The sequence below is a fragment of the Numida meleagris genome, chromosome 2, assembly GCF_002078875.1.
Source record: "Numida meleagris isolate 19003 breed g44 Domestic line chromosome 2, NumMel1.0, whole genome shotgun sequence".
In the NCBI taxonomy this organism is placed as follows: Eukaryota; Metazoa; Chordata; class Aves; order Galliformes; family Numididae; genus Numida; species Numida meleagris.
In genome coordinates this window covers 93,696,441-93,768,529 of record NC_034410.1, presented here as the reverse complement: position 1 = coordinate 93,768,529, position 72,089 = coordinate 93,696,441, and the positions used below count along the sequence as shown (strand labels likewise).

Below are 72,089 nucleotides of genomic sequence, written 5' to 3'. Positions count from 1 at the left end.
TATCCATAGGAATACTCATAAATTCAAAAACTCCAAACAGCAATATTTTAAATTTGGTTTGTATATGAGAACTGCTGAGTCACAGCCTGAACCACTGACCGAGCACCTGGAGAGAAGACCCAGTCAGCCCTGGGAGCACAGGTGAAAGCAGTTCACCCCTGTTAGGCCTTCATGTGAGGGTTGACTGCCACTGAGGAAGGATCTCCTTCTGGGGGGTTCCCTACAAACCCAGCACCTTCATGATAGGGGTGAGCAATCTTCTCCCTCCCTTCCCACCTTTATAGCACCTTTCTATTGTGCTGGTCCTTCCACCTCTTGTGCAACACCTATTCCATTGTGTTTATCTTTCCAATTGCTACAATTTGGAAATAACATTCATGAACCTCAAAGTGTTACTGACTCAGGCAGGAATTTTGATTGGACTTCTTAAACCTCCAGTAGAACCACGTGGCTTTGACTGCTGAATGTCAGCACATGAATGAATGAATATACTTAAGAGGCTCTTGTCTCACATGTAAGACAACCAATTTCCATGCTCAGTAATCACAGTTTCTTAGACAGTAGAGCTAGAAACATGTTTAAATGCTGCCTGTCTGCCTCAGTTTGTCCTTAAGACCTGAAACTGAAAGCATGTTGCATGTTGTTGTGTATAAACACATACACTCAAAAGGTGTAGGCATAGGCAGGTAATTTAATTATATGTGTGACTTGACTTTTCCTCGAATTGTAAACCATGACTGAGGAATAGAGTTCCTCATTGATCTTCAGTTTCTGAAATGTCTGCTGGATGGACCTGGGACAGAGGGACTACACTGATGGTAATAAATGCTTACTTGCACCTTATTGGTTCCCTTCTCATGATTTTTTTTTTTAATTTATAAAGTTGCAGCAAGGTTTGCTTTGTTAGAATTATTTTTTTTAATTCTTCTTTTCAGGGGTAAGAGATTCATTTCAGCTTCAGAATGGGTTTAAAGTCTGTTGATTTGGAGGAGTTTGAGTGGTAAAAAGGAAATGCTAAAGGTTTTCACAGCAGAGCTGCTCTGTGTTTCTGTGAGTATAGGTTTCAGTGATTTCATTTGAGTGACTGTAGCAAAACAGAAGCACTGGTAGAAAGAAAAGAGGTTATCTGTAAGCAAAGGACTGAAATGCACCACTGACATTTGCCTTGTGTGTTAATCAGCAATTTAATAAAACTCCTGTTACCCAGATTCTGGTTGTTTAACATGGCAGGTGCAGCAGCTGTCTGTGTGGTAACCAATACAGAGAAGATGGTTTGCTTTTTTTTTTTTTTTTTTTTTTTTTGCTTAAACCAACCAGCCAACCACAAGCTATTTTTATCTTTTTTATCTTCTGCAGTGTCTGAAAGGGAATCCCTGGTTATCACATGAAAAAATTCTGATCATTGATGCTAAAGTCTGTGGGGAGGCTGGGTGTCAATATGAATACTTCCTGCTTCCTTTATGATCTTTAAAGCTGAACAGTTACTTTGGCTGCTTGTGGCCTTAAATTTGCACTGCCAGATGAAGGGGTTAATTTTTTTTCTTTTTTGTTCAAACCCAAAATTGTTCTGTGAAATGTTTAGGAGCAGAAGACTGAGCACAGCATTAACAAAACTAAGATATGATTTCCCTCACTTATTTCTTTAATAGAGACATCAATCTCCTTGTCGTGTTTTTGTTACTATACATATATTGCTAAACTTTTTTTTCAGGCTTATTTATTCTCATTTTACATTGAGGGAAGCTAATAAGCAAGCAAACCAAACCAAAAGAAGCATTAAACAGCAGAAGAGGAATTACAACTTGCTTCTTCCAAAGTGAAACACTAAATGCAAGTTGTTGCAGCAGGGAGTATGCTGTATTTAAAGGCACAGTGAACACTCACTTCCTTTTGCTATTTATAAGCATCTTTGTTTTTTGTTTTTGTTTTTTAAACTTATTTACTACATTGTATATAAGGTTCTGGAAAAGTTTTCAGTTTTACATAGTCATGTAAAACTGACTTGCTCCTACAGTCAGTTTAAACGCAGTAAAAAAAAAAAAAAAAAACAGCAGCAAACAGCTGCTGTCATCATAGCAAATGCAACTTTAGACATAGAAATGATAAGTGGTTGTCCTGGTTTAAGCTGAGACAGTCTTATTAGCAACACTAATGTTTTGGCCTGGCACTGAGCATGTTCTTATTCCTCAGCAACAGCCAAGTCTCTCCATGAGGAAGAGCCACTGCCTTTACGATGCTGTGGCAAGGGGTGGGTTGGAGACAGGGCAGCTGACTGGAATTAGGACAGGGGTTATTCCATACCACATGACATCATGCAGCAGGCCATGAAGCTGTGGGGGGAGCTGGGTATGGGTGGGCTGCTGTTCAAATATTAGTGAAATACTGCATTGTTAACTGGGTGTCAGTTGATGATTAGTTCATAGAATGGCTTGGGTTGGAAAGGACCTTGAAGATTATCTACTTTCAAACCCTTGCCAGGAACAAGGCTGCCAACCACCATATCAGGCTGCCCAGGGCCCCATCCAACCTGGCGTTGAACACCTCCATGGATTGGGCATCCACAGCTTCTCTGGGCAGCCTGTGCCAGCGCCTCACCATCCTCTGAGTGAAAAATTTTCTCCTTACATCCAATCTAAATTTCCCCTCTTTTAGTTTAAAAACATTCCCCCTTGTCTTATTACTATCTGCCTGTCTAAAAAGTTAATTTTCTTCCTGTTTATAAGCTCCCTTCAAGTACTGGAAGACCATGATGAGGTCTCCCAGAGCTGTCTTATTTCCAGGATGAGCAAGCCCAGCTCCCTCAGCCTTTTTTTTTGTAGGAGAAGTGCTCCAGTCCTATGTCATCTTTATGGTCCTCTGCTGCACCTACTCCAACAGCTCCACATCCTTCTTATGCTGGGGGCCCCAGGCCTGGATGCAGTACTCCAGATGGAGCCTTACAAGGGCAGAGTAGAGAGGGACAATCACCTCCCTTGCCCTGCAGCCACCCCTCTTTTGATGCACCCTTCTTTTTGGTTGCTCTTGAGGAGTTCTCCCAAACTGCACATATGCCACAGTTGTATTGTTAGCTGGGTGTCAGGACAGCAGGTGGCAAGTAGTTGCGTGATGAAAAATAATATATAGAGAGAAACATACAGAATCATTGCATTTTTTTCTTGTCTGTTTTCTTTTTTGTCTCGTTAAACACTTTTCAGCTCAACCCACAAGTTCTATTTTGTTTCCGGTTCTCTCTCTCATTCTACTTGATGGAGTGTGAGCAAACAGTTGTGTGGTGTTTAGCTGCCTACTGGGTTAAACCACAACAGCACTTTATACCTAAACTTTCTGTCTTTTCCTTGGATTTAATGGTTCATGGATCTTCATTTTCTTTTCTTTGATTTATCATTCAGACATCCCAGAATACTCAGGTTCCGCTTCCACGCTATGCTAATGCAAAATGATGGGTTCCTGGGAATTTCCACCTTATGTTTCATAGAATTATACAGTGGTTCGGGTTGAAAGGAGCCAATGCCCCTGTCATGGGCCGGGACACTTCCCACTACACTAGGTTGCCCAAAGTGCCATCCAGTCTGGTCTGTGAAACCTCCAGGGATGGAGCATCCACAGCTTCTCTGAGAAACTGTTCCAGTGCCTCAGAGTGAAGAATTTATTCTTAATATTTAATTGACATCTAGCTGCTTTTATTTTAAAAGCAGTAACTTGTTCTGTCACTGTAAGCCCCCAGAAAAATATCCCTTCCTTTTTTATTAGCCCCCTCCAAGTATTGAAAGGCTGCAATTATATCTTCTCAGAGATTTCTCAAGAAAGAAGTACTCCTTAAAACATTTTGTTTTGTTTTTTTAATAACTCTTAAATAAGTTTAGAAATGACCTCTATTTAATAATAAGTAGCAAATAAATTAAAACAATTAAGCCTCCATAGCATCTGCCCATTTGAAACTTATATATTAGAAGACTGTTTTAAAGGTGTTTTTTGATATTTTGACTGATTAATAGGATATGCTATTCAACCATTGTGGATATATTTACACTTATGCTTAGAATTTAAAGGTTTGGGCCTTAAGGCTCAAATCCTTAAGGGTCTTGGCTATCTTGCAGAAGTGCTATTCTATTTGCATTAATTTTATTTTCTTGAAAGTTACAACTGCTATAACTTCCCCCACCCCTAGTACCACGTTAGAAGCCATTAAGTGTAATTGTATTGTAGTAAGTTTATTGTGTTATACTATTAATATTTTGCTGAATTTCCAGAAAGTTTCTGACACTCTTATTTAAGTCTACTTTAGGAGCATGCAAGGTTCTCTGTAATCTTCCACTTGTTAGGATGTGTAACAGATTCTAAATTCTCCCTTTCCCTGAGCTTCTTAGACTTTGGGTCTTTGTTAAATGATAAGTGCCTCATTTTTGTAGCACTACTCACGTATCTGTTCAGCACCTAAGAGTCAACAATAAAGTAGGGAAGAAAGCAAACGTACTTTCAATTCTGGATGACCTTATTTTCTAATTGTTTTGTTGCATGACAGCAAATGAGGCTGACGCCACTTTTCTGTACAAGTATTGTTGTGTACGTAAACAGACCAGATCTTGGATCTGGAAATCAAAGGCTTGAAAGAAAGATTTGTCTATTGCATTTTGTGAATCATTTGTCTAACTAAACCTTTTCATCTGCACTAATGTCTTTTTAAGAAATAGGCCTTGCTAATTCTCAAAGAACAGGATGATTGCTACTTCAGTTGCGGTTAATTTATCTTTGGGACAACAAATAGTAGAATGCAGAAGCATTTTCTGTGCTACAAAGATTTTCTGAGCTCACGTGGTTTTCCCTGCTAAGTAAAATAGATCATGTTTAGTTTTTGTTTATATTATTATTATTCCTGAGTCTATCCTTATTTTGTAGTGTTCATATTTTTCCTCTACAATTCTGAAGCAATGGCAGATAGTTATTCTGGGTTAGATAAAATACTCAAATAGATCTGTGTCTTATCATATCAAAAATAACTTCTGTTTGAAAACATTATGCTTAATCTTGTTGTAATTTCTATTCTTGACGTAATAAGGAAATTAACAATTCCTTGAGGTCTCTTCTGAACTTTCCCTTTTGCTTACAGCATGTTGTAAGTAACCCTGACTCTGCAAAGATTAAGATTTGTGTGAGGAGATTAAAACAACAGTTTATTCGTGTGACTCCTAGAAGTAGATTATACCGTCTGGATAAATGCTGTGAATAACTTTAAACATCTGTCCCAATGGAAGAGAATTTCATAGTCTCATGGATTGCAAAAGCTTTTGCCTCATAATCAATTTGAGGGGTTTTGGTGTGGTTTTCTTCTTTGTTTGCTTGATTTCTCATGAATTCTCATTAATGTTTTTAGAAACGTTTCATCTCACACATAGAAAGCTTCATAACGTGATTTGTTTTTTTCTTTTGCATTTCAGAGTGGTGAAGTCACTAGACTTTGGAATGCTTTGAAAAGTGTATTGAATTCACTGTCCAGCAAATACACTGGAAAATCACCATTCTTTTTTATTGGTGAGGTAGGATGTCTCCTTTACATATATTCGAAGAAAAAAGATACAACTGATAGATGTGCATGAGGTAACACTGAAAGATAGAATGACTGGTAGCTGAAGGTGGACAGTGAATCTATTGCCTAAATATATTTAGACGCAATTATCACCATTTTCTATTTGATAGTGTTAGGAAAGTCTTCATACTAGATTTGTCATGCTTTCATTTATATTCCTCTTCACCCCTATTTTTTATGTAGTCTTCAAGGTAGAAAGCAATCTCTTCTCTGTGCTCAGTTTATTGGTAAGCTGGGCTGCTAGCAACAATCTCAGAAACAATAATTAGTCAGCTAAGATATGCTGTACAAAGAGAACTTAGCTTGATGGGGCATAAGTACTTTATGGCTTTGGAGTATCTATCTGTAAAAAAAAAAAAAAAAGTTTTAAAATTATTTCTTCGGATTTCCCTAAAAAAGAAACAGTAAAGGTGGAAATGTTCTCTTTCCTGTGCTCTGTTTTATCAAATGTGATAGGATTTCAAGTACATCAGACTCCACCTAGTTCTGCAATTCCACTTTTTTTTATGAAATTTAAAAAATATGTGCAATGATTTATAAATTAATTTGGAAATCCTGAGTTAGTGATGGACTTTATTTTGCATTAGTCAAGGAGGATAACGTTCCTTAGTAACAAATACAAGTCTTTAGTTCATACAAGTATGTATCAAAGCTAATTCCTTCAGCTGCTAGTTACATACCTCCTTGCCTCCTCAGTGTTAGGAGGCATGTGTCTGTAATATGAGTTATATGGAAGCAGTATTTCGAGCATCCTAGAATTTTCAGTTATACTCCTGCTAGTTCAAGCTCAGGTCAACAAGCCTGTTTACAGTTATCTCCTCCTGTTATGAGGAAACTCATATTTCTGGGAAACTCTTTGATAGTAAATAGTGTTGTCTTGCTTAGTCACACACAGGTCATCCTGGATTTTTTCAGAATACGCATTCTCTAGTTGATGGTAATGTGTGAAAGTAATGAAATACCTTTTAATAGTCTTTCAGTTTCCAAGCGCTGAGGAGTTAGCAGGAAATGAACAGTTCTTGTTTTATCTAACATCCATTTAATTATGTTTATTAAGAATTTCAGTTCACTGCTGTAGTTACATTAGAATGCATTCTCTGGGGGCCTTCTATTGTTTTAAATTTAGTTGAAAACACCCACTGAATTTTCACTCAGCCCTGGTGGAACTTAAAAGGTGCAACAGGGGTCTCAACATCTCAGCAGTGATACCATTTGTGTACGCCCTGTAACAGAAATAGGAACCCTGCAGATGTGTTTTGCCTAACTGTGATGCTCAAAGCTGGTCAAAGTTCTTTGTAGATTTTTAGAGGGAAAAAATACCAACAAATGCAGAGCAAGGTGAACCTCATATGAACCCTATACTCCCTGCTGTCAAGTATTTCAATAGTTTTCTGAAGTTTGAGGTTTCCAGCTAGGTAAAAGGGAAATCACCTCTAATTTTCTCCTCACATAAAACTGAAAGGCTAGAAAGTGTCATGCAAAACTTCCTGCAGATGAACTTCAGAAGATGTGAACTTACGATTGCAAATACAGCTTGAGCGCTTTCTTATAAATTTGGTTTTTACTCTTGACGCATTCAGCATAGAGGTAATGGAAGGGAGTGGAATCGTCAAAACATTGTTGGTGATCAGAATGTTTTGTTTATAGATTGTCCTGAAATATTCATTCACTTACTCCTGCTAGAAAACAATCTTGCATCTAACAAACGTTTGTTTGAGCAGCTCAGCTGTCTAAACACACAGAATGATCACAGCCAGCAGTATCCCATAGTCAGATCATTTTCCCTGTATTTTCAATGCACCCTTAAGGCAACTTGCAGTGCTTCTTTGTTGAACAGAAGCCAGAATGTAAGTACAAATCAAGATTTCAATCCTGCCTAATATATGAAATTTTAGAGGATAAAAATATTTGTAAGCTGCTTTATTTTGTAAGAATGCTGCAGTAGACAAAAAGAACTATGAGCACCAAACAAGCAAGGAAATAGAGAGGTGTGCCCTGAATGCCATAATTCTTCAGAGTGCAAATACAATGGAAGATCAGATTTCTCTTTTTTCAGTTCTCCACCCTTCTTTGTCTTGTTGTTGTTGTTGCCATGGTTTTCAAATTGCAGGAGCAGAGCATATATAAATGATCTTAATTTTTAAAATAATTGTAAAGGTGGTAATCAGCATCAGTTCTGTTTATTATTGAGCCTAAAGTAAACCAAACTTGTGATTTGTTGATGACATAACTTAGGTGCAATTTGTTCAGCTTTGAAGGAAAATATATCAGATATTAAACCATTTGATAGCACTGGAGGTTGGGGGAGATCAAACAGATTTGTAGGCTCTTCTTCAGATAGTACGAAGAAAAGAACACAGTGTCAATGCAGCTGCCCAGCATTTGCAGCAAAGCTGAGAAAGGAAATACGTAGGTCACCTTACGGAACCAGAAAAGCAGAACCCAGCATTGTCAGGGTTCTGCATTATTAAAAGATACAATCTCTCAGTGCAGTAGACAGACCAACTTCTCTGCATTGTTTTACTAGGAAATCATTGTTATGCCTTCAACATGTGAGGTTATTTGTCCCTTGGTCTTATGGTTTATTCTAGAACAAAATTACAGTCTCATAAAACAGTGTAGTGGTATTCTAACTATGTAATTAGACTTCAGTATGAAATATCGTAGACTGTTATTAAGAAGTGATTGTTTTGTTTAATTGTTGATTATAAAATAATATTAAACATACATTGATAAAACTATTATAAGCAAAACATTGTAAAGGTATGTGCAAATAATATACATTTCATAATTATTAAGCATAAATATGGGTTTCTATAATTTCATAAATCTTGCTAAATGTTTGGTCTTTTTTCTCTGACTATATTATAGGCTGTTGCAGCTCCATTAAGAAAACTTGCTTTTGTAAATGCTTGAGGTAATCTCACTCTTTGGGCCCTCCTTGGAAAATAATGTGCTTCAAGTTTTTTATACTAGACTGTCATCTTGCATATTGTGAAGACTTCAAGGCCGGATAACTCTCAGACTGTGAAGAAAGAAGCTCAACTGTTTGAGAAATTTCTCTAAATGCAAATATTTACTTGTATTTAACTGATAATACTCCAACAGTTAACTTAAGATTTTAACCTTCCTAATATCTCATGGACTTAATTAGAAACTAAATATATTTTTTTATTTTGTAATCCAGAAAATACACAGATTGAGAGAAGACTGAAGCAACAGTTATCCTGGATGTTTAGTTTATATTTTTTCACAAAGAATAAGTTTCCTTCCTTTTCTTTCTTTCTTACTCTGCTCTTTGTTAAATGCCTTACTTTAAAATTTACTGCAATGTATTCCCTTCCCACACCCAAATTTGAAGTTTTACAATACCTAAAGTAACTGTTAATCAGGAAGATTACATGGTAATAATTCTCTGCATTTTCAGTAAATTGTGAGATTCTTCTTTTAGATTAACTTTGGTTGTACAGTGTATCAGTAATCTCACAGAATTTTAGAATAAAAGTAATGTATACATTAAGTACATAGATATAGCAGAAGTTTTATCGGCAGATATAATAGGAATTGAACCAATGAGCTCCAGAACTAAATGCGTAAACTTATATTTCTATCAAAATATTCAACAGACTATTACTGGGGGCTATGGGAATCTATTTCCTATGTCTGATGGCTCTGAAGGATACTTATAATTTACTCTTACCAGTGGATTACATATTTCCATTACCGAAAAAAAGCTCAAAAAATTGGAAAATATATGTGTAGCATCTATAATTCTTAGGGCATATGTGGGAAATTATGTGTATACACTTAAGTTTATGAGTTTAAACTTGAAGTTGAATTTGACCTTGATTTTGTAACTGTAAGTTCTTCAGAGCATAAGAGTCCTGTGGGTTTCATAGAGCATTCAGTGGTCTCTGCATAGTTCTCTAAAGCCATGAGATTTCAGGGTCCTTCACGAGAGAAAACCTCTCTTTTACTCAAACTGATGTTTCTAGTTATAGCTCTGTAAGAGCTGTAAGAGTCAGCTCAATGAAATTCTGTTGTCAGGAAGAAGTAGATTAGGAAGTAATCTACTGCAACTGAGACTAGGTAGATTTAGCTGTTGTAGAAGGAAGGTGGGAAAGTAATTTCAGAGAGGAAAAAAATTATTTGACCTAGGAACCAAAACAAGGACTTAAGAAGACAGAAAAAAACATAGAGACTCTTTATGGAGCTTAACAATTTTTTTTTTACCCAGCATTTGATACAGGGTGCTGGCCTGATGGATTTTTAAAGAAAATGTTATTGTCATCATAGTGTTTTTGTTTATTTTTTTTTGTTTATTCATTTGATTGTTTTTGTTTATTATCCCCAACATGAACCTGAAACTTATTTAGTGAAAGATGGAAGAAACTTAGTCTTAAATGCTTATAGAAACAAGCTTATGATGTCGTCCTCGATCTAGGAGCTGTGGCTGCATGTTTCCTTTTTTTGCTGAAATGCACTGTCAGTTGTTGTCCCTTGCACATCAACTCCAGCATCTTAATTTTCTTTCTCTGTGATTCAGGAACAGCACAGAATCTTCCTTGAGTTTTTCCTTACTTCCCCTTATTTTACTTCCCTACTGTTTGTCAAATTAGTGTTCTGTAGTGTCCTGCTTTAGAATTAGAATGAAATCTGTCTAATAAAGACGTAGATACAAGTACACTGTGTGAACAATAAGGACCTTTAGTACCATTTTCAAATCAATAAACATGACCATGATAATTACATTTAGCAAATAGTTTCTGAAGCAAAACTGTTACCATTTTATTACTTGTGAGTACTAATAAATAAAAACTGCAGCTCAGCTCTCACAGCTCAGGTAGAGCTGGCAGGAGACAAACAGTTTAAACAGATTTTTGTCTGTACTTTGAGAATGTTTGATATGAAAATTGCTGGGAAAAGCAGTAAAAAAATAAGATCCCTTTAAGCCATTTCTGAGTCTTAAAAAACATCAGTGGGATATATGTCCCATAGGCAATACCATTTGTAAATGACTTCTGTGAGAACTATTCATAAATAAAATGAGTAGAGTTCGGAATAAAAATGATAAAGCTGACATTTTTTCTAACTGAACTTGCCAGTTGGAGGGAAGGATCCCCTAGTGGGCTATCTCTAAGAATGAGAATAATGGAGGTAACCGCTAATGAGGACAAATGTATTGGGAGCTTTTTGAAGGTTTTAAGTGCCAATAGATAATCTGCAGTCTTCCTTAACTGCAGGGAAAAAGGGATTCAGATCGATGGGGAAAAAAAAAGGCTTGAAAATGTGGCACTCTGTCCTTGCTTTAAGTTCTTAGATGACCATGCTAGAAAAAAGAAAATTGGCACAATGGATAATAAAAAAAAAATAGAACCTCAAGAAGGCAGGTATTTATCCTCTATAATAATCAGTAAGTATGGGCAAGGAATTTTCAACAATCAAATTAAAGATAGAGCTATTGAAAAATCAAATAAAGTGTTAGAGTTTATGGTAGTGACCCCATTTCTTTTACAATAATGTTTGGAAGCTACTCTGTTCTTAAATCTGATAAATTGTTCTTTGTACATTAAAAAATTTCAGTGTCCACAAGCAGAAGCCCAAAGGGATGATAGGAGTGGGAGCAGTACTATTTTTGTAAAGCAGGCTAATCACAGGCACAAGGATTTAAATCGTTGTAAAATAAAGCTTTCAAGAGATCCGACTTCCTTTTTTTTTTTTTGTCATGCATTAAGGAAAGTCTGAACTTTGTAAAATTAAACAAGCATACAGTAAAAAAGTTAAGTAGTGCCATATCCATTTGGATTTCAGCTTTGAGAGTTTTTTCTCATTAAAAAAAAAAAAGCCATCAACAGAAGAAAACGCAGAAAGTTTAGATTAAAGCAATATGTAGGTTAGGAGACCCTAGTGGTCACAAATAGAGAATATCGTTGTCAAAAAAATGGGACAAAATAACTTTAAAAATTTGGTTGTTTATTTCCAGAAGCATTTCTCTGTCTCATTGACTTCTATACTGAATGTTTATTTCACCATGAAATAGGTTAAAATTGTAAAAAAGTATGAATGTATATATTTATATGCATTTATACATATATACGCATACGCATTTAAAATGTTGCACAATTTCATAATCGTTTAGAATTTAACAGTAACACACTGAAGTATTAGGTCTTATTCCTAAGTTTCCATTAAACTTGTAATTTTATTATACGTTTCTGAGACCTTGAGACTTGGTCTTCCTTACAAAAGGCAGTTGGCAAATTTTTCATTGCAATCAGAGAAAGGTTAGCTTACCTGTTACCAGAATAACACTATATTCCCGATGTCATACTCAATGGGAACTAAGGTATACCATAATTCCAGATTGATTTCAATAACACCACTCCTGACCACCACCCTCACCCAAAATAGAAAGAAAAAAAAGGAAAAATTTGGGAAAAAAATTAAACAGAGACAGAAGATGAAAGAAAATGGAAAATAAAAGAAATGCTAAAATGAAGGAAAGGAGCCCATAAACAAAAATAGCTTGAGTCACAAACAGAAAAATTGATTTCAACAAGTTTAAACTTGCTTCTGCAAAAGAATATATATATTTGAGGGAGATGAAGGGATTATGGGAGAGGGATAATTAATTTTTTAATTCTTTCTTTCTTTTGCTCCATTTTTTATTCTAATACAGTATATATTACTGAAAATCTTACCTTCCTTTAAAAAAATCATTATCTCTATAAAAGGCTTATTTAAGTATTTCCAAGTTGCTAAAAATGTTACTAATACATTTGTGACTATGGAAAAGCTTAATAAAATTTTTTAATTCATTAACAAAGGATATGTGAAAGTATTGCTAGCTGCCTTCTGACTGTGTCATTGTTCATATGGTGGGAAACTCAGAAATGAGTTTTCAGTTATCTACAAATATTAATCAATTATAATGGCTTTGCTGCATTCCTGAATTTGTCCAAGTGTGAGTACTTACAATTCTATACTCAGCTTTGAATATTAAATGCTATGTAACCCAATTCAGTTTTCAGATGAGATTGTATCTCATACAGGCATAACCCAAGTATTCTTTTCTCCTTGGAGTACAAGAAGGTTTGAGAATGTCTACTTTTATTTTTCTGTCTACCCATTAATCACTTGAATCACTCAAACTAAAAATAACCATGAAGGTCATTCAGGAATCGAAAGGATTTAAAATTAAAGCAAGACATACTTAGGAAGTCTTTAATGAATAGTGATAGTATGGACTTTGTTAAAACATGTGGGATATTAAAAAAAAAAAAAAAAAAAAAAAAAAACCTGATGTATTTATGTTGAGTAGGAAAGAAACAAAACATATCCAGGTGATGCTTCTTTGAGGTTCAAGCATCTAGTAGTAAGCCATGATGGTAGAGCTCCCTGTTCATCTGTCAGCCCAACTTCATCTATTCAGTGACACTATAAGGAAAGGCTCTTATGAATTTAGGTTTCCACTTTTTCAGCAGAAGTCCAGAAATGGTGTTATATTAGACCACTTCTCCTAACAGGTGGTTTCAGCTAACATTACCTGCCCCATGGGTCCTATGGCTTCCAACCAGTGTCAGAGGTCTCACCACAATACAAACCTGAGGATACAGATTCAGGACTTTCTGAAATCTATTAACAGAACACTGTTCTCCAGCTACCAATGTCTTCTCATGCTCATGGCATTGGAAACTGCTATCAGAGGTCACAGATCTTAGAAAGCGGAAATCCTGTGTTAACATTCTTTTTTTTTTTTTTTGACCAAAAAATAAAATGCTATTTATATTTTTATCAAGTCAAAAACTGCTAGCAGCTTTCCTTCAGCTGTCATGTGTTTCCATATTTACAGACTTATATGGTCTGCTGAACAAGGAAATGCACTGCAACAAATCTCATCTGCAAACATGTCTTTTTTCAGAGCTCCTTAGGAGACATTTTGTTTTCTGGCACAATCTTATCTGTCTTTCCCTGCTCTCCTCCTCCTTCTTCATGTAAATGTTATGAAAAATGAATATAAATTAAAGAAAATGAAAGCTCCTCTTATCCCTTTTTATGTTGTTAGCAGTGACAAACAGCTATTTTTTTAGTGTTCAACACTTACTTTTAGCACCATACATAGAAGATTTTCTGAAATGGCACATCTTCCATAATTCTCATGGAAACTTTGCAGTTTTATACTGTATTATACTGGTAACTAAACTTACTCTCTGAAGATTTGGTTATTAAATTATGATTCATTTAGATTTGTAGAAGCACTACATCAATAACACTAACACAAGTAGCAGCAAGGTATTCTTTACGTGTAGCTTATTAAAATGTCTGATGTGAAAACAAGTATTAGTGCTATGTCTGCTCAGCAGGAGCAGCACAAAGCCAAGCTCTGTCAGTTTCCTCGATTTTCAGTAATTCGTCTTATCTGCCATGCAGCAAATATTCTCCTATTGAGTGCTTGCTGCATTGGCAAAAGCAACCAAGTGTCTATCCTTAGTGACTTAACAGTGACAGTCCTTACACAGCTAGAGATTTTCTGGGAGTGAAAATTTCTGGCCAAAAAAAGTTAATAGGGTCTATTACTGAATAGTGTAACCAAGCATGTGAGACTGAAAGACAGAAGAAAGGCTTAGCTGTCACACATCTTCATTCTTGATAACTTGTGTGTCTCCAAGTCAATACATGGAGAATTACTTGCACTGACAAGTGAGTACTGACAGTCTAAAGAAATCCTGGTGGCAGACAAAAAAGCTAAGTATAGGCAGGAAACAGAAATATTTTAATGTTCTTTAAGATGCTCTGAGCTTTTTCTTTTACACTACCAGAGCTTCAGATCAAACCAGAGCATTAGGTCTTAAATGTAACTCGTAGGCAGAATTTATCTGGAAATTATTTAATTGGAGAAAAAAATAAAAAAGTAAACACAACAGAAACGTAAAAAGTAAACTCTGACTCTCTTTTCCTTGACTTTCTTCTGAATATCAAAGGGAAGACTACATCTCTAAGTGAAATGCAGATGGTAGGAAATGCTGAATTCAGCATACTCTTTCATCTCCCTCACACGTTAAGACCAGAGTCACCTATTTTATCTCTGCATCTTTATAAGAAACTAATTCAAAGATTTTTCACAATTTAATGTACACCATATGTAGAGCATGTTAATCACAGTGATTTAAAATCACCTACAAAAGAACAAACTTTAATATATAAAATCTCTGAGTAGGCATTTGCTAGCCTCTGCACAAAGCTCTTATCTCAAACGTGTGCAAACCATCCAAGAAAACTGGTGAGAGTTCACCTCTGTTTTGTTTTTTTTGCCTATTATGGAATAGATGAATTAAAAGTATAAACATTTAAATTGCCATTTTCCTATTTATACAGGAAATTGTAATTGAAACAGTTCCACAACAAAAACACACTACCAGTCTTGATCACAATTATTCATATTTTCATCCAAGCTGTATTTGAAAGACCTCACGTTTTGTTTTGTCATGGGGCTTTTCCTTGGTTTTAGAGCACCAGCAAAGAAAAAAAAAAGAATGTATATAAAATTAACATATAGATACATATAAACATTTATATCTAGCTTGAATCTAAAAAAGAAAATGTGTCTACATTGTATTCTTCTCCACTTTTTTTAGTGTGCAGTAGAGTTATTGGTATGATTTTTATTCATTCTAGGCGTGTACTCCTATTTGAAAGAGTGTATGTGAAGTATGCTCAAGACAAGAATAAGGCACTAATTAAATGTCATCAGTACTACTGAGTTCAAAAGCAAGGATCTTTTTGAGTTTCACCTGGTATCTAGTCTCATACTGATCCAGAAATATTTTCAGATTTGTACATTCTGCTGTGGTTTCATGCTACTTTCCCTCATTTTTCAGGACAAGTTACTAATTAAGAAATCTCAGTCTCTGAAGATGGAATATTGACATTTAAGTGCTTGTATAAAAAATTTTCTTGTAGGAATTTTTAAAAAAGACAATTACATAACATGTAAAGTATTTTAATTAAGTCCTTTAAATTGCAGAAGGAAATGCATCTCTTTCCCCTTCATTAAAAGAATTTTAATGATGCCTAGAGTGGGCTATTATTCAACATCATGAGAATACTGAGTATGCTAAATTAGTCTGTTTATTTCTACAATGAAATTGCCATCCTTTAAACCACAGAATAAGAAATGGCTATGAGAACTCAGCCTTAAAACTTTTCATAGTTTTCTTTATGTTGACACTTCTTTATATTTCTAATTCCTTTAAATTTACATTGATTCCTGTCCTGTTTATAATAACTTTAAAGTTCAAGACTTTTAGATTTGCATTTGAATTTAATGGATGTAAAATATCATGTCACCAACCACAAAGAATAGTCTTTCTTTCAGTTTTTCTGTATTTCTGTATTTTGTGTGTTGTTTAATCATGCTGGACCATCTAAGGGCTATTATGCTTCTTAAAAATCTATGAATATGGTAACTGAGGTGTTACAAGTAAAAGCTCTATAATTTCAATATGTGCTACATTTCTCATTTTAAGAATTTTATTACAAAGGTCACTATTGAATGAAGAACTCTTAGAAATAGGGTATTTAACAGAAGTGTGCATAACTGCAGCAGCTCCCTCAAATCTAAGTCTATGGAGAATGTGAGAGAGGCAGCAAGGATAATTTGAAGGACAGGCAAAGGAGTTGCTTTAATACAATCTTACTGTTGCAGTTGTTATTCCGATATCTAACATCACAGTCTAATATGTGATGTTAATATGATGTCTAATATATGCTAATAAACAAGGCCTATTATCTTCGTAAATGTGAATATTAAATAAAATTACATCTGACAATAACTGGATACTGACATAGGAAAACACTCAAGACTGGACGATACATAGTTTGCCAGAACACATATATTTTGAACTTTGGGTTTAGAAAAAAAGCTGACAGTTCCATTTTCCAGTTAAAAGGTTCAGGAGATCAGGGCCATTTCTGTTTATTTCCAGGTAATCCAGAGATGGAATGGTGAACTAAAATGTTTGCCCATGTCTATCTATCTATATAGCTCCCCATGGACTTTTAATACTCTTTGAATATTATGGCTACGACGTATAAAAGAGATGGAAATAATATTTTGAAATGCTATGAGAAAACATTAAATATATAATGAGAACAAATAACAAGTGAAGAATGAGGGTGCTTTTGTGACTTCTAAGAAAAATAGCATGCAAAAGCACATGTTCTCCACTAAAATAAAATTTTAATATCTAAAAACAATTTGAGAGAAAGAAAAAGTTGATTTAAAGGACAATAATATCTTCCTGAAAAGAGATCTGAACATAAAGGAAAAGAGATTAGACACTATTTATGATAATTAATTAAAGCTGTAGTAATATTAGAGCAGGTTAAATCACACTTCTAGATATGTAGTCTGTGTGTTCACACAGAGAACAGTTTAACTGAAAGCCAAATATTTCAATCTCTTTTATTGTTATTTTCTGATTGCATGCTTACAAACTATTACTTTTCAACAACAACAGCAGCAACAAAAAGAGCAAATCCTTTGAAAATATTGAACTTGTTAGTTCATGTTAGATACCTTGAATATATAGAGGGAAACTGGGAGTCTTGGTCTTCAGTGTCACACAACTATTTATTTTATTTATGTCTAGTATATAAATCAGAAAGACTGGAATGATTCCAGATGTAGAAATTTAGAAATAGCCATTAAATGTTTTCTAATGATAAAAAATATTTTATTTTTTAAAAAACAGTTTTAATTTAACACTATTTCGGGGCTCAGTTTTAGGCCAGTTCTTTTCAGTGATTTCATAAATGATCTGGACACAGGACTTGAATGCACACTGAGTAACTTTGCAGACAAAACAGGTCAAAGTCTCTCCCATTTAATTGTAGCACACATTCAAGATGACCTGATGAAACTGAATTTTTGAATACATTCAAGTCTATGGGGCCTGATGTCATGCATCCCAGGATCCTGGAAGAACTGGCTGATATAGTTGACAAGCTGATCTCCATCATATTCAAAAAGTCGTGGCTGTCAGGTGAATCCGTAGTGACTGGAAACAGAGAAATATCACTCCCATTTTTAAAGAAAGGAAGATCTAGAAAACTATGAGCTGGTGAGCCTCACCGCTTTGCCTTTCTTATTGAGTAAGAATTAGACCCCTCATGAGTGAATTTCATTGACTTTTATATAGCAAATTAAATTTCAGTGAATATATTGAGTGAAGAGCTGCCATTCAGCATGGTGCTTTCTCTTATAGTAAATTATATCATAGATAGCATTTCTGCAAATCCTACACTGAACAGAGTAAGTGCAGCATGTAAATGAAATAGTTTTTGCAACAGTGGGTATAATAAATTGTATTTTTTTTAAAATTTCACTCCCATTATAAAGATCGGGTGTTCTTTTCATGAAGATAACAGAGATCAGTAAGTTTTGCAGTACAGATTTGCAAAACTTGTCACAAGATACAGTAAATTATATAAATTTGGATAATGAGGACACTCATACACAGAAAAAGAATAAAAGTAATGTTCTTTTGTTCTTTGCATGATCCACCTCTAAGCATGATAAAAGGCAATATAAAAGCAAGAATTAGCTGTGGACATATTGAAAAATTTTCACTGCTGTCTTACATTTTTTCAAGTGGAAGAAGGACTTTTCTGTACCCTGCTTTACAGCATTTATTCCTTCTGTCAGGTTTATATCCTAGAAACCACCAGATACACACTGATTCAGGATCATTTTCACCTGTAGTATTGTTCTGATCATCACTTTTTAAACTTGAGAGTGTCTTAGTCCAAGAAAACGCTGACAACATTCAGCACCAAAAGTACAAGGTTCATTCAGAATTAATAGAATAATAGAATCATAGAATGGCTTCAGTTGGAAGGAACCTCAAAGATCATCTACTTCCAGCCCTCTTGCCTTGGGCAAAGTTGCCAACCTATAGATATGAAGTATTAAATCAGGTTGCCCAGGGCCTCATCTAACATGGCTTTGAATACCTCCAGGGATGGGGCATCCACAACTTCTCTGAGTAGCCTGTTCCAGCACCTCACCACTCTCTGAGTGAAAAGTTTCCCTAAGATCTAATCTAAATCTTCCTTTATTTTAGTTTAAAACTGTTCCCCCTTGTCCTATCACTATCAGACTGTGCAAAAAGCATGTCTCCCTCCTGATTATAAGCTCCTTTTATGTACTAGAAGATCACAAAGAAGTCCCCTTGGAGCCTTCTCATAACCAGGCTGAACAAACCCAGTTCCCTCAGCCTGTCTTCATAGGGGAAGTGCTCCAGCCCTCCAAAAGCTTGACATCCTTCTAGTGCTGGGGGCCTCAGGCCTGGATCCAGTACTCCAATTCTTTATCCATCAAATAGACCACCCTTCAAATCCATCTTTCTTCATTCTAGACATAACAGTGTGGTGTGGGATCATCTCAAAGGCCTAGCAGACTTCCAGACTGACTACATCAGTTGGATGCACTTCCTTTGTCACTCCATCATAGAAGGCCATCTGATGGGTCAGGCATGATCTGCCCATGGTGAAATGAACATCCTCTCCAGACAAACAATGGTTTTCCTTATTTAATTGAAGAGTGATGGAGGTTAACACATTTGGAATCAGAAAGCAAACTGAAAACTATAAAAAATTGGCATCATATACTGCTGTACTGTAGAATAATCTTTGTGGAACTTTTTTTATTACTATTTAACTCTCACCAAGGAATTACATTACTTTTACAGTGAAAGGAGATACAGAGTCAAAGGTGGTGGGGCACACCATAGGAGAACATATGTTGTAAACCTACTTTCAAGATAGTACAATTTTGTTCATAGCAATATTATTCCTTTAATAAAGCAGATCTGAAAAAAATAAAAAAGAGGGAGATTCTTTTTAAAGACAATGACTACAAAGCTGCAAAGCTGTATCAGCTTTTTCTGTATAACATTTCAGTTCCTAGACTACTGAAACATATTCTCTACTCTTTAATTTTACATTCAGCAAGTAAAATCCCCTGAAATCTTAGCATGACTCTAAACATTATTGGAAAGGAATGGTAAATAAAAGTAATTCTCTTCAATAACACAAACCTTGATACAGATCAGAAAAAGGGATCATGAGACCACTGGACTTTTGTAAAATGTTGTATGTGTGCAGCATAAATGGTAGAACTGGAAAGCTGTAGTTGTATTTAAAAATGTACAAAATATTAAGGTGAAAGTCACAGTCTTAAATTAACATGTTAGGGTAACAAAGGTGATGCAGTTACCAGAAAACAGAGAAGCAGAGATGAGTCATTTAGTCACATTTGGTTCTTTCTCTTCTTTAGCAGAAGTACCAGGTTGGCAAGTGGATGGTTGTTCATAAATATTGGCAATGCTCAGTCCCAGCACAGAGCATGACAGTTTTCAATAAAACATTCATTGTGATGCTTTGAGGTCTTCAGAGGTACATAAAATAGATCCCAAACTGCACATTACATGCAAGTTTCCATTATACACTGCACAAAATGTCCTTGACATTCAAGAGTTTGCCATACATATTTTAACATGCATCACTCCAGGGTGTATTTGAAAATACCCTCCACTTGCCTTTAATAATAATGACTTGTCAAGTGGAATCCAGATCTTGGTTAATCTAACATAATATGGACTTGATGGCTTTTATTAACTGTCAAATGGAGCCCAATAGCCGTCAGAAACATTTTTCCCTTCTGTCATGCATTTGTTCCCAGCATGTTTCATTTTTGACCACAAATGTAAAAGGTTAATAAACTGCAGTATTAAAAGTCATTAATATTCAATATGCATGGCAAGTGAATAATTTTGCAGATTTTTTATTTTAAAGATGTTGGGACATTAATGTGACTCTTCTGCAGCCTTACAGAAAGATACCATGCTGCATGTAACAGCTAATTTGAAAGCTAAAATGTCTGTGAAGTATCAATGCCACATTAGACTATACTCATCTTTATTAAAATTCACAGGATTGCTTCAGAATTCTGATTGGTTTATTTTTTTCCAGTTCAGTCTCCTCCTCCCCACTTTTTTCTTCTTGTTATTACAAGCTATGATTAATCTAATATTATCTCATAAACATTTTATATTTAAACTATAAAATGACCATGGACAATAAACAGAGGGGATAATTTTTAAATATCCATTTAGGTTGCTGTTATTGCATGCATATGGCTGGTTATCAATTATCATTTTTCTCCACATTGTTAGGTTTCTCAAACAAGGAAAATGAATAAAACCTTGTTATGACTACAAACAAATAGCCTGAGCTTATTAGTCAAGCTTATTAAAGATTCACAAGGCTAGAAGTATTGAGATATTGGTGATGGAACTGATCCTACTCTCATATAATTGTGTGAAAATGGCACAAAAAAATTCTTACAAAAATTGTTCTGGCAGCATGTTAGTGACAGGGAACAGAATTTGATGAACAGTCCTTCAATGAGATATGAACTAGAACAGTAGGCATAACTAGACACTACAGATCTATTTTTCAAACATATATATACCAACTTTTTTCCCTTTTTTTCCTTTTTTTTTTTTTTTTGTCTTTTGAATTTACAGAGTCTTAAATATTTTCATTAATCAGGAAGAAAATTTTATGTTTTAGCATGTTTAGCTGAATATGATACATGTGTTTGCTTATATGCTTTCCTTACAAATCATATATAGATTTTAGCTAAAATCAAAGTATATTTCCCTTTAAAATAAATCCTTTCCTTTGAAATTGTTAAGCTGACAGTGAATTTCCTTTCAATAAAATGCATTTCTTTTAGACCTGAATATGTCAGATATGAGAAGTGGAAGCAGTCAGTATTGTTACAAATGATCTTTCATTTATTTCTTTTAATGTAGGCCACCACTGGGGAAAATACCTTCCAGTCCAGTCCAACTTGATCTGGTCTCATTTCTTCTTGTATGACTTTGTCAGCTTACATGATTATTTCAAAAATCTGAAAATTGGGGATTCAAATAATGGTAATTTTAAGGTTTAGCTGGAAAGTTAACCCTGGTATATTCTCTATATTACTGGAAGCAATTGTAACAATTAGTTTTGATCATTTGAGAGAGAGTCATTGAGACTGATGCCTTTCACTGTGCAGTAAGAATATTCATAAAATATTAGAGGCTAAAGTAGCTTTGTTATTGAGTAAAACACAACTATTTCTTAATGTAATAGATAATAAACCTATTGTTGGTGTGTCATTCCTTGTTTCTACTGAGTATTGAAACTGTTTAAACAGAAAAAGGAAAAAAAAGTCTTTTTTTTTTGGTTGGTTGTTTTAAAGTTTTCCTTAAAGGAGGGAAAAATAAATGATTACTAGCTTGTTAAGACTACATGTAGTGAATCTATTTTCAGATAATGTCTGAGCTATGTAGGAATTTTTTCTTGTTTCCAAATTCTTAGAAGACTGAATCAAATCATTAATGCCATTCTTACTGAGATGTCTGAAAGTACATTTAATCATTTAAAAGTCCATTGTATTTGTGGCTTAGTTTAAACCCAATGTTTATTTAAAACTGGACCAACAGACCAAAATCGCCCTATGAAGGAGAGCTCTAGTGGTGAATGACACTTGCAATGCAAGTGATTATGATAAAGAATACAACTGCTCTCTTTAATGACATTCCTACTTCTAGTTGTTCCTGTGTCCTGTGAAGATAAAGCATTTCTTAAGCCCTCAGAGCATTCAACGCAATATGCAGTTTTCATGGCATACGAAACCATGGTAATTCTAGTAGATACTGCTACATTTCTATATTGTTTTCCACACTTTGATACAATTATTAAAAGATATATCTATCTTTCTTATCTATCTCAAAGATAGTTAACTTTAAACAAAACTAGTAGTAATAATATATTCACAGGTATGAATTATTCATGAACAACAAAATTCACCTATTTTACATGGTCATTTAGTAAGCTAATTATACATAAAACTTATTTGCTACTTGAATTACTGCTTAACAAAGAGCATTTTTGGCAGATGTAGCAACTCAACACTGCCAATGATTTTTTTTCATATACCATATGGAAAAGAAATTCCTGAAATGATGTTTGGAAGAGTCACAGTAATTATTTTGTTACCGGATGGGGTGGTTGTATTGTATGATATCTCATTGTATTTTTAATTGGTTTTCAGCAACATAAAGAAACCTAATCATGCAATGTGCTCCAAATGCACTGTATTTCCATACATTTGGTCTCGTATTATCACAGAAACTGACTTTTTATGATATTATATACAGAACTTGTTGCCAACTTATATTATTAGAACCCATCTCAGTGCTAACATGCCCTCTCTGAAATGAAGAATAAGCCAGAAATTCTTTCTTTGGGTACTAACCTGATAAAAATGAGAAAAGGAAAGGAAGAATGGTAATGAAAGAAACTGTAATTACTACAGAACTTGTAAGATGGAATGAAAAAAAACCCTAAATATTTATTTCCTTTTTTTTGTTCATCTTGTTGGAATTTTGTCTGTCCACCCATATCATTAAACCATATTAAATTTATTTTTTTAGTAAAACAAAATAAGGTTTTTACTGAAAGAATACTAAGAATTATATGTTTTCTTCTGTATTATTAAATGTTCCTGCATCGTTTGCAGGATAAAGAGCCTTGCACTGTAGTGACAGGACTATAGTACTGTTGGAAAAAAGCTGGCTGAGGTCTAACTCAGAGTAGGTACGGTAGGAGTTTAGGTGTGCTCACAATCCATTACATGGTACATCTGAAATCTGCAGTGGGTGAGGAGATGAGCAGCAGGTAAATACCCTACAGATTTAATTACATATTAGTCATTAGGGTGGCATCTTATCCTACTTGAATACACAGCAGCTCTCTGAAGCCAAGGAACTTATCTTACTGTGTTGCAAGAGATTTATTCTGTATTTCTGCAGAAAAGAACTTTCAGAACCTCTTCAGAACCAAGAATTTTCAGCTTCCACTGTTTATCTAAATGCTTTTACAATCACTGCCTTTTTATTCCACAATTCTGATAATTTTGTGTTCAAACCTTCACTAAGATACTGAAGATGCTGGGATTAGCAGAATGGAATGGAGCAGTTATTCCCTTCTCCTGTTGCCACTTTCTCTTTGTAAATGTGCTTTGTGCAGGGAGGGGTGAATTTCTCTCCTACTAAATAAATGAATACACTTAAAAAAAAAAAGAATAAACTGTGTGTGGTTTGAAACAAAAATGTATTTGTGCACACCTTTAATTAACAATATAAATATTTTCAAAATAATAACATTTTTACAATGGCTGTAAGACATTCCAAAATGAACACTCAGTGGTGGTAATTCACGTCTAGTTGCTCTGATGTTGACTTATCCTTCAGGCTCATAGCTAGCTGCAGCACACTAACTATGAATTAATGCAGTTACTGTTTACGTCCTACCATATCTTATTTCTTAATTAAAAATGAACTACTTTATTAAGCTGGAGAAATGAAGCTTCACCCCTTACATGACTGAATGAGTCTGAGCAGCACAAAAGTCGCTTTCAACTTTCCTCATTTCAAGCCTCTCACAGTAACTATTCACACAGAGATTTGTTGACTGCTCTTGAATACAGTTGCCTCTTTCGCACTGTGGTAATCCATGTATTTGCAGGATAATGAGTTGTGGGAATGCCTAGCCTCTGCACCCCTACCTTTCTTCTAAGCTGTCATCCTGCCATAATAAAACATCTCTCTAGAAATAAACCCTAAAAAAGTACTTCTGATACAGCAATATAACTTTCTCTCAGTATTTTGCACTGAAATGGCACTGCCAATGACTCAGAGAACCATGAAAAGAAACAGGTTTTTTTTTCCCACAGAGTTGGTTAGGCAGGGTATGCCTGAAGCTAGAAGATAAATGCAATGTGTAGCAATAAAATTAATGTATGCTACAACATTCTTTTGAATGTCACATAAGATGAGCTGATTAAAAAAATAATATACTTGCATTAACCTAGTACTTCTAATAGATTTCAAAGATAAATTCATGTAATTAATAAAGATGTGTTACTACTAGTGTTATTGCTTAGTCATGGTTTTATTCTTTTAAAAGCTTATACTGACTGATTATGCTATCCTGAAACTGGTTCGTTGATTATTTAGACTTTCTACTGCTTTTATTTGGAGAATACTTTTTCCTGATTTACAGGATTTATTCTCCTCTCCATGTCTATTGTAGGAATATATTACTCCTTACAAGCTATGCTTCCTATGCTATGCTATCCTATTCTCTGCTATGCTATGGAATCCTATGCTATACTACATTATGCTAGGCCAAGCTATCCTATCCTGTCCTACCATATTCTTCAGTGCTTCTTCACTTTGCTTCTTAGGAACTGTCAAGAAAAGGTTTACTGGAGTACTGTCCACAGCTGAGTAAATCAGTCACACTATACACCAATACCTTAACCCAACCATTCTTCATAAAGTAGTCAAGTATCCATGAGATTTTTTATCTTGCAGCTAGTTATCTGCAAATAACTAGGTAGCACTTGAACTACAGACAGCAAGGGTGAGAAATATGTTGACCTCAGTGAGGTTACTACCAAAGTGGAAATACAGTTTTCACTTCAATTTTAGTCTTTGTAACTCACAGCATCTTCAGCATAAGCAGAATCTTCCTTCAATGAAAGGGTTATCCACACCAGTGAGATTGTAAGATGTCAAATTTATTTCCATAATTATTGTTCTAGTATGAAACTTGTCACTGTTTTTATACAGTTATGAGTTCTGCTTGTTGCTTTATTTTTATCATTCTAAACATCCATTGCTAAAAGTCTGTCACTGAATAATGCTTTGAACACATTATCAAACCTTTTGGTAATAACTCATTTATATATTTACTTATTTATTTTATTTGCCTAATCAGTATCACACTTCTCAATTTTCCTAAATCATTACCCCTTGTATGTATTAAAATATTACCGGAGTCTATGAATTTAGCCAACAATTCAAAAAAATGCAAAAAATTCAAAAACATTATTGTAGGCAAATGATTCCTGTCTGAAATATTCAGCAAAAACTTAAGAAAGGCATTTGACATTATGAATGTTTTTTCTTTTTACATATCTTGGCCCTAGTTAATATCAGAGTGCTCAAAATAATTCAGTCATATTTGTGGGTGTGTGAGGGACAAAATATGGAAATAACTTTAACAAAGGCATCTAGAAGGTCACATAGCTTCTAGTGGTATAAAGTTTATATTCCATAAATTGTAATTATATTTGGAGCAGATATTGACAGATAGGGTGCAGTCTGGCTAATGCTTCCAGTTCTGAAGTTACATTCATTTGTTAACAATTTTTCTAGACTAGACATTTGGAGTGCATGTTGCATCACTTTGATTACAAGTTTTGACATAAATCCACAACTTCCATAAATTTTAGAGTATTTAGAGAAAAAAAGAAGTACTTTGTGTAGAAAAAAAGAGTAAGAATTCCTATTTTTAAGTGACAGTAATATTTCTATAACTTGAATGAGGTCTTTAAAATACAGTCCCTTCCTTTGGAACTGTGGTTGGTCAAGGGTATCAGTAAACAGCTTTTCAAATTACTGCCAATTCTGTCTACTAAAACATGGTACTCCACACTTCCATCCCATGCTTCAAATCCATCAATACAACTGCCATACATTCAAGATAGACCTATTAAAGATTTGCTGCTGCATTTTGGAGCTGAGTTGCATGGGGTTCAGAAACAAACACTTTCTGCTTTCTGACCAGCAGGGAATCCCCAAAGTAGTAAACAGCTGTAGCCATAACTGAGCTGAACTTCTTCTGCTTCACATGATGGACTGGTGAACGCAGGTCTGAAAAACGAGAGATATGTTTCTTCTTTATTAAATCATTTTCCTGAAACCTTAAGGACAATAAGGAAAGAATGAAGACTTAGAAGACAGGTAATAAGAGAATTGGTGTGAAAATATTTTAAAAGACAGAGGAACTCTTCTCAAAGATAACATCTTATCTGAAAAGCAAGTGACAAAAAAAAAAAAAGAATGATCATAAAAAAAAAAAAGAAGAATGAAATGAATAGGAAGGTATTTAATCATCAGAAACCAACCTTTTTGTGAAGACAAGTAAATTAAATTCATGCCGAAATCCTGAACTATTTTTGGTGTGTTTTACGCCACATTTGGCCTACTGTTATCCTTGGCTTACTGTTATCCTATATGTTAGGATAAAAACAGTTTCAATTCCACTCCGGAGTAGGCAAACTGTTTCAACAAAATGTCTGTGCATGCTTTAGACTGCCAATAATTACGCTCATGTAGAGGTAATTTTTGATTTTAAAGTCTTTTTCACATTAATTAGTAATATTTTATATAGGCAAAGGCTTTATATTTACAAGGCAAAGGCTTTATATTTACAAGTTATAGAGAAAATGAATTAGTGTGATTTAGCTCAAAACATTATTTTCCAGGTGACTGAATTGGCAGCAATGTGCTCAAATATTTTTTTGTTTCCTTTTCAGTTTTTCATGGGGGAACAAGTGTGTTGCAGTTAGCAGTCCTAGAAGATATTTCAGATTTGGCATTATTCTCCAGGCACTCAGCCAATCACTTTGCAGCCTGAAGGTATAAACAGACAGGCTATTGAGGGGATTTACAGAAGTACTTGAACTTCAGTATCATAGGTGGCAACAGAGAACACAAATAGATGGGACAAGAAAGCCCTGCTAATAATCTGCCTCAAGGAATTGATATTAAAGATCATTTTACTTTTTTATTTTTCTGTTATTGGTACCTACTGGCAGAGGAAAAAAAGAAACTGTGTTCTTAGGTATTTCTTTTCTGCATAGTTCACCAAGAATATTTCTTGCAGCACTTGGAAGAACATTTCCTTCCTCAGTCAAATAATGTAAAAGATGAATCATAAGCAGTAATCATAATGAAAATAATGTTCTCTAATGTTTTTGAAGTGGAGTAGCTAATAACAGAGTAATTATTAATTACTATTTTCATGTATTTCAATAAAGTATTTGAAGTAAGACAGTCTCACAACCCCATGTATCCACCTTTGTTTCACCAATTGAATTTGCTTTGAGAATAATTTTGTACATTAATATGTCACTTACAGTTATACAGTTTTTCCTATTAGATAAAGAGGTACAATTGGTTTTCCGATAAAAAGCATTGTGTTCTTTTCCCTTTAATATTGTTATCTCTACTGTGACTCTCAGATACACATAGGGGAGAATTTAACTATTATGCTGAAAACAATGTAAATTTGAATTTCTAATGATGCATTGAATTGTTTCTTGGTAAGACTCATTTGAGGTGGCTGCTGGACTCAGCCCTGCAGTGCCCCGAAGTGAGTCCACTGGATCTGGCAAGTGCAGCCCCAGCCTCTACACAGAGGCCGCCCCTTGAAGGACCTCTGTCAGCGCCCATCCACCTGCATCTGATGCAGGAACACTGTGCAGCATTGAGAGAAAAAAAAAACAAAATCCTGTACATTTACTTAATATACTACACAGCATTGGGAATGGTTAAAAATAACTAATATCATTTGTGAGAAAGATAGGACATAGCTTTATATAGAATCAATAAAGAATGAAAGATTAAAAGTCTATTACTTTCAAAGTTGGTAAGGATTTTAAATATTTAAATCAGATAGTTTGAGATGATGGCTCTTATCCTTGGCAGGAATACTTGGCTCAATACATTAGTTTAAAACCAAGACAGAGGATACAGAATACCAAAGTAAAATTTTCTTTGGAAAAGCCGCTTTTGTTCATTTCACATTTTAGTACAGCAGTAGTAGATAAAATGATCCTTGCCAAGAAAGATCTGGTAACAATTTGAATGCACAGAAGTGCTGAGCAAGGAAAGAGAAACAACGAAAGGTCACCTGGGATGAGAGAGTGCCATCAGGTTTTCAGTACCACCAAGCTGAAAACTAAAACACTTGAGACTATCTCATCTGCAGACACAAGCATGCAAAACAATACAGAGCATGGAAGAGCTCAGAAGCAGATGAACACTAACTGCATTCAAAGACTAAAAAAAAAAAAATTACCTCAGCCTTTCAATGTTCATTTCATTCTATTATTCTGAACAGTCAGAAATTCCAAGGAAGTGTAAACAAATTTTATTGTTAACCTATAATTAATTAATTTGAAAAACCTCATTTCATTACAACAGTGTCCTGTTCATGTCTGTACATTTAATTTGGTCTCTCACACAAAATGATTATCCTAAAATTATTATGTCTCCTATGTTCCTTGTCATTTTTTCTTGAAGGAATCTCCCAGGGCACTAATACTGAGGAAGATTCATCCTTTCCCAAAAAGATGTAGTATCTTCTCTCAGTTTCTCATCATTATTGGTTTATGAGCTACTCATTATTTAAATGTACCTCTCATTCCTAAGTTTTAGCTCAGCATTATTTTCACTTTAAGATAGCACTTCAATCAGTTACTGCTTTTTAATTCTACAAATTTTATTTTCATTTGATTTTATACTGCTACATTAATTAAGTTTTATTCAGATATGATGGAGATTTTTTTTTGTTTACTTTGTCTTTTGTTCAGGAAATCATTATTTATTGTGGATCAGTTCAATGTGTACCTATTATTAAGCTCATGTTGAAGCTCTACAGAGATAGAACACAAATGCAAAGATTGTCCTGATTACAAAGATTTGATGTTTGTATTTTTACAACATTATCCTATAAGCACTGAAAGTTGTGAGAAGAATTGGAATGGAACTGAGAAAAAGGAAGAAAAAATGATTCTCATATGTGTTTTTTCACTAAATAAATTTAAAAGGAAAGTGAGATAAGGCAGCTGTAAGTAACAAGGTTAAGTATTCTTTAAGTCAATCTAAGTTTATTTTTACATTAACACAATTAGCAGCACAATTAAATTGGTGAGGATTTAAGATGCATTGGAGGATTTTTACAGTGGAAAGGGTATAAGTTTTAAAATCACCTGGGACAGTAAATGTCAGAAAGACATGATTTTGTTCTCCCCATCATGTCGTAAATAGATTCAATCTCTCTAATATTCAGTAGAAATCCGAGTAAGTATCTTGTATTTGAAACAATTGCAGAACTACTTGAGCGCATGAACATCTGGGAAAAGTGCAGTCCCTGGATGATTCATGTGTATTAAATCTCCAAGTTTATTATCTTCAGATATTCAATGATGGAATTGAAGATATTTATAGAGGGACAATTCAGCTGCATCTTAACTCAAAGTCTTCATGTAAAACATGTTCAGAGTGTGTGGCTTGGAACTGTTGCTGTTTCTCCTTTGGTGCTCAACTCCTCAAGCATGATATGGCAAATTTTAAGCTTCTGAGTTTTAGATACAGTGATACTTTCCACTAAATATTCGTTGACTCTTTTCACACAGAAGCAGTTAAAAGAGCATTTTGAACCTGCTAGTTCTGAATTTAGCCTATAGAGTTGCATGCAAATATAGAGCACATTCTATATTCTTCCATATAATTAACTGACTATACTATAGACAGCTAATGTGTCATTTGTACCTTATCAGCTGTCACTGATCTTTATAGCCATCTCCATTACTGGTTTTCCTGTTTTCATATGTGGTCATACTCCGAACAAATTTACAGCTTGAAGTAAAATAAAGAAAAAAAAAACCCTAAAATTAGGAAACTATTAACATTTATCATTTATTAATTATTAACAATTATTAACATTTTTTATCTTTATGTTCATGTTTGGAACATGTATAGTGTCTTTCACATTTAACATGAAAAAATCTTCTAGAATTCATTGTCCACATAGTCCATGCAACTGCAGTGGTTTTGAAAACAAAAATTGCTTGTTTCATGTTATTTTTGAAGATTTTATTCTGCTCTCCAAGAGCCATGGATAACCATGCATTGTTAAAACAAGGTCCTGAGTTGAGAACTTCAGGCTTTACCCTCAAATTGATGTCACCATTCTATGTGTTTCTGGTCTAGGGCTGTCCTGTGTGTTTCTTTCTGGAGTGAAAATGTGTTAGTTACTTATGAAGCACCTTGATTAAGTGTCAGAGCTTTTTCTTTAGAATCAAACTTTTCCCATTACAGCACAAACAGTGTGAAACTGACTGCCATGAAAATCTGGGCTCACAGTTTATTTCACGGTGCTGCTGGTACTAAATGGCAAGCGCTTATACATATACGTGTCAATTCATAGAAATTTCTTTTTATTGCAGCTGATGCTTGATAAGTTGTGACTACAAGGTGAGAGAGTGTGAATGTTCAAATTAGTTTTCCATTGAATCCTCGAGTATTTTGTTTACTTGCCTTTAATTTCACATGCTAGAATTACTAACATTGTGTGTTGCATGACATTATTAAGGTAAAAATTTACTAAAGTTTCACATGTCTGTAAGTTTGTATGTAACTGCATGGGGTGAAAAGAATGAAAAGTCAAATACGTATGTAAAAATATTATTTTTACATAGTTATTATGTTTGCAGCCATTAGGCTAATAAAAAATTCAATATTATAAACTGCATTTGTATTTATGGAAATGCATATGTGTATGTACAAGCATATATATATATATATTTTAAAGGTATATATGTATGTGTGCTACCTGAAATAAACAGTTTGGAATTGTCTGTTTTTGGATACTAAAATCAATATAGAGTATTACAAATAAGACTGTAATATGGGTTTTCCTCATTATCTTTCTTAAACACATTTTTCTAAAGGCTGACAACAGGAATCTTTTGTATTAAAACATAGGCATATACTTGAATGAATAAATATTATTAAAAGCAATCAGTCAGAATTTAGGAAGCTTGGAGAAGGCTAGATAAGTTTGTTCCATTTTGGTACGCAGAAATAGAAAAACTCAGTTAAACTATTTTAAGAGGGAAAATATCAATGTTCTTATCTATATTTTATCCTTAATCCCCTGAATTTGCCAAAAGTAGTGAGTTTTGTAACAGCTAGGAATGGAATATTTGGTACTAGTATGATAAGAACAACATTTTCCTCAGGGGGTGACTTTCAAAATGTTTCTCAGTTAAATAACCTGGAACACTTTCAGACAGTGTGCACAACAGACAGGTAGAGACAGCGAGAGGTTTATTATAATTTGGAAAACTGTCTAACTTTAAGTTAAATGGTTGTGTTACTAGGCAGAAAAGCAACAATGATAAAATAATCACCTTGAATAGATATGACCAGACAAACTACAAAACACCTCCAGATAAAGCCAATTTCTCAGCATCTTTTTCTGTTTTTGCAATCCAAGGACCTCTGTAAGTGTAAGCACTGGACTTGCATTTATAATGAATGGGGATGTTTTGTTATTGAATTCAGTGAACTGAACCCTCACTACATTCCCGAGTAGTGTTTATGTAAGGATGTTATCTGTTTACTGAGAAGAGTTTTTAATATTCTTTATTCAAAATTATGCCTACAGACTGTGATTATAATTCTACTGTGCTGAGCTACACAAAATAAAGACAGCTTAAAAGTTTGATATTTTCACTTTTTTTTTCCAGCTTTTTCAGCTTTTATACCCCAAGTAAATCTTTTCCTAAACACAAGACCCTTTTTCCTAAATGCTATGAGGAAAAAAATATTAACTGTCTTTAAAAAAAAATAAATTGTACAGTAAGGTGCGTGTTTATTCACATCTAATGCACTGCCCAATATGAGTTAGAACTTGCCATCACGCTTTTATTTAAAATGCAATTATAAGGCACCGAATGCTTGCAATGCTTTTCTGTAAATTCTTGAAAATATTATGGGTATGGTTTTCTTCACTTTCAGAAGTTTCACATTTCCCCCAGAGTACGTTATGAATCAATTTGTGTTCATTATTTAAGAATTACAAAAAAAAAAAAAAAAAAAAAACCCTATACAAGAAACTGTGATATTGAACATAAATGCCTTTGAGTAGCCAAGGTGATGCCATTCCTCAAATGTGATTAAGTACTAAACTTTTAATGTCCTGCATATAAAGTATATAAAAGAGTATACAGTGATATGATTCTTATTTAAAAGAAAAAAATAAGTCTTCAAACAAGACTATTTGAAATAAATCCCTCCTCTTAACTTGTTCTTGCATATTTGCTGACAAAACATACCAAATCAAGTACTGTGTTAGCATGGGGTATATTAGAAAAGAGACAGGATTATTTAGAATAGATTAAGCATTATGAGCATGTAGGCTTAGAATATTTACGGGAGCTTCCTTGCATCTGCTAGCTTGGAATTCATATGCAGATATATTAATTGCCATTCTTAAGGAATAAGTGGAATGGGATGCCTGTGTTAAAAACCTGGAATTACTGTCCACTGAGATTGACACTGAAACTCTGAGGCCACAAGCTTGGGTCAGAGCTCTTCTGGACAAAAGTTTTCTCTCAGGACAAGCTTGCTCTTAGTTCTTATAAGGTCAGAATTGAGTAGGCTAAGATTCATTTATTTTTAGGCTCATAGAACGGTTGAAGTTGGAAGGTTACCTCTGGAGGGCATATGGTCCACCAAGCAGTGCTACCCAGAGCAGGTTGCCCAGGATCATATCCAGGTGGCTTTTGAAGGTCAGGAGACTCCACAACCTCTCTGGGCAATCTGTGCCAGTGCTCAGTCACTCTTACAGTAAGAAACTGCTTCCTGATGTACAGAGGGAGCCTCCTGTGTTTCAGTTTGTGCCCACTGCCTCTTGTCCTGTCACTGAGCACCACTGGAAAGAGCCTTGCTCCATCTTCTTTTCACCATTTCTTCTGGTATTTGTAAACATTGATGAAATTCCTCCTGTTCCTCCTCTTCTATGTCAGCCTCTTCTCACAGAAGAGAAGCTCCAGGTTCTAGTAATCTTTTCATCCTTCTTTGGTCTCTTTTCAGTATGTCCCTGTCTCTTTTGTACTAGGAAGCCTAGACTGATTTGGATACAATACTCCAGATGTTGCCTCACCAGTGCTGAGCAGAGGAAAGGATCACCTCCCTCACTCTTAATACAGTCCAAGACACCACAAGACACCATTAGCTTTTTTTTTTTTTTTTTAAGCAAGAGCATCACAAAACCGAGATCCTTTTCCCTTCACTTCCTTCCGTAACTCTTCCACAACATGGCAACACAGCTCCTCCAAGACTGCACTCCTCCTGAAGGACAGAGAGCCATCTGTCTTGAAGAGTTGTTTCTACTATACAAAGCTGTGTCTGCATTGAAGCCTCTGCTCTAGCTCCAAAACCTGCCAAGGAAACTTATCTCTGCTGTGTCACCACCATACCTGAGAGCAACTCAGTGAGTGACTGACTTTCCCTTCTTCTGCACAAACTACAGTATCTGTTGGCTGAGCTTTGGACCTGGACTTTATTTAGTCTTCTTGCAAGCACCAGCCAGAAAAGGTGCATCTCTTCAATAGGGGCAGCTGCAGCAACAGCTCCAGGCATCCTGGGTCAAGGGCAGCTAATCATACTCCTTAGAAGCTACTAGAGCTTCCTTGGGCTAAGACACTTAACTGCATCCATGTCTGTCAGCAGCAGGCACCCTCATGCATTTCAGAGGGTTCCCAGACTTTTCCCTATGACTCTGGACCTTGTTCCCAGAAGACAAGAGAAATCTGGAAACAGAACCTGAAATTGCAGCAGAACAGAGACTGCAATAAAGGAGCTGCACTGTAGGCCTGTTCAATTGTTGCCTGTCATTATTAAATATTTACATACAGAATTTTCCCACAGTTCTTGTTCTCCATAATGAAGTTTTCCTTTCCTCTGTTTCCTGCAAAGAACCTGTTATGGTGGTGTCCTAGTTTCAGCTGGGACAGAGTTGATTTTTTTTTTTTTTTCCTTCTTTATACTGTCCAGAATGATGCTGTGTTTTGGCTTTGGGAGAAAAACAATGTTGATCACACACTGATGTTTTAATTGCTGCTGAGCAGTGGCTGCACAGAGCCAAGGGAATTTGAACTTCTTGTACTGTCCTGCCAGCAGAGAGGGGCTGAGGGGACACAGGGAGCTAGGAGGGGACAGAACTTGGACAACTGACCTACACTAGCCAAAGGGAAATTCCAGAACATGTTACATCATGTGAAAAAACTGTAGATGTTGGCCATGGGTGCAGCCACTAACTAAAAATGCCTTCCTCCCCCATCCACCACCCTCTTCTACCTTCCCCCCCTGAATGGCAGAAGTCAGTTCAGTTCTTGTCTCTGCTGATCCTCCATGGTCACTCTGCCTCTGCTCCACGTGGGTCCCTTCCACGAGTGCTGTCCTTCCCAAACAGATCTCGGTGGGCGTCCCACAGGCTGCAGCTCTCCCAGCACTGCTCCAGCATGGCTCTGTACCACGGGGCCCACCCTCCAGGAACTGCTCCACATGGGTACCCACAGGCAGCAGCTCTGGCCCAGGCTGCTCCTGTGACGGTACCCACGGGCTGTGCTTCCTTCAGGCACTTGTCTAACGTGGGAAATTTCTGGACTCATCACAGAGCCACCTTTCACCACTACTGAAACTTTGCCATGCAAACCCAATACACCCACATTCCTAGGCTACTTAAAATGACCAGTGAAGCACAGCAATAACACTTTAGTAGAGTTATGCTAGAAGAGTAGGAAAAGACTAGCAATAAAATTGCTACTTTAGTTTTGCAAAGGCAGTGATATCTAATATACGAGTGAATGCAAGGATCTGTTATGACATAAGTAACTTCAGAAAAAGAATTATGTAGAAGTAAACAATCATAAAACTGCAGCAACTTTGCCTGTACACTGTCAGTGAAGAGTATAAAACAAAGGTCTTGAAAGTCTGCAGGAATCAGATCATACTAGGTACCAGCTGCATATGCAAATGACCAGCTACCAGTGCAGAACCGGGCTGTGAGATAATAAAGCTGCTCTTATCTGACAGCCTAATAGAAATGGATTAAGAGTACAAAAAAAGACTTAAATGAGAATGGCTGGTTGCTAGTGTGACTTCTTCAGACTTTGCTGTACAGAACTGATCACCTGTGCTTTACTGTTGCATGCACAAGTAATGTTTTGTCACTGAAATAAATAGTAGCATAGCATTTGCTATGAGACTTTTACTGTGTTTGATTGCTTACTGGAGGACTGGCTGTTAAAGCTGATAAATAAAGTTATTTTGATTTCATTGCCTTTACCTATTTCTTTAACCTTTCCTTGTTTTCAACTGCATATAGTCAGGAATCTGTTACACATCAATTACTTAAAGAGAAATATTACTATCAGTACATAATGGTATTAGTATAGTGACTAGAACACTTACCATTTACATGTATTTAAGAACATTTAGTCTGTCTGTACTTGGGCTTAAATGCAGACAGCTAATCTTTGAAAGCAACTCTGGTCAGAAATTGAGGGTATTGGTGTCCCGTGGCAAAAGGCATGAGTGAGCAATTAAGTGAGGCAACTGGAAGCAACTTAGTTTTAATTCAAACTCCATGAAACTGCAGGTAAGTATTCAAACATTTGGTGAAATTAAATTAAGAAAACTTTTCTTCTTCTTTTTTTTTTTTTAATACATATGCTGCCCTGATGAAACCACCAGCGTACTATTATATCATTAGCTGAATGATACTTTCTTAATTACAAGCTTACATTATGATTAAGGCTGCAATGAAGTAGTAAGTCTTGTCAGAAATACACTTGCTAATGAAACCCCAATTCTGTCACCTTTTCTTCTGCATAAAGACACAATTTGTTGGGAAGGAAGGGAAAGATTGCAGAGTTCTGTTCCTTAGCTCTGTCTATGACTTTGCTAAGTGACAGGACTCCATCAGGATTTAAATACTGCTGCTACAGTAAGACATTATACATTCTTCTCACATGGTGTCTTAAAATTGCTTCTGCTGTTTGCAGAACTGATATACACATTTGAAGATGCACCTCATAAACATTCTCGTGTAGTAGACAAAGGACAATTAGCAAGAATATCTTTTGTATCTTCTTACACTTAATTCTCAGGTTCTGCTTGATTCCCCACTCTAGTACTTGAAAGTGTAATTACTTTCAGTAAGATTTATGTCTTGGTGGAAGTCTGTTAGTATGAAAAAACTGCTGAGGTAGGAGGGTTTTTTGGTGCAAGTGAGACAAATGTCAGTGGAGTGAGAAGACTTATAAAAGCTTTGACAATAGGTACTCTTTTATGCATATTGAAAGATCACTAAGCATACACATACATATGTATATGTAGATAGTTAAAATACTTACAAATCTTTTTATTTTAAAATAATTTTTTGTATTAAGCAAAATTCTTGTTGTACCACTTAAGGGTGAGTGGACTTTTGAAGTTTTCAGGACATTGTATAATTGCAAGGGACATTATGCTGCCATTATAGTAATACCATTCAGTAACACATCCAGTAATTGCCAATGTAAGATATAATTTCCTTCATTTTTTCTTCTCCTTTCTGTTTTCTTTCTTCCCCTCATTTTCCCTCTCTTCTTCCTTTCTTTTCTCCCTTTTCTCTCTTCTCCCTTTCCCTTCTCCCTTTTCTCCCATTTCCTTCTTGTAGTGATTTTTTTGCAACACAAACTATTTCAGTATAGTTATTTCTAAGGTGTTTACTGAAATGATAAAAAATGTGTGAAAAAATATTTTAACTTGTTCCTAAAATCTGGACAATTATATAAATTGAGTACTTAAATACAGTATCTATATATCTCATTAGTACTCTGTGCCATTCAATAATTTTTGCTATCGATATCCTTTGGAAAAAAATGAATGATCATGAAACTGTTGGCTCTTTAGCTGATCAGTTTTAATGTTGTCACATGTTGATGTTAACCAGTTTCAAGAAAGGAGAGGACAACCTGAAGACCAGATAGCAAACAATTCCAGCTCCCTGTACTGAGATATTGTTCCTTTGGGGACTCTTATCATCTTTCTATCATGAATTCTGTACAAGCTTTAGCTGCACTTTTTACTGCATTTCTGGCACTATTAACACTGTGGATATGAGTTACAGAGTAAGAGGGCTGATACAGTCTGTATCACAGATGGAAATTAATAAGACTACTCTATGAATGACTAATTCCTAGTTCTGAGAAAAACTGCAATTTCACAAATTCAAGTATGTCCTTACATGGGGAAAAATATAAAATTATTTGATATTACAATTTTTATTTGGAAATAAATACTGCTGAAGGCATACAAAAATGATACTTGAGGTTCACAGTGTTAAGTGAGGAAACATAATTCCCTAGAAGAAAAATGATGCAGTTCTGAATTGTCAGCTAAATTTCAGATGGCAGAAGGTCACTTTAGTGTCACTGCTTTTTCTTGCTGAAGCGTAATCAGAGTGGCACCTTAGCAGTTGCAGTTATGTACCTTTATGTTTGAAAGTACAAGAAGTTTTTCATGTCTGTGGTATGAGCATTATATCCTCTTAGTCACAAAGACATATTCTTGGGAGATAACTATGAACAGTTCACATTAAACATAGCTAAATATGATAAACTGTTGCTGAGCCTGCTACTTCCCATGACAAAAAAAAAAAAAATACATTTTAAGTGTGGTTTGCTTATGAAATTTGCAATAAAAGGAAATTTATTTTTTAATCCTTTTTCCTTTACATTTTCATCAGCAAAAACTATGTGCTTTAATAAAATTTATTGATTTGTATAGTAATTTGGCTTTTGAGAAGCTGGGTTTTCCCAAAAGCTTTTTCTTTTTGCATTTGTTTTTGAATCCACTATACATTATCCTATTTACTGCTTCAGAAAGGATATTTAATTCATATATGGACACTAATCATTGCAGAAATAAACGCGTGCTCAGAAAAGCAAATGTCCATATTTTTCACTGAGTTGCACTCATGTTACTTTATTGCAGTGACTTCAGTGGCATAAATGTGACAGAAACAAGATTTCACTTATATATGATAAAGATTAATTCTTGCCAGTAAACATTTTCAGATTTGTAAGCACAATTTTAAACAATTCCCACCTGGTTATTAGACTGTTTTGGACTTCTCCCATTTGCCTTGATTGTACTGTAGCTTCAATTTATGCATTGTCTCATGTAAACGCTTAAAATTATAGCTGCAATATCATGGCTGCTGAATTTTGTCTAAACAGCCCATACTCGCTAAGAGCAGACCTGGGTTGTAACTCAAGGCAATGGAGGTTGCTAATGACTTCTACACCAGCAAGCACACTGTCTGAATAATAACTGAAGAACATTTGCTTCAATATCCCAGTATTTAGTTCTTCGAAAGTAGAAACAGTAGCACTGCAAAATGAAATGCATGACCCCAGAACTTCTACTGATTTTTTTTCCAGATCTGGAAGCAGTAGAGCTAGAGAATAGAACTAGATAGCGCTCTCTAGCATAAACTGGCAGTTTTAAGCCTGAGCTAAAAATTCCTGTGCCACTCAATCAGTACTGCTTCTGGACCTACTTCCGTGCTGGGTAAGAGATCTGACACTCTAACTTGAGAAACAGGGCTGCCTCTGAGCAGAAAACACTTGCTTACAGTGATTTGATTATTCTGAACAGTTGTCAATGCAAAGAACCAATTCAAATGTTCAGTTAGAAACAAACAAGCAAAACAACAACAACAAAAACAACAACAAAACAAAATGAAGTAACACATACCTGTTTCTGTTTCCCACTCTGTGCTTAAGTCATGTCTGGTGAAAATACCCAGTATTTGAGTTCCCAAAGCTTGAGTTTCCTGACCAATAGCTCCTGAGATGTACTCTGGAAAATATTTTTCATTTCTGCATTGCATACTTAGACTTATTAAACCAACTCTCTTTCATTAAACCCCTTTATCTTTTTCTCTTCCCTCTTCAGTTATATGCTACATTCACAATACTGAAACACAGTAAGTAATTTCATAAACTGAAAATGTTCTAAATGTACAATATTCTAGCTTCTAGAAGGTACATGACCACTGCAAGAAGATTAAAGGCGAAAGAGACCATAATGTTCTCTACAAAATGTTCCATGAAGTCTCAATACATGTAAAGCAGAACAGGGAAAGTAAATTGAGACAAATATTATCAATTACCTTTACAGAATTCAGTCGGTGAAGTTCCTCAAGATCCTGCAGTACCACTACAAAAATCCTGAAAAACATTTTTAGCTGACATATCCTTATTATCAGTGACTCTTCTTAATGTTTTGTAATCCTTACAACATTTTACATAATTTTGCTTAAGCATAACTTCACTTGAATTATTTGCTACTAAAACCTCTTATACAAAGACATAAATCAAAAAATAAAATATGAATCTGTGTCTTTAAAGTTGTCAAAAGATAAGGTAAAAAATAGCTAAGAATTTTTCTCTGAATGAAAGAGAATATAGAGGTGAAAGAAGATCTGCATATCATACATGTACACTTTTGTGTAAAGCACTAGGAATGCAGAAACTAGAGACTACTGGGAGGTAGGTGGAATAGGTGGATGAGGAGACATAGCTAGTCTGAATTAGAACAGCATTTTTATTAAGATGCTCTGTAGAATATAGCATAGACTGGATATATAGAGCAGTAAAGCTTTGCCTCCTCAATTCTCCTTTCCCCTTCTGTTCCTATGTCTTTATGCCTTCCAGAACTAAAATAAACTAGGGATCAGTTTGTACTTTCAGTTACTTAGATCAGCAATTTAAAGGCGGAAAAAATAAAGCTTATTTACAGCTTACAAAGTCAAATTTATTCCTTATTATCTGAGAGTCTACATAAACCATGAGCAAACTCAATTATTTCAACATCATATCTGATAATATCCTTCAGATCTTTTGGCTGTTGCAGTCAGCAACAGATTTGTATGCAAGTATCATTAAGGTCTTCAGTTTAGCTTCTGTGAAAAATACAGTTTTTTGTGATTACACTTCAAAAGAGTAGGATACATTTGAAAAAAGTACTTGCATTGACCTTCTGGTCATCCACATTGCTAAACAGCATCCTCCGGTTGTAGTTTGAACCTGCTCCCCTAGTTCTGGTTGCATTTAGGTTTATTCTGACTTGAAACTGTTGTATGATCATCTTGTATCATTTTTGCTATCTTGTTTCTATACTTTGAAGCCATAATTCTGAAGAGAGTTCATTACAAAGTCAATATGCAAAGCTTTCACCAGATTTGGCTTACTCCACTGTCCACAGTGAAAAAATTTGTAGAGTAGAAAGTAGAAGGCCTTATCAGTGTGGACATGAATATGTTCACTGGAACATCAATATGTGTTAACTTGACCTATATGACGGGGACTTTTCTCAGGTCATACCCATCAAATCTGCTGTTACAGAGGTTGAAATGTCTCCTGCAAGAGCTAAATAAGACTTTTATTTCCTAATGGCTTCTGAGACAGCTGAGATGATTCTTCAAGTACTGATCTTAACCTGTCTTTATATAGCAGCAAATTTTTGCCTTGCTAATAATAACCTTTCTAATAATTATTTTTTTTTCAATGAAAATTTAATGAACTAGCAAGTATTTTGTAATCTTGCATTGTTAACAGTCATGTGATATCTCAGCTGTCAACTCTTTGTCTGAACTTCAAGATTACTTGTAAGGAACATTTGCAACAATGTTCTCTCTTTCAATTAGTATTTACACCTCAATGAGTTTCATGTGCTATTGAGCTGTCATATTTGCCAAAAATCTCTTCACCAGAGCAATATCATTTACTGTCAGTTACCAAAAAAAAAAAAAAAAAAAAATTCACATTTTAAGGGAATTAAATTAATGTAGTATTTTAGAGTTGTTAAATATATTGAATAACATTTTTTGGAAATAAATTCATACTGAATTCTTCATGACAGAATTTGCATGTGTTTCCTTACAGACAATAGTTTAATCTATGTCCTCAAAGTCTAGACATTATCTGTTTTCCTTACTTTGGTAACTTAATAAATCATCCCCAGGCTTCAATCAGCACATCCATATACTAGACACTATGACTTAGCTCTCTCTTCACTGTAATATGTTCTTTTTCAGATGTGCAAAATGTTAATCTCTCATTTAATGACTGTAGATTCATTGTAACAAGTAGAAATGAATGCATTACCTCCATCAGAGTGCAGACATATACCCTGACATATTCCCTGCAGTGGCGAATACACAACTGTGGGGAAAAAAAAAAGGTCCCAAACCTGTAGAACACTGGCTGCAAAAATGAGTGAGGATTCTGGGTATGCTCTAAGTTTCCCACAGCATACACCAACAACTTTTGCCAAGTGATTAATCCATACAGTGATACATAGTGAATTGAAACCTCTTGCTTTGGAAAAGCAAAGAAAACTGAACAAAACATTCCCCCCCGCAAAACCCTATACACTGTATAGTCTATAGTGTCTTCCCATTTGGATTACAATTTCTAGTTTAATCACAAAACCCCCTCTAAATGAGAGCTGAAGAGTGGGTAGAGATTCACAATGCAATTGTTTACCACGAAGGTTAGGAAGCAATGGATAGAGGGAACATAAAGAGTTACTTGAAAAATATACTTCAGTCAAAAAATTATTTTCTATCAAAAATCAAACTGAATAGAAAATTTCATATTTATTTTTTTATATGCTTCCTTTTCTAGTCCTGGTGCCTTATGCACAATGTAACACCAAAAATCCATTCTCACCGTTCTTTTCCCTACTGAATTTTGATGAAACTGTTCACAAATTAAAATGCTACTTACTTTGTGTGAAAAGATCAGCTCTTTCCTCAATGGATGTTTATCACAGAATCGTATATTATAACACTCTTTAACTTGGCCATAAGAAAAATCTATCAAATAAACCAAAGTGTAGCCTGAGTTGGACAAAGATCCTAACAAGAGTTTCAAAGAAGTAGTAAACTCCCATCAAGTTACTAAAAGGTGGCTTCAGGAACTAGGTAATCAGCCTTTATTGATCTTCTGTGATGATCCATCCCTCAGAATTATGTGAAATTTTATCTAATCTTTGGGTACAGTTTCATCCTGGATAGCAACCCGTATTCAAAGGGAATATTCTCTCATTCAGCTCCAGCTATATTCATGGTCTGGACACATGTATTCATAAGAAGCAGATTATTATTATTTTCATGCAGTCTTTGTTATCTTCCTCTATTTCATCAATATTTTATATCCGTTGTTATAAATAAAACACTGTTTTCATAGCTTATTCCTAACTGTAACACAGCTGACTCCCTCTGATAAATTATTTTCTGTCATGAGGAGTTAAAAGCCATTTAGATTTTCACAGTCAGACTTTATCTTAGCTCTCCAAGGCAATGCATTTTCTAGGCCTTTAAAATAATGAGAATATGTAAATTATGGGAAGAAGAAGGGAGACAAAAGAGGTAAAAAAAGAAGTTTATTTCTGAAAGGTGTAAAATTTGGAGTCTCTGAAACTTTTTTTTTGTAAGACTGTACATGAGAAGTGTCCAGGCTTGACTGTCAGCAGCAGATGTTGACACTGACATGTCTGGGCTAGTTTTCCAGGCATTTTAATGCCAGCTTTCCTTAAGCATGACATTTGATTTTTCTGCATCATCTTAGCAGTCAACCCCTCCTATCAAGAACTACAAATTTAGACGTTAGGAGGAAATTCTTTAGTCATTGAGGCACTGGCACAGGCTGCCCAGAGTTGTGGATGCCCCGTCTGAGAAAGTGTTCAAGGTCAGGTTGGTTGGGGCCCTAAGCAGCCTGATCTACTGCCTGATTTAGTGGTTGGCAATGCTGCCCCGTGCAGGGGAGCTGGAACTAAGTGATCTTTGAAGTCCCTTACAACCCAAGCCATTCTATGATTCTATGATTAAGACTTCATAACTGGCAGGGGATTCTGACCTTTGTTAGTATCAGTCTGGCAGAAACTTATTTTGATTCAGAGCTTTCTACCAATTTGTCCCATAAGTGTTTAAGCTATCACAGTATAACATGACTTGGGTATCCTGTAAGGAAATCTGTAAACTTTAAAAATTGATTCAGTACTGGGAGTGGTGGAAAGAAAATTCAATAATAATAAAAATTTTCCTCTGTTTTCATCTCTGTGTTTAAATCTTAGGCATGCTTAAAGAATTTAATAACCTTCAATTCTATTACTTTAATTCTTTGTAAATCCTTTGGTATTCATCAAGAGTAACAGCACTTCTTTAAGACAGAGTTTCTATACACAAGCCTTTCACTACTTTTTTATCTGTACAGCTTCACTGAATTTAAGGAGGTCATGCAAGGGAACAAAGCAATACGGAACTTGATGTAATGCTATTATGAGAGAAAAGCTATACCTGTTTCCATTTAGTCACTGGCAATACTTCACAACAGCTTTACTAAGCTAATACCTTCTGTTTTTCAGTGCATTATGTGTAACAGTAGGAAGCATTAACAAAAAGACTCCCGTAGACCTAGCTCATGAATTTGAACAGTAGGAAATGCTTCCTCCTACTAGTTTTATATCAGCACTGCAATTATTGTTGCATGTGTTTCAATAGGTCCTACACTATAAAAAGGACTTCAACACCTGGCTGTACATTTCATATAAAAATGTCAGCATTAAAAGAAACACTGACTATCTCATGCAAGGAGTGATCTAAACATATAGGATCACTCTTAAGTGCTCTTTTTGACATATGAATTTTTTAAAGCAGAAATATTTTTGTTGATTAGAAAACTCCATTACAGTAAGTCTCTATGTCTTACATATTCAAATCCTTCCCAGATTTGTGGGGGTTTGAATTGTAATGGACTGAATACTGCATAACATTCAAGCTGCTGAATAAAAGTCAAAGTATTACATATTAGTTTGGACGTATCTTCTGCTGGGCACCATCTCTTCCTTTCACATACATGTAATGAAAGAGTTACCTTATCTATACCTTTGTGTTATGTGAGAATATTCATTAGACCAAGATCTTTAAGTGTGTGGGGAAGAGCATATGACCTGAGTGAGCTTGGGTTGCACGGAGGTGTTAAACTTTGTTTCTTAAATCTGGGGAAGGTTTGAACACATGCAGACATAGAATACTACGCAGGAGCAGGACCTTAATCAAGCAAAAATACCCAGAGGCACCTTTGGAGTAAAGGAGACGTTCAAAAAGGAAGCTTTGGATTGCACTACTGGATCTATGTAATTGAAATTATGTTTTGAGTTGACTAAATCCTGGTACCAGATAGCTCAAATAAGGTTTTATTAATACATATATATTTTTTCTACAGGACATGCATCTTGGACTATTTCCTTAAGGAGCATAGATTTCATCCATTTTTAATCGAAAGCCTTTTCTGGTGCTTTCCTTTCCTTCTCTCTCTCTCTTTAGTTTAGTTCAGCTTGCTAGTTGCAAGGGAGGAAAGTGAAAGACAGACTGCATTATTGTTCATTGTGTACTGGCAGAACACCAAGGAAGAGTAATTAAATGAACAGTCTTGGAATACAGCTGTAGTAAGCACCTTAGGCAACAACTTCTAGGGGTGAACTGCAGCTCCAAGGGAGGCCAGAGTCTAGCATATTGTTAGCATTGTTATGTTATATGACTAAATGCAAACATTTAAAGTGTGAAAGGGTATGTCCTTCTGAAGAGAAAGCAGAAGGGAAAAGCAGAATAAAAATACTGAGTTAACCTACAGTATGTTTATTCTTAGTGGTGGATGTCAGAAGAAAAAGTATTGTAACATGAATTTTGATAAAGAACTAAAAACAGCGAATAGAATCACTCAAGTTATTGTTTGCCTTGCTGTTTCTGTCTCTCTCCCCTTGATCTTCAATACAGTTTCAGAAGAACAGCTTCTTATGGTTTTTCTTTTCTTTTTTTTTTTTTCAGTCTGAATCGTTCAAGAAGGATTCTTAAAGAAACAATTTCATGGTTTTAAGTAAGACTAAGAAACAGTGCAAATGTGAATGAACGGGCAGTTTCCCATCACAAGATGATGGTCTGCTCTCACTCTGGTAAAATTATGGTACCCCTAATATTAGGTTTCTTTACAAAGACTAGGTTGAAAATATAGAGAAACATTTGTTATGTATATAGGTTGCTCCAAAAGTAATGCCTCCTATCTATTTCCATGGACATTACAATAGCTATAAAGAGCACAGTAACACTAATGGAGAGAATTCCCAGCTACAAAACACTGTTTTTCAACATACTCACCACCTATGCATTTTTGCCAGCAATGAACAAGAGCCTGCATACCGTGCTTGTACAAATCTGCATGAGCAGCAGTGACCCGCTGTTGCTGTTGCCACTGCCAAAATACACCACTCGCCTCCTCACTGTGCTTAGATCCACTGTTTGGTCTCCATAAACATTCAGCAAGCACTGATGAACGTCAGTGGGTGCAATTTTTTCCACACGGAGGAATTAAATAACACACCTTTGCTTCACACGCACTGTGTCAGATGCCATTCTGTCAGACTGCCCCTCTGCTGCCATCTGTTGCATGGCAACAGCATGTAACAGAATATTGGCAGAAAGGTTCAACCTTTACTGCCATACCACCAACACCTGCCTATGATATCGTGGGCCATCATAATAATAATATATGAGGCATTACTTTGGTCCATACTCCACAACTTTGAAAAAACTCTGAAAGAAAATGCACATTAACAGCTTGATAGTCTTTCAGCATCATTTCTTCTCCTGCATAATAGGCCCTGGGACTTTGATGTTGATACTCCTTAAGCTAATATAAGAGGGTTAGCTTCCTTCAGCTGTGTGAAATAATTACTGAAATAACTGAGAGAATTCTTTTTTCCAGTCAGAATACTGTCCTTGGTTTTCCACTGAAATATTTACAATAGGATAGCAGAAACAATGCTGAGAATAAACCAATGTTCAGCTCCTACAAGGTAATTTCACAAAAATTTGTTATTAGAAAATAGATTTTTAAATAAAATAATTCAGTTTCTTAGAAAAAAAGAAAGGATTAACTGGCTTAGTTCCATTTTAGTATTGCTTTTACTTTCAAGAGGAGAATTTATTTTAGATTATGGGTATGATTTAGAAGTCAAGGAGATAAATAACAGCATTCCTGGATGTTAAAAGTAAAATTAAATACTGTGTTAGTACTAAATACAATTAGCTGCATGATAACTCAGTTTTCTTTTTTAACTTTTAGATATTTTCAGATTAGACTGCTTGCATAGGTTCATAGCAAATTTTATTGGAAAATGATATTCAACCACAACTCCAAAGATAATTAACATTCTTTGAATAGGTTTTATAGAAATCCAAAAGAAAATAGAATTATAACAATAATGGCCATATAAAATCTAATATAATTTATATCAACAGCTGATCCATAAACAGTATTGCAATTGTATTTTAAAAATTTTCAAATAGGAATTTGATATTTTTTGTATATAATTCACATTTAATTTATCTGTATAGACCTAATTCTATATCTCTTATATTTGTATCTAGTCAGGAGATTGTACTGTCATACTTTTCTATCATTCTAAAACAAACTGAAAAGAGCAAGCAAAACCAAAAATAGTAAAAAAGTACAGATATTGAAATGATTCTCTGTTGTCAAACAAGCAGTCCTGTGGAGAAAAAAAACTGTATATTTAGCTATTTTTATAAAATATAGAAGTTTCTCTAAATAATTTAAATGCTACAAGTAGAATGAAATGTGATCACTTTTACTTTGAATGAGAACTGTGGAGTTTTTAGCTTTAATCTTTATGATTTATCAAAAGGGAAGACCATACATTAATCTCCAGAAGTCAAAATAACAAGAATAAATAGTAACACAAATAAGTAATATCAAGTAACATAAATCAGTAACATCACACTGTTGAGGTTTTTGTTTTTCAGTAATCTGCCATCCTCATAAGGGGTACTCCTTTTTCACGCACAGGCAGCTGAAGAATCCATTATTATAATTTACTTGCAAATTTAGTGCGTCAAAATAGTTGATCATTATATGGCTCTGTTGACCTCAAGTTTTATGAACTCTGTTTAAGTTCTTTACGGAAATTTGGACATAAACGTTCTTTTTCAAATAAAGCATAAAGCTGTGGCTTCATAATACCTGATAACATTTTCTAACAATACAGCGAACACTCAACAGCTTTCATTTGAAGAAAGAGGCTTGTAAAAGAGGACTTTTAAAGGATATTTGAAACAATAAAAGAACATTCTAGATCAAATCTGAAGAGATAGTACTAATTATTTGGTTTTCTTCGATTTGGTCAGAAAATCTTAGCAATTTTCTGATGGAAGATCTTAGGTAATAGTTAGCTTAATAAAACTTTATTATTTCCTGTAACAAGTACTTTGGGCTGTGTCAGGCATTTCTGTCCAAATAATAGTCTGAGTATCCCTTCTCACCATCATGCTTTTTGTGTGTGTGTGTTTTTTTTCTTTTGAAAAAATGTTTTCAAGAAAACACTAAGCAATTAAGCCACCTTCTTTCATAGCTTATTCTAGGTCTGTCAGCATCATATTTTTAGGAAAAAGAAGTGCTAAATTTGTCATAAACATGCAATAACTAATTCAAAGTGATATAGCATACTTTGTCTTTTCTTCATTTTAAAAGCAAACTCTCAAGAACAGTAGAATTCTTTTGCAATGTAGCTAGTACCTTTAAATTTGTTGACTACCTGGCATTGCTTGAAATTCCCCGGATTCTTCAGCTGAAGAGTAGACATGCCAAGCTGTCTGTGGTAATCTCCCATATTACTGCAATCATATAATTGCCTTCTGAATTCTTTCAAAGCAGTGTTCCAAATTGACTATTGATCCATCTTAAGGGTGAACAGTACACATGCTGTTAAGATTGACTTTGCTGTGTTTGGGAACCAGTATTTTCCCTCACTTTGAAGGAGTGCAGAGCCCACTGTACGTCCAATAGAATCTACTTCTTCATTGCACTGTTGGAGTTGTCATACATGGCACACTTCTAAGGTCAACACATCTGATCAAAGTTATCGGTCCACATAGCTACAATCCTTAAGATCGTGGAACTCTTCTCTGAGTATTCTGCAATAACAAGGGCTTCTAAATAGCTTCTACAAATGAAAGTTTCCAAGGCATTTTAAGAGAGCAAAATATTTGATCTTTTGCATTCCAGCAGGATCTCAGTACTTAATTCTTCTATATTCCTCAAAAGATCCCATTTAAAATACTCTTCTTTTTATAGAAAGAATGTATCAATTATCCTTTCAACTCTGACTTGATGACTAAGGGAAAAAAGAAAGCGTTTATTTCAGGTGAATTCTATTGGAACTGATAGTCTGACTCTAATATTGAATATTAGATATCAGATATTTTATGGTAAGACGCAATAGCTCTCCTGCCTTCTGAACACCAGCTAGCAGATATTTTGGACTCTCTGACATGAAAACTCTTTCAGAAATTTTTTTAAAAAGATCTTCCTGGCAAAATTACTTTTTTTTTTTTTCCTAATCTATGTATTTTTCTACCTGAGCAATTTCCAGTTCTTGGTCTCAGTGGTACTATGTGGCAATTAGTGAATTAAATCACTTTGTCTTAGGCAGAAGCGTCATCACCAGAGTAACTAAGTACAATAATGAACAAATAATGACAAGATACACAGAAGACCTCTGCCAGATACAGAAGTAGAATCATCTCTATTTTTCACACAGAGGACTGGGGCACATAAATCCTCACTAGTCTGACAGAAATTAATGGAAATTAAACACCTAAATTCCTTTAGGACCTGGAAAAAAGAGATTCAATGATTTGCTCAAGGTCAATGCACAATGAGTTTTTCAGTGAAAAATGTAACTCCCCAAATCCACATTCTTCTGTGTTTTTTTACCACACTATTCCTTCATGTTTTGGACTAAGGCAGGATGAACTAACAGAATACTCTGGGTAATGGCATCATGGTTCTTTATGTCATGCCTTCATTTAAGAGGTAATGGGGACAGATTTTCAAAAATCTGTAGTTGCAACTAATTTCTTTATCCTGTGGATGAATAACTGAAGAAACTTGTTCTGTCCTTTTTGTATTTCAGACAGGAACCTAAAGGGAAAAGTAAGGAAAAAGACATGTTAAATAAAGATGAATGCCCAAGATGGAGTTAAGGTTTGGAAAGTAAAATCTAAAGTTCTTAAAGCTTCCTATCTTAAAAGTGAACATAATACAAACAAGCATCAGCTGTAACATGTACAAGCTGTATGGAACTGAAATGTGGTAGTAAACATACAAGGTGATTTGGCTTTTCCACAAGCAGAGACCCATGAGGATAGTCCACTTAGTCTTTTAAATGTGAAGCATTTTAGATGGGATTTTTCGAGAAGCATAAAGTTAAGCACACAGATTCTACTAAGATACAGTGGAAATTTGATTTCTTCTGTTTTTAAGGAAGCGTCTTTGGAAAAGCTAACTTGTAGACCTCCACTCGGGCACCCTTATTACAGCCTGAAAGAAAGATTAAGAATATGGAAGTAGAGCTTTCATAGAAGTGTTCATTGCAGCAAATCAATTGTTCCTCCTTTTTTACTGACATCCTTCCATCTCTCTAACTTCTCTATTACTCTAATCCATATTAACATTCACAGACACAATCTCCCCAAGCCTTAATAAAATTTGCTGTTATTTTTATCCCTGTGGTACTTAGATGGAAACTTGAGACACTTAGAGTCTATGTTCCAAGTGTCTTGCTCGAATTTATAGGAGGGAGAGGAGGTTCTTTTAATATATGTATACCTGATGGCAAGATTAAGAAACAACGGGTCAAATGTTAGCCCAACCAGTTTATTACAAATCCTAATTGCTTAGGGAGATGGGGAAGGGAAGGAGGGCAATAGAAAAGGGGTAGGAAAAAGCAAGGAGTCCTTGTAGAAAGCAAGAGAGAGACAGTCACCACCGTGGGCCCAGCGTTGTTCATAGTGTCTCCGTTGATCTCAGGAACTCATGCAATCACCGCAGGGGATGGGAGAAAGTCAGGAAGCTTCGCAGCAAGCAGGCCCCGGGGGGTTCTTTCCACTGTCAAAGTTTTCTTTTCTTTGGGAGTTCTTCTCCTCCTCCATAGGTTTCATTTCTCTCCTCCAAAGTTCTTAGTTTAGTGGGGACCTTTTATTCCCCGTTTCACAGGTTTTTTTTTTCTTCTTTTCTTTCTGTTAGTGTGACACACCTGGCCCAACAGATAAGCCAGCAGGGAGTGGTGCCTTGTTGCCATTCACAAGAATTATCACCTTTTGCAGTGGTCAGCTCCTTCAAGCCGCACCCCCGAAAAAGACTGCTTGTCCTGCTTCTGCTTGTCAATTGTAAGCAGAAGCACCCTGGCATGGTGACACCCATCACTCACACCCCTAGATAACTGGCAGTTGCCAGTTAGAGCCTTATCACCCAAAAGGCCTCAGGAAGCAAGTTTTTAGGCAGAAGAAAAAATAGCTGTCTTCCACACCAAGTTGCTCATGGAATGAGCTGAACCATAAAGGCACCTGTATCCCTGTCCTGACTTCCCATTTTGTTCCTTAACATCAACAGTATATTTGTTTTCTAAGGTAACTCATTAAATTATTCGACTTGCGCTCAAAGCAAGTCTTGATTTATGGATGTGCTTTCTGGCACACTATCAAGAAGAGGAAAATCATCCATATAATGGAGGATTGTTGACAGACAGTTTCTGAACTATCCAATTTAGACAGAAAAATCAGAGATTAAACAGAGAAAGAGCAAAAACACATCTCCCCCTCCTCCCTTATGCATCTCCAGGGACACAAACTGAAAGCCAGCAGAACTTTCAATACTATTTCTAAAGAATAGCATACCTATATTCAGTCAAAATATCTTTTATATAGTGTAGTCTTTGCAACCACCTTGAAATTATTCTAGTAATTACTGTTGCATTTTTTCCTTGTCTCATTTACTTTTTCATGAAGTATTAACCATTTCGAGATTCTTAATTCAAAAACAAAAAGAAAAATCAGATTGTACCACACAGCTAAATAAGATTGCATCATACTGCCTTTGCGAGAATTTGTTGCGTAGTTTCTTCTGGTCTTCTGTTCACAAATATTAAATCTTTCCTTTGACTGCCCTCATAAACTCTTACAGAAAATTTGATTCTGTCATCAGAGGATTTTTTAACAGTTTAGGTAAACAACAATAAAGCCATATAACATCATACCATTTCAGAGCACTTCTGAGGTTGTGGAACACTTTACAAAGGGGTTTATTACTCATTTTAGAGAGATTAAAACTAAAGTGTAGAAAAACTATAAGAAACTGTCAGAGCCAGCCATACAAAAATAAGTTAGTTATTTTTCTTTATATTTCATTTTGTTTTATTTTATATATTTGCATATATTTTATTTTTTATATTATGGTAAGTATAGTTAGGTAAGTAACTTGTAAAGCTGTTTGCAGAGTTATTACATATGCAAAAGGACTATGACTGCTCATGCACAAATTAATTTTACCTTTAACTGAGGTGGATTACACTATAATTATACCTCAGATAATTATTCTCAGAACTAGTGCTTTGGTTGGTAAGATGCTGGCAAATAACTGTTCGGCTTTCAGTCAAAACACTGGCTTCATGTAATTTTATACAGTATGAGCTTATGCACGCCTTCATATTTATGGAAAAAAAATAGGAATTGATAACTGCTAAAATATTATTTCAAATTATATTTAAACACTTATTAGTATGCCACATGGAGGAAAAATAAGAATCCTCCTACTTCAGAAAATTGCAGATCTTTAAACAGAATGTAAAGAATGCTTGTGTCTCTTTATGTGCTTACGTGAAGTGCATAAAGCAACACTCAACTGAATAAAGCAGTTTCCCAGAGGTTGTAGAGGCTGTTCCTCCAGTCTAGCTCACATAATGGAGGTAACCTCCTAAGAGGGCAGTTTTTAATTGCATTCTTTGTTCTCATGACCATCATCATGACTTATCCCTTATATCCATTATGTCCTAAGAACAGTTCCTCATGAAGAACAGTTTCTGTGAACTCTTCCTATGATAGTATTTCTTTTTCCATGCTTTTATGATAGTCTACTCCAGTGCTACCTCTTTTTGAATAAGAAATATTCTTCCTCATTAAAACAAACAAAGAAACAAAAAGAAGTGAGCAACATTTTCTCTTGAGATGTAAAAGCAGATTCCTAAGCAGATAATCATCAGCTGGTATAAATGCCAGCATTTAGGTAACCTAAACTCCAAGTTTTATTCCCATCTTCACTGATGATGTCCATAGTCTCTTTCCAGATGGCATTTCTGAGCATTGGTTTTCCAAATTGCTTTTTCACCTTCTAGGGCATATCCTTGTTGTCACAAAATAGAAACATCCTCACATGAACAAATACGTAATTAAGAGATAGCAAAAGTTGTGAATATCTTTTTTTTTTTCTTGAGAAACAGAGTGTCTTTAAAAACATGTGACATGGAAGTTGCATTAAAAAATAAAATTAATTAACAAATAGAATAATATCACAGAATAATAGAATGGCTTGGGTTGGAAGGGATCTTAAAGCCCACCCAGCCCCAACCCCCTGCCATGGGCAGGGTTGCCATTCACTACATCAAGCTGCCCAGGCCCCATCCAACCTGGCCTTGAAAGCCTGTAGGGATGGGGCACCCACAGCTTCTCCAGGCAGCATGCACAAGTGCCTCACCACCCTCTGAATACAGAATTTCTTCCTAATATCTAATTTAAATTTCTCCTTTTCTTGTTTAAAATCATTACCCTATCACTATCAGCCCATGTAAAAAAAGTCAGTCTCCATCTTGCTTATAAGCTTTAAATACTAAAAGGCTGAAGTGAGGTCTCTTTGAAGCCTTTTCCAGGGTGAGCAAGTCCAGATCCCTCAGCCTTTCTCTATAGCAGAGGTGCTCCAGGACTCTGATTATCTTCCTGGCCTTCCACCAGACCTGGTCCAAACAGCTCAGTTTGGATTGGAAGGGACCTTTAAAAATCATCTTATTACAACCACTGTGTCATGGACAGGCACAACTCCCACTAGACCAGGTTGCTCTTGTCCCATCCAACCAGAACTTGAACACTTCCAGGAACAGGGTTTCCACAGCTTCTCTAAGCAACCTGTTCTAGTGCCTTACCTGCTATCAAAGTAAAGAATGTCTTCCTTTTGTCTAATCTGTCTTTTATGTGAAAACTGTTACCACTTGTCCCATCACAAAAGGCCATGGTAAAATGTCTCCATCTTTCTTACAAGACCTCTTGTAGTCCTGAAAGGCTGCAGTAGGGTCTCCCAGGAGCATTCTCTTCTCCAGGGTGAACACGCCCAGATGTCTCAGCCTTCCTTCATAGGAAAGAAGTACCAGCCCTGTAATCATTTTCATGGCCCACCTCTGGCTCTTCTTTAGTAGATCTATGTCTTCTTTCAAGAAGAAGTGAAGTGAGAAAGGGTATTGTCTGCTTGGAGGAAAATAATGCTGAGAGTGCCTGTAGTTCTGAAACTTGATAGGAATTCATAAAATATAAGAAAAACATTGAGAAAAGGTTGCATACTCTAAAGTATATTATTATAAATGACTTGCTGAGTAATGTCTATTGTCAGCACACTAGCTGATAACCTTCAAATTACCTTCTAGATAATGTAATTACTCAGATAATTTATCAAGACACAAGTTTCCTTTTAAAAGAACAGAATTTTATTTTAATCTTAGCAACGGCTAAAAGAATGCATTTCTATTTCTGGTTAAAACATAAGAATTGTATAAGTTACAATATATTATATTGCTGGCATTATTACTGAATATTTTTAGGATAATTATTAGTATTCAGGAGTGCCAGATGTGATTTATCATGGCTTTTCAAATTGACTGAAAATAACTTTTTCAATTCTCATAATCTGCGATGCTGAAGTCAGCAAAAAGTTGTGCTTTATCTTCTCCAATTAAAGCTGTATATTTTTTCAGGTTTAGTAGCAATTTAATGTTAATGTGCAAGATGCATAGAAATATCATTCAAATTATAAGCGTCTGTTTCACTAGCTCTTTCTCTGGTCTCATAAGCTAATACTAAGCATTAGCAACAGTTTCATAATTTCTGGGAAGGAGCTGAATGTATTGGGCTTAGGTGGCAATGCTATGGTAGCAGGGGGGCTGCAGGGGTGATCCTGTGAGCAGAGCCCAGCACTGCTCCATGTCAGATCAGAGCTGCAGCTGCTCCAAAAAGGGACTCACCGCTGCCAGAACAGAGCCATGAGCAACAGTGGTTGTGCTTCTGGGAGAGCAAAAGGAAAACAAGGCTGCAAAACGGCTGGCTGAGAGAGAGGAGTGAGAGATATGAGTGAACAGCCCTGCAGGCGCCAAGGTCAGTGCAGAAGGAAGACAGGAGGAGCTCCAGGCACACAGCAGCAGCTCCCTGCAGCCCAGGAGAGGCCCGTGGAGGAGCAGGCCGTCCCCCTGCAGCCCGTGGGCACCGCACGGAGCAGATCTCCCGTGCAGCCACGGAGGAGGTGGCGGGACAGCAATGGGTGAGGCCTGAAGGAGGGACAGCCCATGGGTACCCCCGCAGGTGCGGCCCGGGCTGGAGCTGCCGCCCTTGGGGACCCCTGAGGAGCAGTGCCTGATGGGTGCACCCTGTGGTACATTCCATGCTGGAGCAGTGCTGGGAGAGCTGCAGCCTGTGGGAAGCCCACGGGGGTCAGTTTGGGAAGGACAGCACCCGTGGGAGGGATCTCACGTGGAGCCGGGGCAGAGAGTGACCATGTAGGGCTGGCAGAGACAAAGTGTTATAGACTGACCACAGCCACATTCCTCTTTCCCCTGCACCACTTGTGGGACGGAGGTAGAAAAAGGTGGGTGGGGGAGGAAGGTGTTTTTTGTTTGCTTTCAGTTTCTCACTGCTCTAGTGAGTAGGTAGTCTGTATGTAGGTAATAAATTATATTAATTATCCTTAGTCTGAGTGTTTTGCCTGTGACAGTTCTTGGTGAATGATTTCTTGGTACTAATCTCAACCACTAAGAAACAGACTTATTTATAACCAGCTTTATTTCTGAAGGTCAAAGCTGTTCTTTCCAAACCTTAGAATTTGAAGAACTACTTAGGACTGACAGACTACTTCCGTCTTCCCTGCAGAAGAATGAACAGAAGAAAATTTCAGACTTGAGGCACTTAAAGGGAAAGGCAGTGGAAGGAAGAATACAGGCAGACATACTGTAGAAAATGCTAGTGTTTGAAAGGTGTCACAAAGTCAGGGAGGAGCAGTGGTACTTCTGTTTAGTGTCAGAATCCAGACAGCAGTCTGTCTATCCAGACAACAGATTATCTCTTACAGGCATGAATATAGCTCATCAGTAAGTTATGTAGCATAATGTGGACGAGAAACTGTAAAATATGTTTTATGTATATTCGTACTTGTTTAATTGACTAGTGATTTTTTCTTGACTGGAATACAAGAAGTTTCGTATCACCTGAAAAATGTAGGACCTACAGAAACCTCAAACTAGGCTGTGATTGGCAAAGTATACAGGTTTTACAATGAGCACAAGCTAGAATCATAGGATAATGTGTCAAAAGTGATTTCCATTATTGTACATTTTTGGTAGATAATGTCTTTACAAGAATAGATTCCAACCTATTTTAGCCAGAAAGGCAAGGATGCTCTCCACAGTTCTATACTGAACTAGAGCAGAATCATCTTTTCCAGTCTTATCTGAGTGTTCATTTCAAACAATGAAATAACATGCAATCGGTACAATTAACACAAATCCACTCTCAGAGGAACTGAACATGATCAAGTCATAACTCACTGTGGGAACACCATACTGTGATATCAAAAGAAAGATGGAAAGTTAAAAATAAACTTCAACTCTCATCCTTATTCTGTGTACAATGCCAAAAATACTTAAATCAGTAAACTGGAGAGTTCAGGACAGCTAAAGCAACTGTGTGTCCAGCATCCTGAATTAAGAACTGACTTTATGTTTAGCCCCTTTGGATTCTCTTCTTTCTGTCTTAGGACTATTTCTTTAAATTTGTTTTTCCTTAACAATTTTTCTTATGTGGTAAAAGCTAATACACAGAGCATTTTGAGAGGAAACAAAATAAAATTAAGATCTAATAATTACACTCAGATATGGCTACCTTCAGCAAAACAAACAAATGAACAAGATATTTAATATCTAGTCAATTAAAAGACTGTAAGTCATATGCTTAAAAACTCTTTTATTTATATCCATACTTAGCAAACAGTAGAAAAACAGTTTCAGAACAAATTTGGCTTAATACAGAAATGTTGATAATTAGTTTAAATAACATAAACAAAATATTCCAACACATCCAAATTATCTCCTTTAAAAAAAAAATAGAAAATTCTAGTCTTTATGCTGAATCAATGTCTAAAGATAATGGTGAACAATATAACTTCATTAAGATCCCAGGTGTGATAGCTTCCAAATTTCCACTGCAAGATGAACTTTACTGATCAAGACAACCATGACAGCAAGATAGGGCAGGAAGATATTATCTGTCTCGGTATCTGGAATTGATGTAGTTTAAAAAGCAAATTTGTGAAGAGGAGCTGATGGAAGGTCGGAGATAAAGCACTTTATAGAGAGCGTTATAGCTTGCTTGAAAATAGAGCTTTGTGGCCACTGTCCTAACTGACATGAGACAGTTTTTGTGATCAACAGAAAAGTTTTGCAAGCTGTCAACACACTGAAGTACTCCAGTGAATCTCCCTTGAGGAATTTGTTCCCAGCGGACCACAGTATCTCAAGATTTTCCCTAACATCTTTGATATATCCCATTAAACTATGGCAGACATCTACTCTCACTGTTATCTAGCTAACTTCTTCCTCTAGCTAAAAATATGTGTTCTTAACTTCCAAAGTGGGTCCTTGAGGAGAGGAAAGAACTTTGCTGACTTCCAGGAAACTCACGCTCATCACCTGTGACACGGGGAACTTTAAAACTTTTGCATGGGCATTGAGCAGCTAGCTATTCATGCACCTTACATGTTACAAGAAAAAATGTAAATTGTGTTGCTTTTTTTGTGTGTTTGTTTGTTTAATAGAAGGCTTTATATAAGAAATAAGGTATTGTTTGAAAAATATAGAGAAATAATGCAAAAATCAATTTCAGATGCTGTTCCGTGGGGATGTCTTTGCAGTGCCACTTCTACAGAGAATGGAAAGGAGTGAAGGGACTCAATGGCATGTGATACTTAGCTTTTTTCTAAGCATTCCTACTTACCTGGTGTAAATGCATTCTTTTGTGACAAAAATAATATCACCTCCTCTTATACATGGACAAAATCATAGATTTTAATTTATTATTTTTTTGTTACAGAACTTTATTACATGTATATACCCAATAAAAGATAATAAAAAAAATAATGGGGATGCTCATAAGAGGTAGCTCTTAAATAGAGGTTAGGTGGGCTGGCACATGTTTGGAACAATAGTTGTTTTGGATCAGAAGCAGCTTCCTTGAACCAGAAGCGATGACCTTCTTAAGGATTTGAAAGGACTAGCAAAGTGGTTATCAGCTTGAGACTAGAAAGCACTGGCCTCAGCTTCAAGGAATACGTTGACAACCAAAGAAAAGAGGTTCAGGTTCTGTAGAACTTGGCTTTTTTAACTTATTACAAAATTATATATAGATTTTGAAGCTCATGAAATCAAAGCAAAGCATCATATTCATCAGTATATCAAATCAGTCAAGTCTTGATTGGTCCCTATGATAGCTGCAGTAGAAAATTAATTGCTTCTGAAGGATGGTATGTGCTCCATGAGTACTGCTTCAAGTCTTATAATGGATGTGTCCATTACCAAAATTTGATTGAGTTGAGGACTCAACTGATTGTTCCCTCTAGTCACTTGGAAGTTTGCATTGGATAAATAGCTGGCAAACATGGAGCAAGACGCATTACTGGGCGGCTGTTGTGTTGAATTTCTTACTATTGATAGATCTTGTGTTAAGTAATGGGAATTAGTAGCAAGTAAATTAGTCTTTATAATTTAATTACTCAGTTTTCTCTATCTACCTACCTGTCTATTTATCTATCTGTAACTGAAGGTGTGAGTGTAACCTGCTAAGCCCATGCCTGAATCTCTATTTTAGAATGTAGCATAGCAACCAAACTTAATAACTAAGGATACTTCACTATCCTTAAGGGCACAATTAAATTGCCAGCATTTGTGAGAGTGTTGCATTATTCTCTTGGTGAATTGATCTTTCCTATAGTCTGCTATATTAGAGCTCTGAATTCCCTGACATATGATATATTTGGATGCCATAGTACTGAATCAGAGTGTGAGACATATCTGCTTTGTTTAAACAGGTGTTTGATTGTTAATTTCCATTGTCTTGTGGATATTTATGTATATCAGTGTACCTGCCCATACATGTACAAATATGCTGAGCTGAAAACAGATGTCAAATAAACCATATTTGATAATTCACTGAATACTACAGAAATTGGCTAACACTTTATTTCTTTGCTTTCTGCAGCTTGCATCCTTATTTGTATGTAGATGCTGCTACTTAATTAGTTTACAGATTAGTGATTTGGGTATCTACGATATGCAGGTAATACTTATAATTAGTGGTTAATTTAAATTTAATATTTATTTTGCTGTCCACATATTGGATTAGTCAAAATCCGCTGACCTATTTGTAACATTCTAGGGCTTTTTATTTTCACTTTATTTATCTTTTCAAGGTGTAATCTTAGACTGTGAATATTCTGTGTTGACAGCTGCAACTGACAATTTTGTTTTGAAAGACTATGTGAAACACTAAATCCTTGAAGATTCAGATCAGTACTCCAGGACTGAATTTTATCTTTTATCATGCTTTCATATAAGAAAATATATAAATAATTTCTAAGTGGATATTTCTCCATTATAGACTTGAGGATGAGGGAATTAATGAATAATTACCATCTTTTGTATAAAATCTGTAATGTTTCTAAATAATTTTGTTTGAGAACAAATGATGGATGCAAAATAAAATAGTGTGTTTTACTTGTGGTTGTTAGAAAAGTAAAGTTCTTTCAGATGCATTTGATTCAGATACAGGATATTAAAAAGAAGTAGGTGAATACTTATAGCTAGAATTTAATACTGCACTAGATCATGATTTATTTTCTAATTAAAGCACTTTAATTTACTGTTAGCTTTATTTCCAGGAATGAAAAATATTTGTCCTCGCTTTTTACAGCAATAGCTGATTGATGATTCTTATTAGATGTCTATTGTAAGCTATGACTGCTTTTTTTCTAATCGATTACAGTACTGTTAAGGATGATGTACAATACTTCATATAATTTCATTTTCCACCAAGAACTGGCTCAATTCTGTGTACCGAACAGGTTTTTTGGAATTGTGTTAATACACAGAAGGAATTAATAGCACTCAGCAATTCATTGTTTTTCCTTCTTTTTCTCTTTTTTTTTCTCTTTCATCTCTTGCATTTTATATGAAGCAGTTGCCAAACTCTTACTAAACTGTGGCATCTTTTCTGAAATTGTCAGTAACAGAAATTGTGAATTTAGTGTAACTATGGCTTGCTAACTTGTAGTAGCAGTAGAATTTCGATATTCTCTATGTTGTAGCTCAGTTCAACTCTACAATCATTTCATTTTACGAATCATGAAATTTATTGTGAAATTTATAGAATAAAGTGCAAACTGGATTACACTCACCCCAAGAGACGTGAGAAATCACTGAAAAGGATGTGAGCACTTCCCTGAAATTCACCTTCCAAGCGAGTTACCAATTATGTTATATTAAAGGTGCCTTTCTGCTTCAAATTCATCATATATTTTTGCCTCAAATATTCTGCATGGAGAACCTCATACAATATTTCTGAAATACAGAACTGTACTTATAATATGTTCCTAAATGGTCCTCAGTCCTCAGTGTAAATTTGTAAAATAAATTTGCGGAATGCTAATAGTCTGTATGCAAATGTGTAGGGGAAAGAAAAAAAAAAAAAGCTTTTTATTGTTTTGGCCCACTACCTATCAACAGAAAAAAAAAAAAATGAATAAATGCACAGATGAACCCTTAGAATAATGGAATCATAGAATTGCTCAGGTTGGAAAAGACCTTCAAGATCATCAAGTCCAACCGCAACCTAACCATACTACTCTAACTCTAACAACCCACCGCTAAATCATGTCCCTGAGCACCACATCCAAACAGTTTTTAAAGACATTCAGTGATGGTGACTCAACCACCTCCCTGGGGAGTCTATTCCAGTGCTTAACAACCCTTTCTGTAAAGCAGTTTTTCCTGATATCCAACCTAAACCTCCGCTGGTGCAACTTGAGGCCATTTCCCCTTGTCCTGTCACCTGTCACCAGTGAGAAGAGACCAACCCCTTCCCTTCTCAGACTCAAATTTTAAAAATATATTTTGAAATAAACAATAATGATCTGAAAAGTAGCAAATTTTGTATTTGTCAAAACATCAGTGAAAGTATAAATAACTGAATCATTTCCAGCTGAACCCTGACAGGCACTTAAAAATATTCTGTTTATGTCATTCCACATATTTTTATTTCAATTTGTTTAATTTTATGCCGTATACAGCTATATTAAAGATGAATTAAAGACTTTACATTTCCAAAATGTTGTATTATATGATTTTTCTTTAAACTAGCAACCAGCAGAAGTACACCAAACTGGCTGATAAATTCTGTGAAGATCTCAGACATTATCATCATTTATTTTGTGGAAACACTCCCAGTATAATAGCAATACAGTGATTTTATCTTTACAGGAATAAGAAAGGTAACTTATTTTAAATATGCCATTCAACTGCTGCAGTACAAGAAAAAAGAAATGAGATCATGAGTACAAAATCTTTGTTGCTTGTGTTAGTCTGTAGTGGCACAAATACAGAAAATTTAACAGCATGGTTTATGTTGGAAGGTAATCTTGAAATAAGTTTCCTATTTTACCTCCAGTCTTTAATCATGTCAGTTTTTGGATGATTTTTTTAGATGTATCAGCACACAGACAATAAAGATGAAATTTATAAACCAACTTCTTGCATTTATTTTCACAACTACTCCAGTAAGATACCTTCACAAGAGAATCATTAAACTCTTTGCATTTTATACATTGGTATCCCAGGCTACACCATATTACAATACATAAAAAAGTATATGAAAAGAAAAACCAGTTGTGACACACAAGAATATTCTTGCACATGCACTCATATTTCTGTATTAGATAGCTGTTTTAGAAAGCAACTTTGCATCTCCTCTCCTTCCACTTCCATCCTCTGTGGAAAACAGCACTGTATGTTTGAAGTAAAAGTTTAAGAACTAGTGGTCCAGTATTTTTTTTCTATTAAAATTCCTGGACCTAGTAGCAGTGTTTTGCATTCCACACTGCAAAGTAGTGCTCTACATTAGATGTAGGGTAAGGAGGTACTGAAATTCTCTTTGGTCCTGAGTGTATTTCACCAAAAAAGTAGATGATCTCTTTTAGCTATGCTGTAAAAATTGTTAAAAGTTTGTCTGTTTAGGACACTTTAGTAAATAATTTTTCCAATGCTTGCTAAATTATTCTGAGTTATAGAGGCCTAAGTAACTAGCCCTTTCTCCTGCTCTTAGTTCCTAAGTGGTTCTTTGGCTCAGTGCTTTTGCAGGTAAGCAACTTTTTTATTGCTTTTAAACAAGCACAGCATGCTACTATACAGAATGTATACCTTAAGGTAAGGCAGACATTTTAGTCCTGGCCAGACAACTTAGCATGTATTTTCAATTAATTGATTTCAAGATGCAAAATACCAGAAAAAAAAAGAAAAAAAAAAGTGATCTTGTTAATTTATTGAGTAAAACCTTACTTAAGATAGAAAGAAGAGCAATAAATAACCGTAACCTTTGCTTGGCACGGCTATTGGTTATGTGAAGGCCAGCATCTTCTCATGGGACTAAAGACTATCTTTGTACTAATTACCATTTCTTGTATGAAATGTTAATTCTCTAAGAACTAATGAAACAAATCTTTCCTGTTGATCTAATGTTTCACAAGTTCTATCATTCTCAAACTTTTGTTGTTATTCTGTTGATGACCAGTAAATTCATGGAGACTTTTAAGACAATCTGAATGTTAAAGAGAATTATAAAGGGATGTTTAGGGCTCTGTATACTTCTCTTTGGCTTTCATTTTAGTGGAGGGGCATTCCCAGCTTGTAATGTAATGGAGTTTAAGAATTGGCTGACACAGCACTATGAAACTGCTTGGTCTTTGCTCACACTTAAAAAGCCATCAGTCCTAACACTAAGATGAGGCATTCAGGCAGGCGTGGAAAATGGTACCTTGTTCCTGTCATAGCTTCTGAGAGTGGGTAAGTTTTGGTAGGCCTGAAGTCGTACATCATTCCCCTGGCATGGCCAGACTGCCTGGGAAGTAGAAGTAGGGGTACGCCGAAAACATTCATCAATCACAGAGGTCTCTACCTCCAAACATTTTATTGCATGTAAGTATCTAAAGCAATCTCTTCCTTTTTGAACTTTATAGACACAATTAGGTGAAGTTTAGTGCCATAATCTGACATCCTTAGAAAAAATATAAAACCTGTCTGGGGAAAGCAGCAGATATTATATTTCAGGGAGCATTCTCACGCTGCTGGGAAAATTCAGCAGGGACTCTGATTTCCATAGCTCTCTGAAATTTTTCTGGTAATGTTTCGTCACAGCTATTAAATACACATTTAACTCCAAATCTTGTTTTTCTTTTTGTTTTCTCTCAATTTGTTCAGAGAATATTGACAGAGAAACAGGTTTTCAAATTAAGCTGTTATCCAAGGTGGCTTGTTTTTACTAGTTATGTTACAATTTTTATGTTATCTCTTCATGAAAAAATTATTGCTTTAATATTATTTTTCTACTAGTGTAATTTGGGAACTTGCTTTCTGCTAAAGTAATTTGGGAACTTGAAGTGTTTGAGATCATACTACATATTTGAAGGGTGGGAGCAGGAGTAAGCATGGGAGAAGGAGCCTGCAAGACAACTCTCTGTTGTCACAAATAAAAGCAATGGAGCAAACAAAATTTCTGCTAAAGACTGTTAAAGTTACAAAATCATTTGGTTTATATTTGTGTTAAAAAACTTGTGTACCTGTCTGAAACAGAGACCATACAACCCTCAGCATGACTTGCCAAATAGGTCACTATTGAGGCAGGAAGATAGTGAAGAGACGGGGAAGAGAAGGGAAGGAAAAAGGAATGATGAACTTATCTCCTATAACTTCACTGTCTGTTTTTATCTCAGCAGCACTCAAGCTGAGAAATAAGGCATTATATTTGAATTGTCTTGATCTTTTCTCTGTCCCTAACCTCAGTAACCTGTGTGAAGTGTGTTACCGGTAAGCACAAACTGCCCATACTTCAGCTGATATCATACAGGATTTGCAGGTGTAGTGGAAATTTTTAAAGGAACTGAACTTGAAAATATATCTTTTTTTTAGTTTTGGTCATTTGAAGGACTAGAAAAGGGACTGGAATGAATGTTTTCTATTATATTTACTGGAACTTTATTAAAAAGATGGACATGCAAAAGTTCCAAGTAGATTGTGATGCCTTCCCTGAGTAAGTATTTCGGCTTGCATACTGCATAATTGTAGATAAATTATTTTTTTTTCTTGCATGTTTCTGTACTGTTGAGGATTGTCCTATACTACAGTTCTTAAACAACACTGTTCATAGTTTGCCTGAGGCTAGTGGTGAAATTTATCCTTTCCTGTGGCATACATGATTACAAACAGAGAGAAAACAAATCTATGTGGACAAGAACTATAAAGCCCTTCTAAAGAGAGAGAAGAGAAAGAGAAAATACAATGATCACATAGAAAAACAAACAAACAAAAACCACCACAAAACACATGTTAATGCCTCTGTTTACTAATTTGCCTTTATTTCTTTATGCCTTTTAATGAGAAGTGAGTAGCTAAAGAAGCCCAGGAAAGATAGAGCAAAAATAATTGGAGAAGAGAGTAGAGAGTTATGGCAAGCATCAGATTTCATGTGGAGAAAAAGCTTGTGCGGAGGATTTTCATTCAGACTGGCAGTCAACAAATAGGATGCAATACTCAAGTGACAGCTGCTTTATCAGAGTTCAGCTCCATCAGAAAACCTCTTGGAGTTGCTTTCCAGCCTGCACTCTGGCCTCAGAAGACCTTCACCCTGGGAATAGAGGAAGATAATTCTAGGTCAGATGTCTAGGCCCAGCAGCACAATAGAGTACAGTGATTATTCCTACTGCTGCTGCTTGTGTTCATAAATGTGAGGGGAGGACACTTTTAGACACCTTCGCGCCAAGAACAAAATGGGAAATAAAGGTGGATGCCCTGCCTTTCCCTCCTCTATGTCTTTCATGCCAGTCTGCAGCTGCTTCTTCAGCCCTTCTGATGTGTTCAGATTGTCAGTTTCTTTGCCAGTCAATCTTTCCGATGATAATTTGTAACATACCTTTAATCCAATACAAAATGACTGTAAACTAATGTGAATGTATAAATATTTACATTCCTGTTTGCATATGAATATGGAACGATCATAAGGACATTTTCACTGAAAAGACTGCCTCAAATTATCAAACAAATGAGGTGAGGGTAAGTACTTATGCAATAAGAGGATTAATAAGTAGATTTAGGAGGGCAGAAAAAAGCACTGAGGAAGCATGTCAAGGTATGGAGTTAGAGCTAAATATATGTAACTTGCAAGTAGTTTGTTATAACTATGGTAAAACTGTCATAAAAATGTTAGATTTTTAATAATTATTCCAAAGACTTATTATGTCTACTTTTTAAAACCTGTAATTAAGATGATTTTGGTACTTACTGTGATAGAAACTTCTAACAATTGCTATTTAAATTCCTGCTGGCTGATGTTAATCAGTTGTTGTGTGGGTATTTCTCATTTGAAAAATATCTTTCTAAAAGGTGGAAATTTTCAGCCAACCATTGTATTATGAACAAAATCTAGGAAAAGTGAAAATTAAATTAGACATTAAGAAAATACTTCAAAGAGCATGGTCAATTAGAAAGTGACATACTTTGCCAAGGGAAATTGGTGAAGCAGAGTCACTGAAGATATTCAAGGCTATCCTAGTAATATATGGGACTAATTATATATCACTGAGTGCTTTCAGAATGCTGTACAGACATGAACTAATTGATCTGCTCAGTACCCCTCAGAGATGGCTGAAGAAGTATTGCAAGTTTTAGTATCACCTGCCACAGCTTCTGTTAAAAGACAGAAAAAATGTGTGTCAAATAATCACCCTATCTTGGGCTCTTTCTTTAGCTATATGCATATATGTGTATGCAAACTGAAGCAACTGAAGACATGTAAAATTTTAAAAAATAGTTAAAAAATGAAGAAAGAAAAAGCAAAAGGAAGGAAGAAAGTCAAAATTCTGCAGCATAACTAGCGATAGGATGAGAGGGAATGGCCTCAAGTTGCACCAGGGGAGATTCAGACTGGATATTAGGAAAAACTTATCTGAAAAAGTGATCGGGCATGGGAATGGGCTGCCCAGGGAGTTGGTGGAGTCACTGTCTCTGGAGGTGTTCAAGAAACATGTAGATGTGATACTAAGGACCGTGGTTTAGTAGCCAACATTGATGATAGGTGGACAATTGGACTATATGAAATTAGAGGTCTTTTTCAACCTTAATGATTCTATGATTTGATTATATCTATGATACTGTTCTCATATTTGGCTGTGAACTAAGCATATCCTAAATTCTCAATATTTAAATAAAAGAGTGTTATTTATGTAGTCTCATAGAAGCTACTAAATGATAGCTTTGAAGGTACAGTAAGTGTTCAACATCAGTGTTCACATAGTGTTTCTCTTCTTTCGAACATCACAGAGAGTTCAGCAGTGATGTACTTGTAATACAGACATAGTAATGATTTTGTCCAGGAAAGATGATGAATGGTAGTACTGAACTTAACCGGGGAAATTATCTACCTGTTTTATTCCTTGTATATATGGAAGGATTACATTGCTTATTTTTTCAGTTAAATCAGTAGCAAAATGATACACTTCTGTCTTTCTCTATAAGAGAGACCTGTGAACCTTGTAGAACAACTTGAGTCTCAGAATGATATATACGTTTTTCACAAAAGGTTAAATAGTGAAATGTCTAGCTGTTGAAATACAACAAATTCTCTTTTCTTAGCACATTTTTTCTTATATGGAAGGTTAAAGGGGCTGTAAAAAATTTAGAATTACTAGACAGAGATTCTATGTCTGGACATATGTACAACAATATTTTGAATTGTCAGTAGATTAAAGTAAGAACAATTTGACCATTTTGTTCCTGTCTGGTTTAGGAAGCATAATTGTTTCTGTGCCATAACTCCTTTGGAATCCTTGAGGAAAGGTTATCCAGAAAACTTAAGTTGAGCTCTGTCATGGTCTTTACATTGGAGACACTCATCCTTTTAATCTCTCAAGTTGTGAATCACAGAAGGGAGTACTGTCAGTTTTAACTTTGATTTTAGAGCCCTACGGAGAAAGGACACACCTCTGCTTACCTTGGCTGTCACCAGTCTTTTTTTAAAAAGTATTGAAGCCACTTACATTTAATGAGGGAATATTACAGGCAAATAATGTTTCATTATTCATTAAAGAGAATTTAGAAATTTCTGAACTTGATGTTTTTCCCCAAAATGTTATTACTGTATCTAGCAACTAGCTAGTGATGTGATTAGTATGAATCCAAGGAAGTCTTAGAGTATAGTTAATGAGGATTCATAGCAACATTTTCATTTTCTTTTAAACAAATTTAAAAATAAAAAAGGAAAAAGAATCACCTAATGCATAATAAAACCGATGAATTTATTGCCCAAAGGCATAAGAGAGGCCAAAAGTTAAGTAGAAGTAAAGTTGCATTAGTTTAGATTAAAAAGTGAAGGCTATAAATCTTCTTGCATTCAAATATAAGCTAGGCACTATCTAATAAGAATTCAGAAGAAATTTTCCCTGTAGGCAGATTTTCAATAGAGATTTTAGTATATTTTTCTGATGTATCCAGTCCTGACTATTGAAGATGAAATAAATGGACAGAGGCTTGACTCGTTATAGCAAATTCTGTATATTTACATGTTCTTAAAGACTATTTGGGCCTTGAAAGTTCAGTCAGACTGGAGGCATTTCAAAATTGCTATTGATGTGAAAAAGGCTACACTTCAACATTTCAAAATGTAAAATAGAAATAGGGCATATATCCACATTAAAAGTAGGCTAAGTTTGAATGAGAGTATGCTGGCTGCATTCCTTCTTTTTTTTTTTTTTTGCTATATTCCTGATGGATTGTTGTCTGAGTGCTCTAGACGTAACGCATGCAGAGGTATTTGATATCCATCATTTGGTCTACTGTAGCCTGCAAAACATTTTACCCTAGAAAGCCTTAGAATAAAGCTTTAGCATATAATGTCAGATCATAGATCTGTCAAAGCAGATCTGCAGTACATGTGAAAATCTGTGTTGTGGAAAATACTTTACTGAAAATGTTTTCATTTTCATGGTGCTCAAATTTGATCAGCTAAATGGTATTTTATTTGTTTCCAATGTAAGAGTTAATCATTTTCCGAAGAATATAAAGTTTTAAGTAAACATTATAGCAGCTGTTCATTCTGCTCCGGCTCTTATATGTGCTAATTTTCAAGTAAGAAAATCCTACTTCCAAAGACATAACAACCAAATAGTTTTCTGCCACAATATAACTTGGAAAAAAAAAAAAAAACACGCAAAAAAAAAAAAAACACAGAAAAAAATATCAATTTTCTTTAGCTCTGATAATGACTTTATGTCAATAATTATATACAGTAGAAGTTAACTGCTAAGACAGGCTTTGCAGAGACTTAGGTGGAGATGGGTCAAAGTATAGAAGTAAAAGCTGCAAGTGGTGTTCAGAATTATCTGGAGATTGAGAATGTCTTTCTGTTGTGAAATCTTATGTTCACAAATGTTTTCCTAGAGAAAAATGGACTTTTACACTAAAACAAGTAAGAGATTCTTTCTATAGACACACTAACCTTCATCCTAGTATGAATTCTGCTGAGCATCCTGGACCAGAATGTAAAATTCCTCCAATGTGATATTTTCTGGGAGATTCAACGATTTTTTTTTTCCCCTGTACCTGAAGGCTTATGTTAATCCAGTCTGTAAAGCCAGGAATTTATTGAGCACACAATGATGGCAGTCATTTGGGTCGTCTCTGTTTATTCTGCTTTTGTAAACTACATTTAATGGAGAGTGATTTCCTGTGACAGCGACTGTATCTCACTGTAGGAAGTGTGCCATGAAAATCCTCCAGTTTCTTCTGCACAGGAAGGGACAAAGGTACTTCTTAATTGCAGGCTTCTTTCTGCTTATGCTGCAACATATCCAGCCAAAGAAAGCACCACATCCATAATGTTAAGCTCTGGAGGGAGCATATCCTGTTTTAGAAGAAATATCAACATTAGACGGAGAAGGAGGAAGAGGAAGAGAAGTCGAGGTTGAGAGATGGTGTTTAGAGCTCAACTTTAGTAATCAAAAGGTACCAGTGGTGTTCTGGTAGAGAAGGCTAAGCATTTATACTTACTATCTCAGTCAGTACAGGAGATGCTGCTAAGAAAACTGCAGATAATCCTCTACGTCAGGGACAGAATTCCCCAGAAAGATTTATCTAGTGTGGGGCTTTTTTTTTTTTTTTTTTTTTTTTTTTTGTGAGCTTTTTCTTTCTTTTTTTAATCAAGGATTCTGGATGTACAAGGGAAACTAACAAACAGCATAGTAGTTCTAAACGCTGAGTTTCCTTGGAAAATAGTGCCTATTTCCAATAAGGAGAAAAAATAATTTGATTTTACATAGAGTGGAAGAGACAAAATACTAATGTCATTATTATCTGACATGGAGCCATGTATATCATAAAACACTTGTGCACTTATTGCCTAAAAGAAACTGATATTTAGGATATATGGATGCAAATTAAACCCTGAAATCTCATGAAATATTATTTCAGAAAGTAACGGATTTATCTAGAGAGACGCACAGTAAGGGTGACAATCCAAGGAAACTATAGACAAGATTGTTCAACTTAAAAGAATCTTGACTTACAAAAGGTTTTGGAGGATAATTGATAGAACTTCAGTTTCTTTGGCAAAATGTAGTCCTGAGGAAGGGAGCCTTAGATGAATCAAGTTCATAGCCTCATTTTCAGCTTTCCTGCCTGATAAGTTTATTGGCACAGCTCCAACATGAAAAACTAAGGCAGAATAGCCATTCACGAAGTAAGTTTCCTAACTAACCTTGATTTATTTTAGACCCAAATCTTAGAATTTATTTCCTGATTAGAGATCAGTTCTGTTCAAGGTACACATTTATTCATAAATGCCTTGAAGGAGAGTTTCAGAAAGTTTTGTGGAGCGACAGGAAGTGATAAATGAGAAACCCTTACTCATGATAAGAACTTAATTTTACAGTGTTATGTGTGGCTTATTGCACCCCTGGGGAAAACAAAACAAAACAAAACAAAAACAAAAACAAAACAACCAAGCAAATAAATAAATAAATTGGAGGGAAGACATTTTAGACCCTGAATAAATTTTTTTTCAAAGTCTTTCTCATCCAATAGGTTATATCACACATACATCTGGCTTAGCTTTTGCCACACAGTACATAGAGGTGATCTCATGGTGAGTGATGAATGTGTCACTTAAGTTCTGCTCTCAGAAGTGAATGATTCTATTCCTCTGCCTGGAAGATGATGGAAGAAGGTATTTTCAACTGTACTGTTTTTGATGACTGAGGTGAGGGTGTATCTGTTAGGATCCAAAGGTTATACATCAAATTGATGATAAGCAATAAAGAAAGTTGGTGTTCTTTTTGGCTAGTTAAGGTATTCCCTTAAGGAAGCCATATTTGAGAGAAATTGGTATGATATATATAAATTCTTTCTTTTGACAGTATTCTGCCACAAGGAAATATGAATGACGTATAAGACAAAGACCAAAAAGGTATTTAAAAGCGTGGTGATGATAGCACAACTTTTATTGTCTAGCATTTAATTGAAGAAGGACGTTTTGTTTCCTGAAAGAGAGAACATAAGCATTCAGTCGCCCTGTGAGCTGAAGACCTAAGGGACTTTGGTAAGATTCAAGCACATTTACTTGTGTTTGGACCCTAAATTGTTCAATGTTTTTATCTTTACCTTATATCTGACTTACATCTTATCTGTCAAACCTAGATATGTCCTTATATTACGTGGATATATATTATAATATTATAAGAGTCTATCCTAAGGAAAAAAAAAACTTACTTGTTGTGTTACAAAAAACCTGTTAAGTGAAGTGATTAAAAATGGCACTTTCCTTGAAAGAAATTTATAAAACAGTAAGATATCATAAAGAACAGAAAATTAACACAAATTCTCCTACCAGGATTTTATTTTGAGCTCTCCAGTTTTCATTTATATTTTTATTTTTACAGTCAGCAGGATATAAGTAAGTTCTTTGTACCTTCAGCCTCTGAGAAAGATGCATCAAGTTGGATGTTATGAGCATCCTGGAGCTTTTAAGGCTTTGGAAAATCATGACTACTTATAAAAAATTTTGTATATATTGAAGGCAGGGAACATGCTTCCTTTTTATGTGATAAGTATCTAAGCACAGCACCAGTCACTTAGGTCACTAAAAATAATGATTATAAAATGCTGTAAAAGCCTGAATCAGTTTTTGTTTTTGTTCAGCATCCAATCTGCTGTACTGATTTGATGTGTAACAAGATAAGAGACATTAAATTTTTGGTATAAGTTTACTTGAACAGGATCTCATAGCCAGTGATTTCTTTGATATATTATCAATAAATAATTTGGAATTGTCTCTGTAGGAAAATCTTAAGTATAAATTCCTCTAGGAAAGGAAGAAAAAAAGAAGAGAAAGAAAAGAAAAAAAGAAAAAAGAAAAGAAAAAAAGAGAAGAAAAAAAGAAAAAAAGGAAGGAAAAGAAAAAAAGAAAAGAGAAGAAAAGAAAAGAAAAGAAAGAAAAGAAAAGAAAAGAAAAGAAAAGAAAAGAAAAGAAAAGAAAAGAAAAGAAAAGAAAAGAAAAGAAAAGAAAAGAAAAGAAAAGAGAAAAAAGGAAAAGAAGAAAAGAGGAAAGAGAAAAGAGAGAGAGGAGAAAAAAGAAAGTAGAGAACTTTTCCTATTCTTAACTGTGCGTTCTTATCCTGTACAGGGACAGAATCACTTTAAAAATAATGGAATGCAACTCTTCACACCATTAATTCTAGAGATTTAATACAGAATTTGAATAAAATCCTGTTTGGTAATCAATAATATTAAATAAAAAAGAAGAAGAAGAAGAAATGGTACAGTCTGCTCTTTTCTTAGAGCTTTTCATGGAAAAGAATAATATTTTTGGCACACTGGTAGGACACTTGTCTGTACATCTTACTTTTGCAGATCACTGATCTGCTGTTTTGCCAGATTTAAGCAAGCCATATGAAGTCAGTTTCTTCTGGTATTTCACATTACTTAAAGCTTCCCATTACTCTACCCTCCTTAATGCAATTTTTCCTTAGATATCTTTTTATTTATTTGTATTTTTTAACATTATGTACTGATTCTGCACGAAATTCCATATCCTTCTTCTGGCTAACCTTTGAAGGCAAGCTGTCTTACAGTGATAGCCTTTCTTCAGCCTCAGAATT

General features: G+C 35.3%; 1 long non-coding RNA gene across 2 annotated transcripts; it reads right to left on the bottom strand.

The window, feature by feature from the left end:
- On the bottom strand, positions 21,106 to 45,765 carry LOC110394823. 2 transcript variants are annotated; one of them, XR_002435937.1, is made up of 4 exons: positions 45,623 to 45,765; positions 39,575 to 39,649; positions 39,157 to 39,261; positions 21,106 to 26,424 (listed from the first exon to the last, which is right to left on the bottom strand). It is a non-coding gene; the product is annotated as an uncharacterized LOC110394823 (long non-coding RNA). The 2 variants fall into 2 exon arrangements; XR_002435938.1 differs by having other exon boundaries at positions 39,575 to 39,632.